The sequence below is a fragment of the Rhamphochromis sp. 'chilingali' genome (assembly GCF_963969265.1).
Source record: "Rhamphochromis sp. 'chilingali' genome assembly, chromosome: 5".
Classification (NCBI taxonomy): Eukaryota; Metazoa; Chordata; class Actinopteri; order Cichliformes; family Cichlidae; genus Rhamphochromis; species Rhamphochromis sp. 'chilingali'.
The window spans coordinates 21,961,286-22,033,374 of record NC_137932.1 but is presented as its reverse complement, the minus strand read 5'-3'; the positions used below and the strand labels follow the sequence as shown (position 1 = coordinate 22,033,374).

Genomic DNA, 72,089 nt, shown 5'->3' with positions numbered 1-72,089 from the left:
CTGATCGTCCCAGATACACCCCATGATGGCTGTGTCGTCTGCAAACTTCTGAATGTGGCATAATTCAGAGTTGTAGCAGAAGTCAGAGGTGTACAGGGTGAAGAGAAGAGGGGAGAGCATCTAGAAATGTGAGTATATGTTGGCCGTTGTATGGACCTAGTTTTGCATGATGATGCAGAAGCCCTCGAAGGCTTATGGCGGCACACAATGTGACATTTCCCCTGCGCTGCCCTGGGACGTGCACAATTGCCTTTGGCCAATGACATTACGATCCCGTCGTCTTGTTTTGCACAGGTCGAATCCAGCTTCATCAATGAAAATGAATTCATGAGGCTGTGCAGCTCCATCCATGGCCAAGAGAACATATTACTGTACTACAGTGCTACACATACAGAACCCCATCACACAGGTACCTGTGTAGCTCTCAGAATGGATCCATGTGGTACTGATATGGTACATATTCAGCTGCTACTGGACTTCACCAATACTGTATTGTACATGTAAAGGACAGTTACGCTTACCCGTACATATTCAGCTCGAAGTCCTTTGACCCTGTCACTGTTCCTCTCGAATGGGACTCTGTAGAGCTGCTTCATGGTGATGCTGTGTTTTCCCAAGATGCGTCTGATGGTGGTGATGCTCACATGGTTTATGCTGTTGAACACTTGCCTGTCTGCAAGTATTTGCTTTCGTAGCTGGTGGAGACGGATGGCATTGTCTGCCCTCACTAGGTCCACAACGGCAAGTTCCTGCTGTTGTGTGAACAGGCGTTGGCGTCCTCCCCCAGAAGGTCTTCGAGTCAGTCTAGAGAAATACAACCACATATTGTCATCGCTTTGCTTATTTTTCTTACAGTACTTTACTGTATGTACTGTGTCATCCACTGTACTTCAATATAAGTAATCATGCTATGTTTCACAGAAACTACCACTTTGGCTGCAAAAGGAGCCTTAGCACCCTGCAATACCCTGTACACTTGATATGGTAACTGTAGAACAGTACTATGAAAACCATCTGAGTGGAGTAGAAGGTAGAGAGGTGAAGACAGACCTGTTTTCTAGTCGGAATGTTCTTATTACAGATGCCACTGTGAAGCGGCTTAGATGTGGGTGGACTCTCTGCCCAGCTTCCCTCATAGTCAGGCCATGGTTGATGACATGGTCCACCAAAGTTGCTCTTATATCATCAGAAATATGGGTCCGTGCATGGCCTCTTCGACTTCGACCTCCTCCTCCTCATCATCCTCCTCCTCCTCCTCCTCTTGCTCTCCCTCCATCCATGCTTGCAAAGTTCTTGAATTGGCTAAACTGAGGGCTTTTTGTAGTTGGCTAATTGGTGTTCAGTTTTACAAGTAAGTGCCTTCAGGCGTGTATTTGAGTGGTTGCAATTACCCAATGTGTTTTGTATTTTGGGTACATGTGTTTTCCAAATGGCACCCTGAAATTTCATTTTGTGAACAAAGTGTCTTATGTATGAAATAGAGTGTAGCATGCAGGACCATGTGTGTTGCATAAAGGAGTAAGTGTGTTGCATAATTGCAACTAGGGTGCAAAGCAGCGCTTTTGTTTAAGGTAGGGGTACATGTGTTTGAGGTATGGTAACAAAAGCTTCAAGTTGTGTTACTTTAGTCTAAGCATGGGTTTGTAGTGTTCAAGCAACGGGCAAAAACTGTAATATCTCAAAAAGTATGAAAGGTATGACCACCAAAAGATATAGCTGGCATTAGCACAGGGAGCAGAACAGATTCAAGTTTAAATGGTGGAAATCGGCTGAAAACGGAGGGAGTAGTTAACCAGCAAAGGTCGGAGCAACTAGAATAAGGTAGAATAAAGTTTAAAGAGAAACAGGATCTCAATAGTGTGAATTCACACAATAAACAGAGGAGACAGTTTTCTGGTTGTATGAATCTCAAACATACTGGTTCCAGTCTGAGTACATATACTGGGTAAGTGACCTGGAAACTTCCTGGAAGGTGACTCTAACGCATGATAGGTGGAGCAACATGTGAAACCACAGCCCCTAAATGTTTGTTTACACTGTCTTCTTGAAATATCTACTTGTGTGATTGTGTCTTAAAAATGTTCTGTGTCTTTAAAACAGAGAAACCTCTGCTTTTATATGAACTTTTCAGACGACTAAAAAGGACGATAACTAAAAGGTGTTTCTCGTAGTTCTGTCAGTCTGTGATAAATATCTTATAAAAATCATTGATGTGTCACAGCTGTGGCTGTCAAAAATGATCTTAAATAAATACAATGAACTTTGCAAATTCTTCTTTAAGCTGACTGTCCAGAGATAAGCTATCAAACCTGTGATCGATCAATATGCCAGATCTACAAGTTTTTTAACTGAAGGAAAAAAGTGTGTGACTGAGGAAAGTTAGTTTTGCAAAACACCCCAAAAACACATTTTCAAGAAAATGATAAAAGGAATCTTGAGTCTATGTAAACCTGTTTAGAGCAGATGGTTTACTTTATTTTTACAAACATATAAACTTCATAGAAAAAGTAAGGAAACTTATATTTGGACAATCAGTTCTTTGCTGTCGCACTTCTTGGCAAAAAATCTTATGCTACTGGAAAGTGTTGGGTCTGCGCTTCCACAGGCCCCGCTGCTTTAGAGACTTATTCCCGTTAATGAAACAAGACGAACAGCTCAACCGGTTTTTCACATGCTAGCAAGGGAAGGATCTCAGAGCAGCCCCTCTGCCCTCGGTGTCAGACCACTACGAAGAACCATCACGCCACAGCAGCCTTTTATTTCTGTGACACACAGTTTACACAAACACCCATTATAAAAAAAAACCTGTGGTTATAAAAGATAAGGCACTTTCATGTATACTTTCAGTTATCTCCTAAAAGCAGGAAAAGTTGATTTCAATCAATAAGAGACCCTCTGACTGAACTGTGCTTTATTTTAGGTCCCCTTCAGATATGCGATAACATGCTAAATGAAATATAACTCTCCAAATGATGCTATAATTGACTCTTGCACACAGGATGTAGGGAAGAAAAGTATTTAAACTTCAGTTTCACGTGGTTATTGCTTCAAGAACGTAAAATATGATTTTGTGAGTTTGAAAACACATAACATTGTGTGCTAAAATCCTTCAATTCAGAGCCTGGAGACATGCTTACAGCTGAGTTTTACTAAAGACATTGCCCATATTAGGAAAGAGACATGTGTTTGGCTTCACTGATTATGTAATTTTCTGGCCCTCTTTCAATGTGACAAATCAAATACAGTCCACTCCGGAGCTGCAGACATTTCACAACTCAGAAACCACAACCGAAAAAAAATCTGCTTAATTTATTTATGCACTTTGTAAAAGACATGATCCACTTTGTCTGACTTTCATTATCTGTATCATTATTATATTATATGTAAACAAGGAAAGCTTTCCCCTCATAGACATAGAAGTACTCCTGATAATTTTATCACAGCTGTGGTAATGTAAGCCACAGCTGGCCAAACAACATGCTAACATGTGAAAAGGAGAATCCACGTCTTCATACACTGAACAAAAATATAAACGCAACACTTTTGTTTTTGCTCCTATTCCCCATGGGATGGACGTAGAGACCTAAAATTCATTCCAGATACACAATATAACCATCCCTCCCAAACAGTGGTCACAAATCAGTCCAAATGTGTGGTAGTGGGCACATCTGCTATATTGAGATAATCCATCCCACCTCACAGGTGTGCCACATCAGGATGCTGATCTGACATCATGAGTAGTGCACAGGTGTACCTCAGACTGCCCACAACAAAAGGCCACCCTGGAATGTGCAGTTTTGTCTCACAGCAAAATGCCACAGATGCCACAAGCAATGAGGGAGTGTGCAATTGGCATGCTGACAGCAGGAATGTCAACCAGATCTGTCGCCCGTGCATTGAATGTTCATTTCTCAACCATAAGCCGTCTCCACAGGCGTTTCAGAGAATATGGCAGCACATCCAACCGGCCTCACAACCGCAGACCTCGTGTAACCACACCAGCCCAGGACCTCCACATCCAGCAGGTTCACCTCCAAGATCGTCTGAGACCAGCCACCCAGACAGCTGCTGGAACAATTGGTTTGCACAACCAAACAATTTCTGCACAAACTGTCAGAAACCGTCTCAGGGACGCTCAACTGCATGCCCGTCGTCCTCATCGGGGTCTTGACCTGACTCCAGCTCGTCGCCGTAGCAGACTTGTGTGGGCAAATGCTCACATTCGATGGCGTCTGGCACGTTGGAGAGGTGTGCGCTTCACGGATGAATCATGGTTCACATTGTTCAGGGCAGATGGCAGCTGAGAATGTCCCAGTTCTTGCATGGCCAGCATACTCACCGGACATGTCACCCATTGAGCATGTTCGGGATGTGCTTGACCGGCGTATACGACAGCGTGTACCAGTTCCCACGAATATCCAACAACCTCGCACAGCCATTGAAGTGGAGTGGACCAACATTCCACAGGCCACAATTGACAATCTGATAGACTCCATGCGACGATGTGTTGCACTGCATGAGGCAAATGGTGGTCACACCAGATACTGACCGGTTCTGGGTCCCCAGACCCCCAATAGCGCAAAAAACTGCACATTCCAGGGTGGCCTTTTGTTGTGGGCAGTCTGAGGTACACCTGTGCACTACTCATGATGTCAGATCAGCATCCTGATGTGGCACACCTGCGAGGTGGGGTGGATTATCTCAATATAGCAGATGTGCCCACTACCACACATTTGGACTGATTTGTGACCACTGTTTGGGAGGGATGGTTATATTGTGTATCTGGAATGAATTTTAGGTCTCTACGTCCATCCCATGGGGAATGGGAGCAGTAACAAAGGTGTTGCGTTTATATTTTTGTTGAGTGTATATAAATTAAAGTTGAAAATAAAATAACTGTACAACAAAATACACAATACACAATATAGAACTATATAAGAATGTATGAAGAAATCTAAATATAAATAAATATATACACAATAACAGCAGCTGTACAAGTATTAACCGGAAATGAAGAATATAGTGACCAGTGTTGTGCAAAACCAAAGTCCAGAAAGTCCAGTGTGTGTGTAAGAACCACATGTGTGGGTCAGTACTGTGTGGTGGTGTGATTGAGAGACCGTATCGCCTGCGGGAAGAAGCTCCTCCTCAGTCTCTCTGTGTTGGTCTTCAGGGAGCGGAATCGCTTTCCTGACCTCAACAGAGAGAACAGTCTGTTGTTGGGATGGCTGAGGTCCTTCACCATCTTCCTGGCCTTGGTCCAGCACCGCCTGCTGTAGATTGAGTGCAGGTCAGGGAGCTCGGAGCGGATGGTGCGCTCAGCTGACCGCACAACCCTCTGTAGAGCTCGTCTGTCCTGCATGGTGCTGTTCCCGAACCAGGTTAAGATGTTTCCCGCCAGGATGCTCTCTATGGTGCACGAGTAAAAGTTCCTGAGCACCTTGGAGGGCAGTTGGAAGTCTCTCAAGCGTCTGAGGTGGTAGAGACGCTGTCGGGCCTTTTTCACCACGGTGTTGATGTGACAGGACCATGACAGGTCCTGCGTGATGTGAACTCCGAGGTATTTGAAGCTGTCCACTCTCTCCACTGGGCACTCGTTGATGACGGGGGTCTGGTAGTTCCTCTCCTGCTTAGTGCTGAAGTCCACTATCAGCTCCTTTGTCTTACTGACGTTTAGAAGGAGGTTGTTCCTCTGGCACCAGTTCTCCAGATTCCTAATCTCCTTCAGGTAGGCCGTCTCGTTGTTATCAGAGATCAGGCCCACCACGACGGTGTCGTCAGCAAACTTGATGATGGTGGTGGAGCTGGTAGTGGCCACACAGTCATATGTGTACAAAGAGTACAGCAGGGGGCTCAGAACACACCCCTGGGGGGCTCCAGTGCTGAGAGTGGTGGAGGCTGAGACATGTCCGCCCATCCTTACTGCCTGTGGTCTGCCAGTTAGGAAGTTGGAGATCCACTGACACATAGATGAGCTGAGTCCCAGATGCTCCAGCTTGGTGGTGAGTGTGGAGGGAATTATGGTGTTAAATGCAGAGCTGTAGTCTATGAAGAGCATTTTAACATAATTCCCCCTTCTAGTGTCCAAGTGAGTGAGTGATGTGTGGAGGAGATGAGAGATGGCATCGTCTGTGGAACGATTTGGACGGTAAGCGAACTGTAGTGGGTCCAGTGTGTCTGGTAGTGAAGAAATGATGAAGTCTCTGACCAGGCGTTCAAAGCACTTCATCACTACTGAGGTGAGGGCTACAGGGCGATAGTCATTGAGAGAAGCAGGGTGGGGTTTCTTCGGGACAGGAACAATGATGGACTCTTTGAAGCATGTGGGGATCACCGACTGAGATAAAGAGATGTTGAATATCTCAGTGAATATCTAATTTGTGCTTTGGACTGTCACCAGATTTCTTCTAGAAGTTTCTTGCCAGTCAGCAACTATCTTGGCAACACCACTTGAGTTTGTGTGTTGCATGCTAACATCCTTATCATATGTGTAATAATACTAAAGCGTCATCTTATGCACACACAAAAAACAAATATGGCTCCTTCGTGCAGGGTTTTCTGGTATGTTCATTTATGCTTCCCAATTAAAAAAAAAAGAAGAAAAAAAAAAAGACAAAGCAAAGTTCTTGCTTCTCAGCCACTGCGGCCACATCCTCACCGTTTTTTAGGCAGTTATATAAACATACTGTGAGTGAGTCATAAGCTTAAATACAATAGTTGAAGGAACAAAAACTTAATGTTTAAAAATACCAGTCAAATCTGATTAAAGTAAATAAATAATAAGTATACAATGTAGTTTTAAGACTTCTCAATGTTTCGTAACATTAATGTTCTATGAACTCGTGAGTCCAGAAATCTGAATGTCATGAAAAGTATTTATTATTCGTGTATTATTATTTTACAATACAAGGTTGTTTTTTTCCTGATACTTCATGCAAACCACATTTCTCCAGGCCTGTCCTAATCAGCTTACTCAGTATCACTAGATCCAATGCTGCTCCTCCAGCAGAGCACACAAAAGTAGGAGAGACCAGAGATGCCATGGCTTAGTTAGGAGACTGTTTGCTTCAAGGCCACTAGAGGGTGCTGCCATAAAACTACAATAAATGAATTGACCTTTTGACCTGCTCACACTCTTTTATGCAAAACCCTGCTAATGACACACACAGACACACACACACACACACACACACACACACACACACAGATTCTAGGTCTGACCAACCGTCTCCACCGTGGGCAAAAAGATGACAGTCAATAAAATTCTAAAATTTTATTTATAAACACAATGAATAGTAGTTAAAAGTCCAGTGTCCCATTTAGGTACAAAGTAAAAACACACAGTCCAAGGCCAGAGCCAGCTATGCCACAAAGCCAGTTGCACTCCACACGTTGTTCACTTCAACAGGGGTAGCAATTGTCCTCTGAGACCCACCACCCTGTAAGTAGAAAGCCTGCACAGAGCGACAAAATAAGACAATTCACTATATAATTCACAGCCCATCCATCCCAAACATATCAGATCATTAGAGGTTTTGTCACATTACATACCTGCACTGAGAGACAAAATAACACAGCAGTGTTTGTAATGTGGGCTATAAGTAGACTAGCATATCAGTGCAATCAATTACACCTGCCTCCAATTAGTCCAGCCCTTTTACAGTCATTGACTGGGTGAGAAAACACGAGCAAATCAACCCAAGAGACAAGCAGGAAGACTCTCTGAAGGCTCCTGTGGCTGCACAGGCAGTCTTACAATTACGAGGTTGGAGAGTTGTTGTTTCAAAATGTTCACACTGATTTCACATGCTCATTAACTCACAACCAGCTGACCATATATATTTCTGCTGCTGAGCTGCTTTTTGATGGAGATTTTCTGAATTTATTTTGCTACCATAAGAGCAGACTCCATGCTGAAAGCATGTGCACTGTCACTTGCAATGAGTGGCACTAATGACGCTAAATTTAATTACAGGTCATGGACAGCCTTCATAAATGCTCATATTACTCACCCACACTGAATTCCAGCACAGGTTCATCTGGGTCCTGACTATTTCCTGCAAAGTAACACAAACGTCATCAGAACATTAAGTCAGAGAAACAACATTTGGAGCTTTTGTACATGATAAATTATACTGCAGTAGTAAAACAAAGTCAAGCAGCAGTACATTTATTAAAATCACCTTCAGCTGTAATATTTAAACTGATTTAGTGTCAATTTAGATTATGTTGAGATTAAAATGAAACTAGTACCCTTGTAATGTCTTTTTAAATTAGAGGTAAATATTTGTATATTTTTTACATAATATAATTATATTTACTGGATTTTCTCTCTATTGTAGTTTAGTATTATAGTTATTACTTGTTTTTTATTGACTTGTCTTGTTTTTACAATGATTTGCTCTGAATGCAGCCTTTAAAGAAAAGACTATCTGTTCAGTAACTATCCATCAGACTGGGTCCATGTTACCAGCCAAATGGGTAATAATTAAAGTAAGTTTTGAATTACGTATATTTGGGTGTTTAGGTGACACTTTTGCAAAAAAAAAAAAATATAATTAGGTTTAAAAGAACTAAACATGTATGTATTTAAAAACAATAAGTGTGTTAGAATTACTACAGCAACAGCTTGTAGCTCACTGTACTATTTTTGAGCACAACTTTGGTGCTTTTGCCTCATTTTTAAATCAGTGATCCCAGTAGCACAGTCTAAGCAGAGACCTCAGTGCTTGGCAAACAATCAATAGAATCAATATAATTATTAAAAAGAAACAAAATAAATGCCAACCATATAAAAAAAACATAAACTTAAGGAAAAAACTAAACTTGATTTTGTGTCTTTAGGCTATTGTTAACAGCAAGCATGAGGTTAGTGCATATGTATTATTATTGGAAAGATTACTGCAAAGAAAAAAAGGTTGAACCAGGAGGGGGCGATATTGCTCTTCTTACCATGAGTTACATGCAGGCTATTACTTACCATGTCACTCACATTTATTTCACAAAACAGCTGAACCCACTTAATTCGATTTAATTGTATTTATGCAGAGCTGAATCACAACAACAGTCTCCTCGAGGTGGTATAGATTGTAAGGTAGAAAGTCTACAATTAAAAAGAAAAAACCTCAATACAGTGGGAAGGAACAACTCACTTTTAACAGGAAGCACCCTCTGGCAGAACCACGGTCAGGGAGGGGCGGCCCGCTGCGACCCTTTGGGGATGAGGAGACGAAAAAGGGGACAAAAGACACACTGTGGACGAGAGCCAGAGATGAACAAGAACTAATTATTGAATGCAGAGAGGTGTATAAACACATGGTGGGAATCCCCCAGCAGGGTAGTCCCAGGGTAACTAAGGGAGGATTCATGGTCACCTGATTCAGCCCTAGCTATATGCGTTGGCAAAAAGGTAACTTTGAAACTTAATCTTAAAAGTAGAGATAGTGTCCGTCTCCTGCATTCAAACTGGGAGCTGGTTCCACAGAAGGATGATCCCCTTCTACTTCTAAATATCCTAAAAACCACAAGGAAGCCCACAGTCTGAGAGCAAACTATCAAACTACGAGGTCTTTAAAATAAGATGATTATTCAAGACCTCATGTGTGATGGGAAGGATTCTGAATTTGATGCTGGACCCACAAATCATAAAAGAGAAACACTAACTCACACACACCAGAAAGTGCCAAGAATTATAATTATATGTAATTTAGTTTTGCGTTCCTTTATAATGCTTTCAACTATACAAATAAGACACTTCATGGGGGCGCCTGAGCCTTGTAGACACAACAAATACTGAACAAACCTCATGCGCCCTGTTGTTGACAAAACGATAAAAATGAATGTGTACTTCTGTCTTATTTAGGTCATTTTTGTAGTTTTTGTAGACAGACTACTGTAATTTCTCAATAAAATGTCGCTTATTATCGCTCACTCTCAAGAACAAAAACGTGAGTAATTTCCCAGTAGCTCACCATATTTGGGATCTTCTAACATCCACACTTCATGTTTAAACGGTGGTGCGGAGGCGGTGTACCGTCGCAGGCCGGATGTAGCATTCAGCGCGGTGTGCCTTTTTTTTAAGTTGCTAAGCAACAGATTTGTCCCGCCCCTTTCGTTATGACGAGCCGGGCCAGTCCTTTGACTGGTGACGTTTCTTTGTAACGTCACCTGACGTTACAAAGAAACCTTAAACCGACCTTATATATAGACCTGGCTGTTCAGTTGAAACGCATTCACACAGCGGGACAGCAGCGCTTTAAACGTTCAAACACGGAGTTTAACACAAAACAACATTTTAGACATAAAAAACAAAAAAGTGAAATGGCAAGCTCGAACTGTAACACAATGACAAATGATGAAACAGTTCAGACCAATGGGGATAATTCTACAGTACATGCTTTGGTATCCCTCTTGGATAACTTGGTCAGTAGTTTTTCGAACAAGCAGTTGGAAGCGCTTACCTCAGGCTATCCGGATTGCGTCACCGCTAAGCGGCTTGTAGGTTTTGTAGAGGACGTAATGGACCTGTGTGAACAGTCACTAGCAGTATCACCGCTGAGGTCTTCCCAGAACTCCCCTGTACATGAAAACTGTTCTGTCCACACCACTACTGGCAAAACGGTTTTGTCACGTGTGAAATTTTTGGACGATTCTGCTGAGCAGGAGTTTGATACAGCACAGAATATAGATGCTAACAGCCAAGAAACAGCTAACACAGAAGAAAGCTGTCAAAATGCTGACCAACACAGTGCTGCAAAAGCAGAAAACAATCCAATTCCAGATCCCCAGCAGCAGAAATCCTGTGTTGAACATGAAGCCAGCATCCCACCGTTAACAAACGTAAGTCAAACGGAGTCATATAAAAAGATACAGCATCACAGATCTTCTGTAGACTGTGAGCCACCTGAAAAAACCTTAGACTTTGAAAGATGGTTAGAGACATTAATTCAGGCTGTGCTTTCAAAGCTTGGTAAACTTTTAAAGTGCCCTCATTCTCACCAAAAACGTTTGTTGGATCTACTCTTGGACAAATTCAAGGGGATGGATTTGCATTTAGACCGAAAAGTGCAGAATTATTTTGACTGCATTGCTAATGCGATTTTCACTGATATTTGTGACAAATTACATAAATTGTCACTAATATCATTGGAAATGGGGAGGAGTGGGGAGGAGGATTCAATGAATTTAATGGAACAACCAATATTTAATATCATAACTACTTCAGTATTCCAAGAACACCTGTTGGCAGTAACAGTTACTGATAGACTGGAATCATATGAAAAGAAAGAAAGATGCAGATTTTCAGTGGAAATCTTTGTGGAAGGACTGATTTCCCAGGTTGCAAAAAAATCAGGCACAGTCTTCAGCATTGAAAGTGCTGAAGCTATCTCCAACCGGCTTACCATGAAAATCTGGACTGAAATCAGGGCCAGATACGACAAAATCCCACCAGAGAAGTTCAAGAAACTCAGCGAGAGGGTTTTCAAATCCCTCTGTAAAAGATGGAAGCATGCAGCGGTTATGGTGACATTCTGGCAATTAAACTTCCAAGATCTTGATGAAGATATTGTTAAAACTTTCAAAAGAAAGATATTCCCAGAACCAAGTTGCATATCTAAGTGCTTCTCATCGGTGCGTGCATTTTTTGGGAGGTGTAAGGGAAGAAACAAAGTTTCCACTTTATAGTGACATCGTGATATCAACAGCAAAATATTTTCTAAAACTCACTGGACACTTTAAATGAGCTAGTTTTACATTTAGATCAGATCAAGTCATTTTTGAAATCCCCAGGAATGGTCGCGGCAGATGGCCACCCCGCCCTGAGCCTGGTTCTGTCGAAGGTTTCTTCCTCTTAAAAGGGAGTTTTTCCTTCCCACTGTCGCCTCGTGCTTGCTCAGAGGGGTTTGTTCTTTTGGGGTTTTCTTTTTAATACTGTAAGTTGTTACCTTACAGTGTGAAGCACCTTGAAAACACCATTGTTTCCTTTGGTGCTATACAGATTGAAGTGACTTGCACTGATAACATAACTATGCTGGAACTTTAATTTAACATCAATAAAATTATAAAAATATTACATCTTGATTTCTGCTTGTTTTCATTGTCTGTGACTTAATGAATACAAATGTGTAATTTAACAGATTCTTTCTTTATGTTAGTCTGACCGGTGACTCCACGTTGGCCTTAGGTGTTGGCGCGGATACGCTGCAGCCCCTGAGCCATTAATGGCCCAGCACACTACAGTAAAAACAAAACAACAGCCATCTGTCCAACTAGGAAAGGAAAATAATAAACTGCCTCCTTGGAGGCAACCTGACTCAAAACAGTTGCAGTCCAACTCAGACCGACTGCAATCACTCTCAGGCAGATTGATGAAGATCTGCAAATAACTGTTGTCTAATTTATAAACGCAGACAGATTGCCAACACGTCTGTTCACAATAGAGGACTGTACTTACATGGTTGCAAACTGGTTATCTTGCTTATATGAAAACATTACTTTGGAGCAATGAAACTCAAACACATTCATTTTTAAAATGCTTCAAAATGAAATTTTGAAGCATTTGGCTTTATGCTTTGAAAGTGCCGTTGTGAGTGGGAGTGTGAAATCCTTACTTGATGTGTTCCCTTTGCCTTTACTGTTTTCAGTTTTATCAGTTTTCAGTTTTATTTGTCATATGCAAGTTAGCACAGGGTCAACATTGCAATGAAATGTGTTTGACGAGCAGCAGTCACTCAGCAGCATGGTACAGTAGAAGAAAATATAATAAAATATAATAAAATAAAATAAAAAATAGAAAAATAGTAAAGAGCAAAATATTAGAGAGACGTGGTAAAAGAGAAAAGATGACTAAATATATATATATATGTATCTATAAATATATGTACACTAGTGATTAAATAAGAAAATCTTGAAAAGAAATATGACGGGAGGTCAGATGGGATATTGCACAGGAATGAGCAGCAGAAAATTACAGTATTACTCAGACTTTTAATAGTCATATTGTCAGTTTTGGCCGACGGTCATGGGTCACTTCCACTAAAATAGCACGAGACTGGAGTAAAATGTACTTTATTAATGAGAACACATGGTGATACAGCAAAGAATCCAACCCTTCTGAAAAGCAAATGGCTTCCTGTTATACTCTACCTGATTCAGGTGAGCATCTGGAATAGACCAAGTCTGGGGGTCAGCAAACCAAAGGAAAACAAAACCCTCCCCATAAGAAAACCACTACAATATAACCAACACGTTCTCACTCCCAAAGCGTAACATTTTACGCTAGGTGACAAATCGTCACCATATTACGTTTTTGGCTACCCACCACATTCCTGAACGACGACCTCGGAAAAAAGAGGAAATATGAGAACTGTCTGGACTGAATCTACACATGTTTGCTCTTTTTCTTCAAATCGCTTAGAAACACGCTATTTAACATCATTAAAGTCCTGGTTAAGGTCAGGAATAAGGTTATGGTCAGGGCTAGGGATAAGGTTAGGTTTAGGGCTGGAATACAGGGCTGGAACGTCTATTACCGCGGGAGCGTCATTGCACTGGATTCCAGCCATAGCCCGCCGCGTACCATAAGAACGCCGAAGGTCTCCTTTCACGTTCCTCAGGAACGCTGCGGGACGTGACAAAACGTCGACATGTTACGCCTCGGGAGTGAGAACGGGCTGATATAACACATCATAGACATATGAAGATTTGTAACAAGTCCTATAAATAACTCCATAACATATAAACTTCAGTCTCTTCTATATACATTAAAACAGCGGTCCCCAACCTTTTTTGCGCCACGGACCGGTTTATGCCCGACAATATTTTCACGGACCGGCCTTTAAGGTGTCACAGATAAATACAACAAAATAAAACTAGTACCGATACCGGAAAAAAAGAAGATTTATTCATAACACACGTGAAAGACCCAGGAAAACAGAGTTAACGATAAAAACGATAACAAAATAACGATAAAAAACGATAAAAACTCTGAAAACCATACATTTCACACCCGAGCCTCATCTCTCGACCAAACGACGGTCCGTGGCCCGGCGGTTGGGGACCGCTGCATTAAAACACCTTAACCACAGTTAGGTTTCAGCCCTCGCTGACTCAGAACAAAGTAAGACAATCAGAGTTCGATTGGTTTTTACTTGTGCAGGGGAAGCCTGGTCGGATTCTCAGAGTTGCAAGCTCTACACCCAAACTCAGACAACTCCAACTCCAGCCTCCACTCGCAGCCTTTTATTGAATGAAAACAGTTACACAACCGCCCATTGTAAACCCCATATGTTGTGTGGTAAAAGCTAAGGCACTGTGTGTGTGTGTGTGTGTGTGTGTGTGTGTGTGTGTGTGTGTGTGTGTGTGTGTGTGTGTGAGTGAGAGAGAGTGTATGTGTGTCTGTATACGTGACTTCCTGCTTACAAACGTTTTAACCGCATCTCTAGTCATAAAAGGGTCATCTCCCCTCAACCTCGTATATGGCTTAACCTCTCTAACAGTCCACCATTTACATGGTGAGCCCATAAAGGGCAGGAAGTGAACATTCCTTACCAAATAAGGAAACCAGAATCTTACATAGATTGTGCCTGCAGTTGAAAACTATAGCTAGTAACATCCCCAACATCCTACATGTGGGGGAGGAACAGAAAATATCTGAACATACAGTTCAAGACAAGGTCCAAGCACAATAATGACAACTTTTAACAAAATCACTCCAACACACTCCCCTAGCCTGGCACATTGGTTTTCTCCAGGAGCTCATAAGCAGGTGATTGAGCTGCTTTTACTCTTTACAAAGTGAGTACTGTTAACACTTCTCTTTTTACATATACAACTAATTTAGGTTACAGACAAATGATTAAATGTGAACAGCTCTAACACAGGTTCTTTTCCTGACACAGGTAGGATGGCCAGTCCCCCTGTCTCTTCACCTTTAACGAGTCACTTAAATAACAACCCAAAAAGCCTAATAAAGAATCACAATCAACCAGTGTGTGTTTTTCTTCATTACGGTTTTTAAATACAAATCAGTCAGTCAATTAATAAAAATACAAGTAAGGGTAATGGAACCCCTGGTCTCCATTACACACATAAATACCATAAAGACACTAAGTCGTAGAGCTCTGAACTCCTTGCTTCTATGATATTTACACTTCTTCTTGGCCTTCTCCTTCACTCTGAGTCACTCCAGGATAAACGCATCAGCTCAGACATACAATAATTAAAATATGTGTAGGTGACCGTTTGGCAGAAGACGATGTCGAGGCGGTACTGCAGTGACACGTCCGTGGCTATCGTCGGGGCGGTGTCCTGCATCAGAAGGAAGTCAATAGACTTCTTGGCTTTGTTGCTCATCATGGCGCTGTAGTCCGTGGGCGTGGCCTGCAAAAAGTGTAAATAAACCATCAGAGACCAAACACAAATATGCCTTCCAACCACTAGTTTAGACAACATCTTGCAAAGAGTGTGTATTTCAGAGTGCAGTTGTTTTTAAATTTGACAGAAACAGAAATAAAGACGGAAGAGAAGGACAACAGGGAAAGCAGAAGCACCGACACACTGAAATCTTTTAGGGTCAAGCTCCAGAACTAGCCACAAATCCTGCTGGAAAGAACCTAAAAATACTTAAAAATACTTGCAGAGATCGAATGGAGCCGTTAACTCAAAAGCCTGGTGTCAGGCATGTTCTTTAATAAATAAGAAACGAGCTGATATGTTACAGACCCCAGTCTTTACGTAAAGAAAAAGCTGACATTTAGAGAGAGAGGTCTGGGCTTCTCTGCTTGGGCTGCTGCCCCCGCGACCCGGCTCCGGATAAAGTGGAAGAAAATGGATGGATGAATGAATCTTGAAAATGAACAAGTCTTCCAGTACAGAGTAAAATGTGAGAGTGAAAATATTGCGTGTACTTAAAACCCCTGGAGGGTCTTGGGTCGATTTGTGGCTATTTTCAAATTTTGATTACATGCCATTTGCACAGTGTTGAATGGACTATAGCCAAATTCTCCAAAAAAAAAGTTTGATATGATTTTATTTCAAAATTCAAGTCTGACTTCCTTCAATTAGCTTCAGTGGCTAAGCTACAGACAAACTTACACTATTGTGCTTAGTGGTCGATTTGTGCCCCATTGAAACCCATTATAAACGCTATTTTTCACTGCAAATTAATTACGGTCAAAGGGATCGTTGATGTTTAGCGTTCATTTTCATTTTGCAGGACGGGCCTTAGAGTTGTAATTTTTTTATTTGTCCACCGGGTGGCGCCCTTGCTCCACATTTGACCCCGGGCTGGAAAACAGCGGGCTGCTTAGATAGACCTGCGGGAAATGAAGCCTCATTTCCGGCGTGCAGCAGCGGCTTCGCCCGCTGATCGGGCGGGACAATTTTTTGGTCCCTAGGACCGTGAGAGGGTGCTTTTTTTTTTTTTTTTAGTCAACAGGAAATGACGTATTTGTTGTCACGTGGTATCGGGCGTGTGTGCTGGAAAAACGGGTCCCTGGTGATCGTGCCCCGGTAACAATGGCGTGTCCAGCGGGGTGGCCTGGGGGGGCACAGGCCACCCCCCAAACCAGACTGGCCACCCCAGGTGCCACCCCAAAGGCAAAACAATAAAATTCAATCAAATATCAAATGTCCGATTATGTTTTCACGGTGACGCTCAGATATCCGAGTGTAAGTGAATGCAGCATCGCTTCTGCGCTATGCGCATCACGTTAGCAAAGGTAGGAGAGCCAAGCGCGAAAGATGGCACTGCAGGAAACAATTTTTCGGTGAAAGAAAATGAGGACAGAATAAATGTCCCGGTAAGTAATATCAAGTTTGTTGAGTTTAGTAAACTTCGGTGAAATTAGAATACCAAGGAAAAAAATAACACTTAAAGAATTATTGCAGCTGTGGAATATTTCAGACAGTATGCTACTGAGGGCAGCTAACATAAGAGTTATGCGTTATAAGATATAATCTAAGTCGTAACATTGCTGTATGGAGCTGCAGATTTGGTTGCAGGTTAACATAGCTGGACTGGCCATCGGGCATACCGGGCATATCCCCAGTGACTTATTTTTTTATTTTTTTTGTAATGGCATGAACAATGAGAGGTGGTGGATTGGCCAGATGCAGGTCGATGTGTAGAAATAACTCCGTTGTTTGGTGGTGGCTATGACGGGGCTTCCACAGAGGCAACAGGTGGATGAGGGAAGGGGAGGCAGGAGGAGAGACCCGAAGCAGCCACCAGTCCGAGTGTCAGGTGAACTGAACTTCAGGTAAGAAGTTATGACCTGCAGTCTATCTGGGTCAGATATAAACCAAGTTTAGGTGGAGTTTATTTTCATGTTGCTGACTTTTTACTGTCAGTTGCAATAACTCATACTGCGTTCTAGCCAGTTTGACGGAGTTTTTATACAGCTGGGTGGGTGCTATGATGTTACTGATAGTGAACTTTATTTTATTCATAAGGTTAGTTAGTAGAGTTGCCAACGGCTCCTTAAAAAAATGGAATGGTCCCTCATTCAGAGAAAATATTACACGTTTCGTATTGAGCTGAGAAGAGACGCAGTTTGTCCCGGACTTTAGCTAGAATGGAAAAAAGACACAAAGCTGGATTTATTCTGTCTTTATGCTGCACAGCTGCCTCTTCTCTCATTCTCTCCCCCTCCCTCTCCTGTTGCTACTTCAATCATGAAACTGATCAATGATCAGCTGATCGGCTTTTCTCTCTTGTTTATCGCCCACTTTGCGCCAGAAAGAGGAAACCAGCAGATGTTGCGCTAAACAACAGCAGCACGTTTAAGCTTGATCGGCTGTTGTTAGAATGTATTTAATATTAATTTCTAGTATCAGCTGATGTTTGCTGGAGCCACAGCTGTAAAGCTGCTGGTCATGATGTCTGTTTAGATATGTGGTGAGAGGGAAACATGAAGATGAAACCAGGAGATGTCCTTACTGAACCATCAGAGCTGAACAGGTGATGGAGAAACAGGTTTACCTTTTAGGTGACATGAATGAGTTGAAGGGAAGTTATGAACTGTTTCTGAGAGACAAATAACACCAGGATCCTTTTTTATGTAGCAGACAGCTGGTAACTGTGCAGGGGCGGGTCTAGCAAAGTTTTGCCAGGGGGCCAGGTAGGGCATTAACAGGGAAAGGTGGGCACAAAGAAATACTTTTCTTTCTTATTCTCATTTAAAATACCTAGTTTTTATTAAATAATTATCTAAATCTTACAACCAAAGTTTTTATCTGACGTAAAATGTATAGAAATCATACATATACCAACAAGACTGTACATCACTGTCACAACAGGGTTTGTTTTCAGTCAAAGTCTTTATGGCTTTACTACCTGGTGGGTCGGTCTGTAGTAAAAATGCCCAATTTTTTTTGTCCCAGTCCAGCCCTGCAGGTTAATACTGGCAGTGTCACCATGCCAGCTGACTGTATTTTATCATCAGCCAGTGTTGTTCTTTATCAATATTACCAAAGTTTACGATAAGGCAGCATAGAAAGTATTTACTTGCTTTCAGGTTTCATTCAAATGTTAGTCTTTTCAGTTGTTTCCCCACTTTTTTCCTGTTTCAAAATCAAACACCAGTTTGTGAGAAGATTATCTTCTTTTTTTAACAGGCAGATAAAGTTTTGCATTGGCATTGGCTAATTTGTCAATTGTTTGTTACAAATGTTCGTATTTTAATTTTCAAAAATGTTTTTGCCCAAAACATATGTGCACTATATGTCAGTAAAAATACTATGCAAATATTGTTGTCCTTGACTGCTGAGTAAACACTGACAAAGCACTGATTGTATCTCTTGTACTTTATCAACGCAGTATCTAAAAACTTTGCACCGTAGTGGTTAAAATCTCATTCTAATAAGAGTTAAAAGTGCATTTGGTTATTAGGTTTATAGGATTATTGAATTATGGTTAAGGGTTGGTAGAATTTTTTTTTAAAACATTATCTGCCAATTAAATCTGCCACCCTTCTCCAAATCTGTGCCCCTACCTGGCCCCCCCAACAAAAATTTTCTAGACACGCCACTGTACACAGATGGTCTGAATTTGTGAAGCGAGTGGTATCGCATTTATCAAAGTCGGCTCCTCGTTGTTTTTTCTAAGCCACGATTAGGCTCATTGAGAGCAGGCATGTGCATGCAGACAGTGTTTGTTTTTACATCTGGTGGGTAACGTCCCTCCCTATATTTTTGGAACAGTACCTCTGAAGCTTGATTTAGATTTCTGCAGGAAATTTACGTTCTAACTTCAGATGTAACACCTCTTAACACTAAACCGGTCCATCATGCTGTTGTTTCCAGTTACAGCGTATATTTCCTGCTGAAGCATATTTCAGGCATAAGACAGAAACATTACAAAAATATACACCTGCAGGCCACTCTATTGTCTTTATTTGACTAAATGCACTAAATTGCTGCCACAAGCTTTTGAACACATGTACCTAATAAAGTGGCTGGTGAGTGTCCTCAGTCCCAGCTCGGATACAGATGTGTCGGTGTGTCTTTGTTCCCTGCAGTAGTGCCCTCTCCAGCTCAGTCATCATCCACATACCCCAGGACACTGTCCGAGCCAAAGAGATCATCGCCTACGTCAACACGCTGAAGACTCAGGTCAGCTATTACGCAGAGAGGCTGTCTCAAGCTGCCAAAGACCAATCGGCCAGCGGACTGGAGTGGACGCTCGCCAGTCTGGTTGACAAGGTACTAAAAGTGTTTGACGTTACGTGGGGACGCTTCATATTTCATTCATACCCTCTTCCTTTCAGACCCGTCAGCTGGTGGCAGTGTGCGGCTGCAAGCTGCTAGCTTCAGCTATTTAGGCCCTGAACGCAGTACGAGTACATCGCAACCAAAGCTTCTCCTTCCGCTGAGTCTGAACAAGTAGTGCTCCGCAATGACCAGGATACGCTGAGAGCAAAGTACAGCGGTCACAACAGCCAGTCGTCACTGCACGTGGACTGGCACGAAGAGGAGTGGGTGAGTTGATCAGCAGTTATTGGCTGTTTTCTGATTCCAGATTTTTTATTTCTTTAGCATGACAACAGACAAGCTTAGTTTCTTGGCACACATTGTGGATACAGCTTGATATCTTAACTAAACTCTGAACTCTGTTTTTCTTTTCTTGTTGCTTCTTCTTCTTCTTGAGTCATCCCTCTCATGTTGATTTCCAGCTCAGGTCACTCCTTACTTTTAAGAAGTTGGAGGATTCGTGAGCAGATTTTTCCTTCACCATATCAGCCGACTTTATTCTATGAGAAAATACTCTTAAATGACTCGTCTTTAAAAAGTGTTCAGTGTTTTATGTCTGGTCTGTGTGTCATCTTTGTCTTTACAATGTTGCAGCAATACTTTAGTAATGATATGATATGATATGATATGATATACCTTTATTAGTCCCACAAGGGGAAATTTAAATGTTGGTTTAGTGTAAGCTCAGCTTTTTAACTAATGTAAGAAGTGTTATGACTGACTCGTTTTTAATACCTAAATCTGGCCTCAGTGCACAAACCTAAATGAATCGGTACATATGAAAGCGCCCAAGTCACGAGCTGTGTTCAAGGACATGGATAAAACAAAAAGGTTCAAATTTGTGCCCAAAAACCCCACAAATCAGTGTCACTGTTTTAAAATCTGCTGCGAGACCGCTCTAAATGTCAGCTTTTTCTTTACGTAAAGACTGGGGTCTGTAACATATCAGCTCGTTTCTTATTTATTAAAGAACATGCCTGACACCAGGCTTTTGAGTTAACGGCTCCATTCGATCTCTGCAAGTATTTTTAAGTATTTTTAGGTTCTTTCCAGCAGGATTTGTGGCTAGTTCTGGAGCTTGACCCTAAAAGATTTCAGTGTGTCGGTGCTTCTGCTTTCCCTGTTGTCCTTCTCTTCCGTCTTTATTTCTGTTTCTGTCAAATTTAAAAACAACTGCACTCTGAAATACACACTCTTTGCAAGATGTTGTCTAAACTAGTGGTTGGAAGGCATATTTGTGTTTGGTCTCTGATGGTTTATTTACACTTTTTGCAGGCCACGCCCACGGACTACAGCGCCATGATGAGCAACAAAGCCAAGAAGTCTATTGACTTCCTTCTGATGCAGGACACCGCCCCGACGATAGCCACGGACGTGTCACTGCAGTACCGCCTCGACATCGTCTTCTGCCAAACGGTCACCTACACATATTTTAATTATTGTATGTCTGAGCTGATGCGTTTATCCTGGAGTGACTCAGAGTGAAGGAGAAGGCCAAGAAGAAGTGTAAATATCATAGAAGCAAGGAGTTCAGAGCTCTACGACTTAGTGTCTTTATGGTATTTATGTGTGTAATGGAGACCAGGGGTTCCATTACCCTTACTTGTATTTTTATTAATTGACTGACTGATTTGTATTTAAAAACCGTAATGAAGAAAAACACACACTGGTTGATTGTGATTCTTTATTAGGCTTTTTGGGTTGTTATTTAAGTGACTCGTTAAAGGTGAAGAGACAGGGGGACTGGCCATCCTACCTGTGTCAGGAAAAGAACCCGTGTTAGAGCTGTTCACATTTAATCATTTGTCTGTAACCTAAATTAGTTGTATATGTAAAAAGAGAAGTGTTAACAGTACTCACTTTGTAAAGAGTAAAAGCAGCTCAATCACCTGCTTATGAGCTCCTGGAGAAAACCAATGTGCCAGGCTAGGGGAGTGTGTGTTGGAGTGATTTTGTTAAAAGTTGTCATTATTGTGCTTGGACCTTGTCTTGAACTGTATGTTCAGATATTTTCTGTTCCTCCCCCACATGTAGGATGTTGGGGATGTTACTAGCTATAGTTTTCAACTGCAGGCACAATCTATGTAAGATTCTGGTTTCCTTATTTGGTAAGGAATGTTCACTTCCTGCCCTTTATGGGCTCACCATGTAAATGGTGGACTGTTAGAGAGGTTAAGCCATATACGAGGTTGAGGGGAGATGACCCTTTTATGACTAGAGATGCGGTTAAAACGTTTGTAAGCAGGAAGTCACGTATACAGACACACATACACTCTCTCTCACTCACACACACACACACACACACACACACACACACACACACACACACACACAGTGCCTTAGCTTTTACCACACAACATATGGGGTTTACAATGGGCGGTTGTGTAACTGTTTTCATTCAATAAAAGGCTGGAGTTGGAGTTGTCTGAGTTTGGGTGTAGAGCTTGCAACTCTGAGAATCCGACCAGGCTTCCCCTGCACAAGTAAAAACCAATCGAACTCTGATTGTCTTACTTTGTTCTGAGTCAGCGAGGGCTGAAACCTAACTGTGTGGTTAAGGTGTTTTAATGCAGCGGTCCCCAACCGCCGGGCCACGGACCGTCGTTTGGTCGAGAGATGAGGCTCGGGTGTGAAATGTATGGTTTTCAGAGTTTTTATCGTTTTTTATCGTTATTTTGTTATCGTTTTTATCGTTAACTCTGTTTTCCTGGGTCTTTCACGTGTGTTATGAATAAATCTTCTTTTTTTCCGGTATCGGTACTAGTTTTATTTTGTTGTATTTATCTGTGACACCTTAAAGGCCGGTCCGTGAAAATATTGTCGGGCATAAACCGGTCCGTGGCGCAAAAAAGGTTGGGGACCGCTGTTTTAATGTATATAGAAGAGACTGAAGTTTATATGTTATGGAGTTATTTATAGGACTTGTTACAAATCTTCATATGTCTATGATGTGTTATATTGCAGCCCGTTCTCACTCCCGAGGCGTAACATGTCGACGTTTTGTCACGTCCCGCGGCGTTCCTGAGGAACGTGAAAGGAGACCTTCGGCGTTCTTATGGTACGCGGCGGGCTATGGCTGGAATCCAGTGCAATGACGCTCCCGCGGTAATAGACGTTCCAGCCCTGTATTCCAGCCCTAAACCTAACCTTATCCCTAGCCCTGACCATAACCTTATTCCTGACCTTAACCAGGACTTTAATGATGTTAAATAGCGTGTTTCTAAGCGATTTGAAGAAAAAGAGCAAACATGTGTAGATTCAGTCCAGACAGTTCTCATATTTCCTCTTTTTTCCGAGGTCGTCATTTAGGAACGTGGTGGGTAGCCAAAAACGTAATATGGTGACGATTTGTCACCTAGCGTAAAATGTTACGCTTTGGGAGTGAGAACGTGTTGGTTATATTGTAGTGGTTTTCTTATGGGGAGGGTTTTGTTTCCCTTTGGTTTGCTGACCCCCAGACTTGGTCTATTCCAGATGCTCACCTGAATCAGGTAGAGTATAACAGGAAGCCATTTGCTTTTCAGAAGGGTTGGATTCTTTGCTGTATCACCATGTGTTCTCATTAATAAAGTACATTTTACTCCAGTCTCGTGCTATTTTAGTGGAAGTGACCCATGACCGTCGGCCAAAACTGACAATATGACTATTAAAAGTCTGAGTAATACTGTAATTTTCTGCTGCTCATTCCTGTGCAATATCCCATCTGACCTCCCGTCATATTTCTTTTCAAGATTTTCTTATTTAATCACTAGTGTACATATATTTATAGATACATATATATATATATATTTAGTCATCTTTTCTCTTTTACCACGTCTTTCAAATATTTTGCTCTTTACTATTTTTCTATTTTTTATTTTATTTTATTATATTTTATTATATTTTCTTCTACTGTACCATGCTGCTGAGTGACTGCTGCTCGTCAAACACATTTCATTGCAATGTTGACCCTGTGCTAACTTGCATATGACAAATAAAACTGAAAACTGATAAAACTGAAAACAGTAAAGGCAAAGGGAACACATCAAGTAAGGATTTCACACTCCCACTCACAACGGCACTTTCAAAGCATAAAGCCAAATATTTCAAAATTTCATTTTGAAGCATTTTAAAAATGAATGTGTTTGAGTTTCATTGCTCCAAAGCAATGTTTTCATATAAGCAAGATAACAACCAGTTTGCAACCATGTAAGTACAGTCCTCTATTGTGAACAGACGTGTTGGCAATCTGTCTGCGTTTATAAATTAGACAACAGTTATTTGCAGATCTTCATCAATCTGCCTGAGAGTGATTGCAGTCGGTCTGAGTTGGACTGCAACTGTTTTGAGTCAGGTTGCCTCCAAGGAGGCAGTTTATTATTTTCCTTTCCTAGTTGGACAGATGGCTGTTGTTTTGTTTTTACTGTAGTGTGCTGGGCCATTAATGGCTCAGGGGCTGCAGCGTATCTGCGCCAACACCTAAGGCCAACGTGGAATCACCGGTCAGACTAACATAAAGAAAGAATCTGTTAAATTACACATTTGTATTCATTAAGTCACAGACAATGAAAACAAGCAGAAATCAAGATGTAATATTTTTATAATTTTATTGATGTTAAATTAAAGTCCCAGCTTAGTTATGTTGTCAGTGCAAGTCACTTCAATCTGTATAGCACCAAAGGAAACAATGGTGTTTTCAAGGTGCTTCACACTGTAAGGTAACAACTTACAGTATTAAAAAGAAAACCCCAAAAGAACAAACCCCTCTGAGCAAGCACGAGGCGACAGTGGGAAGGAAAAACTCCCTTTTAAGAGGAAGAAACCTTCGACAGAACCAGGCTCAGGGCGGGGTGGCCATCTGCCGCGACCATTCCTGGGGATTTCAAAAATGACTTGATCTGATCTAAATGTAAAACTAGCTCATTTAAAGTGTCCAGTGAGTTTTAGAAAATATTTTGCTGTTGATATCACGATGTCACTATAAAGTGGAAACTTTGTTTCTTCCCTTACACCTCCCAAAAAATGCACGCACCGATGAGAAGCACTTAGATATGCAACTTGGTTCTGTGAATATCTTTCTTTTGAAAGTTTTAACAATATCTTCATCAAGATCTTGGAAGTTTAATTGCCAGAATGTCACCAAAGATGCATGCTTCCATCTTTTACAGAGGGATTTGAAAACCCTCTCGCTGAGTTTCTTGAACTTCTCTGGTGGGATTTTGTCGTATCTGGCCCTGATTTCAGTCCAGATTTTCATGGTAAGCCGGTTGGAGATGGCTTCAGCACTTTCAATGCTGAAGACTGTGCCTGATTTTTTTGAAACCTGGGAAATCAGTCCTTCCACAAAGATTTCCACTGAAAATCTGCATCTTTCTTTCTTTTCATATGATTCCAGTCTATCAGTAACTGTTACTGCCAACAGGTGTTCTTGGAATACTGAAGTAGTTATGATATTAAATATTGGTTGTTCCATTAAATTCATTGAATCCTCCTCCCCACTCCTCCCCATTTCCAATGATATTAGTGACAATTTATGTAATTTGTCACAAATATCAGTGAAAATCGCATTAGCAATGCAGTCAAAATAATTCTGCACTTTTCGGTCTAAATGCAAATCCATCCCCTTGAATTTGTCCAAGAGTAGATCCAACAAACGTTTTTGGTGAGAATGAGGGCACTTTAAAAGTTTACCAAGCTTTGAAAGCACAGCCTGAATTAATGTCTCTAACCATCTTTCAAAGTCTAAGGTTTTTTCAGGTGGCTCACAGTCTACAGAAGATCTGTGATGCTGTATCTTTTTATATGACTCCGTTTGACTTACGTTTGTTAACGGTGGGATGCTGGCTTCATGTTCAACACAGGATTTCTGCTGCTGGGGATCTGGAATTGGATTGTTTTCTGCTTTTGCAGCACTGTGTTGGTCAGCATTTTGACAGCTTTCTTCTGTGTTAGCTGTTTCTTGGCTGTTAGCATCTATATTCTGTGCTGTATCAAACTCCTGCTCAGCAGAATCGTCCAAAAATTTCACACGTGACAAAACCGTTTTGCCAGTAGTGGTGTGGACAGAACAGTTTTCATGTACAGGGGAGTTCTGGGAAGACCTCAGTGGTGATACTGCTACTGACTGTGCACACAGGTCCATTACGTCCTCTACAAAACCTACAAGCCGCTTAGCGGTGAAGCAATCCGGATAGCCTGAGATAAGCTCTCCCCACTGCTTGATCGAAAAACTACTGAACAAGTTATTCAAGAGGGATACCAAAGCATGTACTGTAGAATTATCCCCATTGGTCTGAACTGTTTCATCATTTGTCATTGTGTTACAGTTCGAGCTTGCCATTTCACTTTTTTGTTTTTTATGTCTAAAATGTTGTTTTGTGTTAAACTCCGTGTTTGAACGTTTAAAGCGCTGCTGTCCCGCTGTGTGAATGCGTTTCAACTGAACAGCCAGGTCTATATATAAGGTCGGTTTAAGGTTTCTTTGTAACGTCACCTGACGTTTCTTTGTAACGTCAGGTGACGTTACAAAGAAACGTCACCAGTCAAAGGACTGGCCCGCCCCGTCATAACGAAAGGGGCGGGACAAATCTGTTGCTTAGCAACTGAAAAAAAGGCACACCGCGCTGAATGCTACATCCGGCCTGCGACGGTACACCGCCTCCGCACCACCGTTTAAACATGAAGTGTGGATGTTAGAAGATCCCAAATATGGTGAGCTACTGGGAAATTACTCACGTTTTTGTTCTTGAGAGTGAGCGATAATAAGCGACATTTTATTGAGAAATTACAGTAGTCTGTCTACAAAAACTACAAAAATGACCTAAATAAGACAGAAGTACACATTCATTTTTATCGTTTTGTCAACAACAGGGCGCATGAGGTTTGTTCAGTATTTGTTGTGTCTACAAGGCTCAGGCGCCCCCATGAAGTGTCTTATTTGTATAGTTGAAAGCATTATAAAGGAACGCAAAACTAAATTACATATAATTATAATTCTTGGCACTTTCTGGTGTGTGTGAGTTAGTGTTTCTCTTTTATGATTTGTGGGTCCAGCATCAAATTCAGAATCCTTCCCATCACACATGAGGTCTTGAATAATCATCTTATTTTAAAGACCTCGTAGTTTGATAGTTTGCTCTCAGACTGTGGGCTTCCTTGTGGTTTTTAGGATATTTAGAAGTAGAAGGGGATCATCCTTCTGTGGAACCAGCTCCCAGTTTGAATGCAGGAGACGGACACTATCTCTACTTTTAAGATTAAGTTTCAAAGTTACCTTTTTGCCAACGCATATAGCTAGGGCTGAATCAGGTGACCATGAATCCTCCCTTAGTTACCCTGGGACTACCCTGCTGGGGGATTCCCACCATGTGTTTATACACCTCTCTGCATTCAATAATTAGTTCTTGTTCATCTCTGGCTCTCGTCCACAGTGTGTCTTTTGTCCCCTTTTTCGTCTCCTCATCCCCAAAGGGTCGCAGCGGGCTGCCCCTCCCTGACCGTGGTTCTGCCAGAGGGTGCTTCCTGTTAAAAGTGAGTTGTTCCTTCCCACTGTATTGAGGTTTTTTCTTTTTAATTGTAGACTTTCTACCTTACAATCTATACCACCTCGAGGAGACTGTTGTTGTGATTCAGCTCTGCATAAATACAATTAAATCGAATTAAGTGGGTTCAGCTGTTTTGTGAAATAAATGTGAGTGACATGGTAAGTAATAGCCTGCATGTAACTCATGGTAAGAAGAGCAATATCGCCCCCTCCTGGTTCAACCTTTTTTTCTTTGCAGTAATCTTTCCAATAATAATACATATGCACTAACCTCATGCTTGCTGTTAACAATAGCCTAAAGACACAAAATCAAGTTTAGTTTTTTCCTTAAGTTTATGTTTTTTTTTATATGGTTGGCATTTATTTTGTTTCTTTTTAATAATTATATTGATTCTATTGATTGTTTGCCAAGCACTGAGGTCTCTGCTTAGACTGTGCTACTGGGATCACTGATTTAAAAATGAGGCAAAAGCACCAAAGTTGTGCTCAAAAATAGTACAGTGAGCTACAAGCTGTTGCTGTAGTAATTCTAACACACTTATTGTTTTTAAATACATACATGTTTAGTTCTTTTAAACCTAATTATATTTTTTTTTTTTTGCAAAAGTGTCACCTAAACACCCAAATATACGTAATTCAAAACTTACTTTAATTATTACCCATTTGGCTGGTAACATGGACCCAGTCTGATGGATAGTTACTGAACAGATAGTCTTTTCTTTAAAGGCTGCATTCAGAGCAAATCATTGTAAAAACAAGACAAGTCAATAAAAAACAAGTAATAACTATAATACTAAACTACAATAGAGAGAAAATCCAGTAAATATAATTATATTATGTAAAAAATATACAAATATTTACCTCTAATTTAAAAAGACATTACAAGGGTACTAGTTTCATTTTAATCTAAACATAATCTAAATTGACACTAAATCAGTTTAAATATTACAGCTGAAGGTGATTTTAATAAATGTACTGCTGCTTGACTTTGTTTTACTACTGCAGTATAATTTATCATGTACAAAAGCTCCAAATGTTGTTTCTCTGACTTAATGTTCTGATGACGTTTGTGTTACTTTGCAGGAAATAGTCAGGACCCAGATGAACCTGTGCTGGAATTCAGTGTGGGTGAGTAATATGAGCATTTATGAAGGCTGTCCATGACCTGTAATTAAATTTAGCGTCATTAGTGCCACTCATTGCAAGTGACAGTGCACATGCTTTCAGCATGGAGTCTGCTCTTATGGTAGCAAAATAAATTCAGAAAATCTCCATCAAAAAGCAGCTCAGCAGCAGAAATATATATGGTCAGCTGGTTGTGAGTTAATGAGCATGTGAAATCAGTGTGAACATTTTGAAACAACTCTCCAACCTCGTAATTGTAAGACTGCCTGTGCAGCCACAGGAGCCTTCAGAGAGTCTTCCTGCTTGTCTCTTGGGTTGATTTGCTCGTGTTTTCTCACCCAGTCAATGACTGTAAAAGGGCTGGACTAATTGGAGGCAGGTGTAATTGATTGCACTGATATGCTAGTCTACTTATAGCCCACATTACAAACACTGCTGTGTTATTTTGTCTCTCAGTGCAGGTATGTAATGTGACAAAACCTCTAATGATCTGATATGTTTGGGATGGATGGGCTGTGAATTATATAGTGAATTGTCTTATTTTGTCGCTCTGTGCAGGCTTTCTACTTACAGGGTGGTGGGTCTCAGAGGACAATTGCTACCCCTGTTGAAGTGAACAACGTGTGGAGTGCAACTGGCTTTGTGGCATAGCTGGCTCTGGCCTTGGACTGTGTGTTTTTACTTTGTACCTAAATGGGACACTGGACTTTTAACTACTATTCATTGTGTTTATAAATAAAATTTTAGAATTTTATTGACTGTCATCTTTTTGCCCACGGTGGAGACGGTTGGTCAGACCTAGAATCTGTGTGTGTGTGTGTGTGTGTGTGTGTGTGTCATCAGCAGGGTTTTGCATAAAAGAGTGTGAGCAGGTCAAAAGGTCAATTCATTTATTGTAGTTTTATGGCAGCACCCTCTAGTGGCCTTGAAGCAAACAGTCTCCTAACTAAGCCATGGCATCTCTGGTCTCTCCTACTTTTGTGTGCTCTGCTGGAGGAGCAGCATTGGATCTAGTGATACTGAGTAAGCTGATTAGGACAGGCCTGGAGAAATGTGGTTTGCATGAAGTATCAGGAAAAAACAACCTTGTATTGTAAAATAATAATACACGAATAATAAATACTTTTCATGACATTCAGATTTCTGGACTCACGAGTTCATAGAACATTAATGTTACGAAACATTGAGAAGTCTTAAAACTACATTGTATACTTATTATTTATTTACTTTAATCAGATTTGACTGGTATTTTTAAACATTAAGTTTTTGTTCCTTCAACTATTGTATTTAAGCTTATGACTCACTCACAGTATGTTTATATAACTGCCTAAAAAACGGTGAGGATGTGGCCGCAGTGGCTGAGAAGCAAGAACTTTGCTTTTTCTTCTTTTTTTTTTTCTTTTTTTTTTTTTTAATTGGGAAGCATAAATGAACATACCAGAAAACCCTGCACGAAGGAGCCATATTTGTTTTTTGTGTGTGCATAAGATGAAGCTTTAGTATTATTATTACACATATGATAAGGATGTTAGCATGCAACACACAAACTCAAGTGGTGTTGCCAAGATAGTTGCTGACTGGCAAGAAACTTCTAGAAGAAATCTGGTGACAGTCCAAAGCACAAATGAACATGTTTAATACTCGTGCAAGACTCTGTGGGAAGGTGCCAGATTGCTGTATTTTGTGTGAATCAGGAAAAGTGCACGGTGATGACTAAAGCTTATAAAACATCTCTCTCCTTATGTGTGCATATATGAGAAAGAAAATTCTGCCAAAGCAACTTTAGCTTCTTGCAAGCATCAGTACACAAAGGATGCTAACACAAAGCTAGCCAAGAACCAAGAGTGATTTTAAAGTTGAACGTATGCCGACCCCAGCAGCCAAAGGGAGCTCCGGGGAGAGCTTCTTGGGGTCCAGTGATGTGTCCTGAAGAGATGACATGAGCTCTCCCTCCTGTAGGCCCACCCCAGCAGTAGGTGCTGTCTGTCTCATTCCGAGTTAACTGCTACTCCTCTACATCTAAACGAGCCAGTTGAGGAGGTTCAGGCATCTGACAAGGGTGCCTCTTGAACGCCTCCTGGGTGAGATGTTCCAGGCATGTCCCACCAGGACAGACAGGACACACCCAGGACATGTTGGGGAGATCACAGCACTCAGCAGAGAATGCCTCAGTGTCCCCCAAATAATGGAGGAGCTGGCTCGGGAGAGTAAGGTCTGGGTCTTCTCTGCTTATGCTACTGCCACCGAAACTGGACACCAGATAAGCTCAGAAAAATGAACAACCTGTTTAAATAAAGGTTAATTTAAAAAAAATGTTTGTCATTAGCTAGTCTGTGTACATGTACTTCTTCTCCAGTGTTGAAAATGTTAAACTCACAACCTGCACATTTTCTGGTTGCATCATCAAATAAATACCCCCAAAAGTAGTCTGAGTACTTTTACACTGGTTTTATGCTGCGATATTTTCAAAGTCTTTCACTGAACACATTCAGTCACACATTGTTCATAATTTATTGGAAGTTTATTGTTTAATGTCCTGTCTAAATAACTTCAGTCACCATTTGTATTCATTAATGAATAACTGACTTCTAATATTAAAAGAAATAGAAACTGTTGTGCTGTTGTTCACGTAGAAGGGCCTGCTGCTGGATGTCCAGACTTTGTGCGTCAGCAGGAGGGTCAGGGTACAGGGTTCGAACCTCCTCATGAGATGTCGTATCTGCTGGATAAAAGCAAGCTACATCACATCTGGGATTGTCCTAGAGCTGCCCTACAGTAACAATCAACTGACTAATATATGAAATACTTGCAGTAGCACAATAATAAACACAAAGCAAAAAAGTGTTTAGTGAAGATAAAAAACCCCATCAAAGTTTTAGTTTGGATAAAGGGAGACAGAGCACCAATCTAAACAAGTCTAAACCATCTGGCACCTCCACACTTGTAAGAACAGCATGACCAAAGTGATTGTAGGAGGAAACAACCTTGACTTCCTTTACATAGCTTAGTACTGAGAATAAAAGAAAAGCATGATTAGAATTATTTGTGCTTCTTCTTCTTTCGGCTGCTCCCTTTAGAGGTCGCTACAGTGGATCATCCGCCTCCATCTCTCTATTTCTAGCATCCTCCTCAGTCACACCAACCCCCTGCATGTCCACCTTCACTACATCCACAAATCCTTTCTGTGGTTGTCTGAAAACATCATCCACGGAGACTCTTGCCTGATCTCATCTGTCAGCCTCTCCATCACCAGTGCAAACAAGAAGGGGCTCAGAGCCTCTCTCTGATGTAATCTCAACCCATCACATACTTCTCTGCCCCTCAGGACTTTCTTATGCAGCACCACAGTTACTCTCTTCGCACCTTATCATAGCCTTCACTCCTACCCTCTCTATGCCTCCCGTCTCCATCCTCTTCAGAGTTGCCTCACTTCCTTCTCTAATTCAATTTTCGTCCAAAGTACTCCTTCTCCCTTCTCAACACACTTTCTTCACATTAGCACATTTCCATCTCTATACTTGGTTACTCTCTTCCAGCACAATTTATGTGCCTTGCCATTCATTAAAAATCATTTTCTCCTTAGTGTCCAGCCTCACATACAACTCACTACAAGCCTTTTCCTGTGCCAGTGACACCTCTCTCTTTGCTGTGCACCTAGCCTTTTAGTACTCCTTCCTTCAGCTCCCTGACTATCCCACTCTTTCTTTGCCAGTCTCTTCCTTGAATACATTCCTGAATCTGTTATTATTTGTGCAATGAAACTTAAATCAAGAAAGATTTTGCTTTTACAGTCTCACTGCAGGTTGATACATTATAAGCACGCCTGTGGTTCACATAAGCATTAAAAGCTTGTATTACTCCCTGATGTTTTGCCTGTTAGCATGTGCAGCAGCTGGAGAAGGACTCCTAGCTGAAGACAGGACAGCTTCTCGATGTGCAGATTGGTCGTCTTCTACGAAGAAGCAAAGGAGAAAAACCCCAAATTAAACAGAACAACTACTTCTAATAACAAACAGACGTCTCTCTAAAACCGTGGCAGCAGTTCACCATGTCAAATGCTTTCTTGTCGTGCACAGTGACTATAACAATCAGCCCCACTGGCTGCACTGTCCTGCAGTGACATAAGTTAATTCAGCATTGCTATAAAACAATGAGGCTATTACGTTTGACCTGTACTTGCAGAATACATTCCAAAGCTTTTGTTTCCTAAAGCATTCGTCCTTCTTTGTGAGCAGTTTGTGACAAAAGAAAAGCCCAGAAACAGGCACCAGTTCAAAGGCATTTCTCAGATGATTTGCTGTAAACTTGAATACAAGCACAGATGAATAAATGTCTTGGAAAACATTGTACTGAATACATTCTTCACTACGAATATCAAATTAAGATCACACGTTAACAGCCCAGAGTTAGTATCGTGTCTTTGCCTCACCACATCTGGGGGTTAACTGGGTTAAATTCAACATAGCAGCGTCTCTAAATGACTGATTCTAAGCCTGGCACAAAAGATAGAAATCCCTGTTGTTCTGGCATCTTATGCCTGCACACATTACCCTGCTGTTCAGTGGTGCCTGACTGCAATACCTGTTTACCAGATTGTAGTGGGTCTCGTGTGAATCTGTGCAACCCATCTGAACCTCCAGTTGTCACCGCTCTTTCCTCAGACACCAACGTAAGGCTGACAGCAAACTGAACACTTCCTGTTGATCATCTGAAGCACGACAGGGGACTGAAGGCAGGGCAGGGATCAGGAAAATAAAGGTTTATAATTTGCACAAATCTTACCCTGCTGGCTGGGAATTTCATTGGGTGGTGGGTGGTTTGGTGCTGACACTGAGCAATTCTGTGAATGCATTTTTATTTATTTATAGAGTTGTCATACAGGGCAAAATGTGAAAAAATTTGCAGTCTTTGCAATGAGTTACTCAGAGTTCTAGACGAGCGCTGGCTAAAAACAGAGGAGGGCCTAGATGGCGCAAGATTTGCCAGCTTTTTCTGCAAGGTTGGGATGGGCGGAGAGGGCTGCCTCTGCAGGACGACAACTAGATTCTTTCTTTGTCATTCTTTGACAACGACACAGCGAGCTGAAGCGCTCCTGTCTTTTCAGGCTTACTGTACCTCATAATTCGACCGTGAGTCTCTCTCCACCCTGGTGGCCTGAGGTACCTTCTTAGTCTCTTTTTCCTGCCTCACCACCTTTTCCTCCTTCTGCTGACGTGTTTCAGCTTCATGGATCCTGCCTTGGTTTTTCAGCTTATGCTGCAGAGTAGATAAAACTATCTCTCAAAGTCCACTCCATTGTGATATTTAACATTACTGTTTCTCATTTTCTAAAGCTTAAAACAACACTAATTTGCTTTAAGACCAAGAGTGCAGCAGGTCAACTATCACAGTAAATATAAGGACTTTTTGTTAATAGGTTGTTGCATTTGCTTTGTAATGCTGACTTCACACAAACTGGACGGCAACACGTTTTTCAACTCGAGCAATCTAAACATCACCACAGTTAAATCAAACCAGTCGTCGTCTGATTTTTGTTATGTTTAAAAACTATAGTGTCACCGTCTGCCTGAGAAATATTCTGCTACAAGTGGGCTTTGGTATTGTTTTTCTCTCCTTTTCTCTCCCTCTATCGCCTGGGCGGAGGCCATTGTGGGCTCCCGCCTTTGGCCTACATACCTGGGAGATGGTGAACACCTGCGTCTCATTAACCAGCCTCTACTTACGGGAAGAAGTTAGACTGCTCTTTGCTGGATTGTTGCTTGACTCATGTTAGTGAAGTCCTGGCTAGGACACTAGTAATCTAGTTCTCTTGGATTTTGAATCTTGTGCTAACACGTCGTTTCCCTGTGTACAGACACCCTGGACCTGCCCTTGTTCCTTACAGAAATTCTGGTACGAGAGAGGAGTGAGAGACTGGTGAGACGCCAAGAGAGACAGAAGGAGAGTGAGTGTGTTCCCCCTGCTTTTCCCTGCAGATTCCCTGGAGACCTGATCCCTGCACCCTTGTCTATAGCACTTTGACACTGTCGCACATTTAACTTGGTCTAACACAGGGCCATATAGGTTTTTCCCCTCTTAATAATAAACAACTTCATTTAGGAATTGCATTTTGTGTTTATTTGTGTCATCTTTGTTTAATATTTAAATGTATTCATCAATTTCAGAGAAAGCTCACATACTCAATACCAACAAGAAGAAAGAACTACAAATGACTAAAGTTGCAGTGAGGAAGTGAGATCTGACTAATGACAGGAAGTAAAAAGAGTCATCAGTTCAGAGACTGTGACGGTTGAGATCGACAACAAGAAAGACGTGAGGCAGAGAAGCACGATGGATGAATTCAGATGGATTCAAATGTTTTTATCTCTGATGCTGATGATTCTGATTCCAGGTAAGGATACAGGAAACATTTTATTAGCAACAAAACTAAATATTATCAGTATTACTATGGTCAATAAACTTTACAGTAAATAAGAAAGCTGAGCATGTACTGTTGTTTTAGGGAAATATGGGACATGTTTACAGACCCGAGTCTAAAATCTTCGCTCTGATTGTAAAACTGCTGCATTCTAATTTATCTTTCATATTTCTCATCAATCTTCTCAACAGTATCTGAAACAGAAATATCCATTTTTATGAAAGTTGGAGATGACGTCACTCTGCCTTGTCTAAATGTGATAGATGAGCAGAATAACTGTGACAGTACTGAGTGGACATTTGTTTCAAGACACAAAACAACAGTAGAGCTGATCACACTTGGACAGACAAAGTCAAATCAGACAGACTGAGTGTTACAGCGAACTGTTCTCTGGTTATTAAGAAGCTCACATTTGAGGAAGTTGGTCTTTATTCATGCCTACAGTACAAATTAGGAGAAATACAAACTCTAAACGCTCTGGTTCATCTGTCTCAGGTTAATCTTTTTATTATTAGTCATTGGGAAGCACCTACAAAGAAATCCGTCACAATGAGAACCTGTTCAAACCATTTGATTTTGTGACCAAAGGTGCTGGTGTAATGACTTGTAATTGTGACAGCCCTGACACTTTGATATAAGTACTTGCTTTTGATGAATATATTATCTGTTTTGATTAAGGGACTTGCTTTTGAAGCATTGACTACTTATTTTGAGCAACTGACTTTTCTTTTTGATGAGGTGACTCACTTTTGCGAGTTATCCACCATGTTTTGCAGTTTGCACCAATTGTTTTGAGAAGAGCCTTAGTAGTGGTGCAGAGATCAATTTTGTTGTGAGAAATGCACCAAAGCAACTGAGAAAAACTGTAAGCTGCTCTGTGGTGACATATGGACAGTGTCATCACACCGTGAATTGGCTGATTAAACGTCAAGATATGAACAAAGATGACAAAGAAATACTGACCTCACAGACTGACTGCTCCACTACTGTGACCCGTTGGAAGTCTCGCTATATCTATCCATCAAGATATGAGAAAATGAAGTGTGACGTGACTGATGCTAACACAGGAAGTGTGCAGCTGTTTACCTTTAGCTGTCAGACCTCAGATGAGGAAACAGGTGAGCTCACGATCAGCTGTTTAAAACAACTAAAAATAGCTAAAATATTAATTAGATGTATTTCAGGTGTTTGGGCAAAATAGCTTTTGTTGTGTTTATAATTTTGGGGCGATCGTGGCTCAAGAGTTGGCAGTTTGTCTTGTAATCGGAAGGTTGCCGGTTTGAGCCCCGGCTCCGACAGTCTCGGTCGTTGTGTCCTTGGGCAAGACACTTCACCTGTTGCCTACTGGTGGTGGTCAGAGGGCCCGGTGGCGCCAGTGTCCGGCAGCCTCGCCTCTGTCAGCTTGTGGGGATAGGTTAATTGATTAATCCAAAGTGCCCATAGGTGTGAATGCGGGAGTGAATGTGAGCGCGAATGATGTCTTTGTGTGTTGGCCCTGCGACAGACTGGCGACCTGTCCAGGGTGTACCCCGCCTCTCGCCCTATGACAGCTGGGAGAGGCTCCAGCACCCCCCGCGACCCTAAGAAGGATAAGTGGAAGCGAACGGATGGATGGATGGATGGAAGGGGAGACCTTGGCAGTACAATAATGGTAACATTTAACAATTTCAACCTAACACTCAAAAACACAAAAGAAAAGAAAACTAAGAACTAATGGAAAGAATATAACTGAAACCACAGGTAATAATAAACACAATGCCAATTTATTTGTCTCACAATCTGATACATTTGGTTTTGGGTTTTTTGCTTGTTTTTCACAGGTACATTATGATAAAGATGATGTTTCAATAAAGTATGAAAGCACTGGAGGCTCTGGTGTTTCTGTCAGATACCACTGATCCACAACATCAGCTCAGCAGAAAAAAACTGCTGTTGTATTATCAGTATAATCTTATCTAGTTTAATAGATTTAATCCTATTGTTACGGCTCTGGCCATCTTTTGAATCACAGTGGCTGGATTTTGCTGGCAGCTGCTGATTGGTTCCATCATCAAGTGGCTGTTTTAAAAATCCTCTCCAGCAGTCTCCCCGGCAGTAGCTGACAGCAGCAGCAGGCCCGTCCTTGGCCTCCAAACCATCTATGACAGATCTGGGTGTGTGATTTCAGAGAACTGCCAAGTTTTGTATTTAGTGTGTTGATACTTTGACTTTTAACTAAGCACTGAAGCAGAAAGAGAGAACTGCCTTATTATTTTCTATCATTTTTTTTCTTGTTTATTCAATTAGCGAGTTGGGGGTAGCGCTCGGCTTTTGTTTGTTTTAGATTTCTAAATGACCGTTATGGGTTTTGTAGCATGAGTTTATTGACCGTTAAATACCATTAAATCTGTATCAGTTTCTTCCTTCTTATTGCTTACAATAATGTCATCTGGAGATAAAATGTTTTTCTATTCATTTGTTATCTGCCCACAACTAGTTTTGCTCTAAATGAATGCCTGGCTCATTAGGTGTTTGTCTGGTCTCTAGATTTATTTGTCTTTTTTCATTTCCTATTTTATTTTGGTTAGTTTTCTTTCATTTCTTGGTAGCTTTACTAACACCTTTGCCAACTCTGCCGTGATTGCCTTGAGCTGGGTGTATTTACCTTCACCGGTTTCTGCCTCCCAATTTGTGTCTTGTCTTCCCTTTGCCCTTTTTAGTTTACTGCCTTTGCTGTGATAGTTTCCCTAACTAATCTTATCTTCCTTGCGTCAAGCTGGATTTTGATTTTGGGTGTCCTGTTTTTACTGTTCTTATTTTGTATTTAGCCAAAAGAAAAAAATCCACTGTGTAACTTGAATAATACCGACAGGCCTGTGACTGAAACACTGGTTATCACAAATAAGGTGTTCGTGATATATTTGTTGAATTTAATTTGCTGAACTCTAGGGTTTTAAACACTAGAGCATATTGATGAGCATATTAATATATTATATATAACATATTAATGAGCATACTTATTTACCAATTTCACAGATTATTGTTAAATGCTACTGCTGATAACCCCTGAACCACAGCCTCTATTCTCACCACTTACCGTTTTCTGTCAGAAACCAAGAGTGTTGCTACGAACCCAAAACATTTGGGGGCCTTACCTTCCCTTAATTTTTTTAGATTTTCACTTGTAACAGCAGATTCTTAAAAAAACAGTAAAATGAGCACACCACATTGTAACGAACACACTTCCTCTCCACCTCATCAGGGGGAAATTACTTAAGATTAACGGTGAGGAACTGTTGGGTTTCACTCCAATAGCATTATCTGCTATATTTCCTGTACCTGCAGTTGTAAAATCAATTCATCTCACTTATGTTGGTTAAGGAGTTGAGTCTGACACATTAACTGTCATGCACCTTCTGATTTAAAATATTTAAAAAAGGGGAGCTGCATTATTCCAAAAAATATCTCACATTCGACTTCTTTATTCATTATTTTCTTTTCAATGTCAAACACATCAATGTCACAAATCAACTGTGAGAATGACAAAAATATGAACCTGCCAAGTCTTCATATAAATTTCCTTTAGAAAAAATGTTTCAGAAAAGCTGATTTACTCCAGCTGTGTAACATTATCATCAACATAAATGAGAGACGACTAAAAATTGCTAAATTTGTGGTGAAACATGACAAATGACAGGAAGTACAAACCGTCCTGAAGGGTCATCAGTTCAGAGACTGTGACAGTTGAGACTGAGAACAAGAACGAAGTGAGACAGAGAAGCAGAATGGATGAATTCAGATGGATTCAAATGTTTTTATGTCTGATGCTGATGATTCAGATTGTAGGTAAGGATAGAGGAAACATTTTTATAGCAGTGAAATAATAATCGTATCAATATTATTACAATCACTTACCAATAACATGAATAAGACAGCTGAGCATGATCTGCTGTTTCAGGGAAGCATGTTTATAAAGTTGTTTCTAAATTGATTTTCACTCTTATTGTAAAAAGTGCTGTATTCTAATGTTTTTTTATTGGTTTTCTTCAATGAAGATTGTTGATGACGTCATTCAGCCTCGTCTAAATGTGATGACCAGAATAACTGTGATGGTACTAAATGTTTTTTTATTTCAAGAAACTAACAGCACAGCTGATCAACCTTCGACAGATCGGTGAAAAGGCCACAACTAAACCAGACAGATTGATTATTGAGGTGAAATGTTCTCTCTCTGTTATAAAGTATTACCCTATTTACTGAGCAGGATACAACACAGTGAAGTGTGAGGTGACTGATACAGACACAGGAAGAGTGCAGCCATTTACCTTCAGCCCTCAGGTGAGGAAACAGGTGAGCTCACGATCAACTGTTTAAGATGACCTCAAATATTAGTTTGATAGATTTTACATTTTTAAGATCTTTTTTTCATTAACAACTTGTGAAATAATGACACACTTTTTGGTTTGCTTTTGTCATTTATTCAGCTGAAGCAAACACAACAAAGGAACCAGCGAGAAAAACTGAAAGCAGCACAAAATCAGAACCAAACACAATCAGCAATCCTTCAAAATCACGTAAGATTATGATGATTAAGCAGGAAAAACACGTTTTCTTTTAGAGTTTTAAGGAGAGTTCATACTTTAGTTTACATCTTTTTTCCTAATGAATATTATTTACATTTTGATGACAGAAAATCACTTACCTATCCTATAGGAAACATAAGATGTAACATTTGATATGATGGTGTGGTTTTGGCAGGAAACATTGTTCACTTGAGTATCATGGCTGTTAAATGGTGTGAAACGTTTTTCAAACATTAACATGCAAAAATGTTTCAAATTTGTTTTGTCTGCTTTATCGCAGCTATTTCGTGGTACATCAATGGAGCTATTGGTTTGGTCGCACTGCTGATAACAGCTGTGTGTCTCATCATAAGGAAAAGAATGAAAGGTGAGAACATTTACAGATACAACATTTGTAAGTTGTTCTATGAATGTTAGAGTTGACTGTTTTTGTCTTTCCAGGAAACAAAATGCAGAAGAATGAAAATCCTGTGAGTTTTGAAACATATAATTAAATATTCCTATATCTGCCACTAAAAAGACAATTAAATAAACCGCTCATCTTTGAGGGAGTGTTAACAAGAACTAAACTGCCTTCATAGAAATGCTTTTCCACCAGATGTAACCGCACTATTGTCTGTTTTTCAGGGACTGAGTTCAAACCCTGCAGAGACTCAAACCAATCAGAACTCGGTGAGATCACCCACTACACCTAGAGTTAAAAACACTTCTTCTTATTCTCTAAAAAATTGTAAATGCATGACACTAACTGAAAAAGCATCCAAAAGATAAGAAAGTTAGGCCAAAAATAAAATCAGTAGACCACACCATGAATCGTAAAACCTGAAGTAAGAGGTCAAAACACAAATGCAATATCTTGAGACACCATTTCTGAGAAATTAAAGTGATGAATGAAGAGTTGTTTATGTTGCATTACAGTGAGACATATTTTCAAGGATAGCTGTTGGCAAAGTAGGATCCAAGTGCAGAACTCAAATCCATGTTAAACTCAAAAAGCAGCTTTATTGCTGACCTTAGCAGGCCAAAATGCAAAACACAAAATAATTCAGGCAACACTAAAAATCTGGAAGTCACAAACTAGCCTCTAAGGAACATAGAACATAACAAAGAACAGAAGCAAACTGGGGCTTTAAATACACATGAGGAGATTGGGCCATAGTGGAGACTAGGAACTCAGTTGTACGGTGGCCCTGAGAGGCCACTGCAACTTAAGAAAACACCAGCAATAAGAAAAATGCTGCAAAAGCACACAAAACACAACGAAAAGAGGAAAAACGACAACGGATATAGGAAAAAACAGATTTCCAAAAGCACAACGTGTTTCTGGGGAGACAATAACCCGACGGACCAGTTGCAGGAACCAAAATATGCTAAGAATTGCGCTGGGAGACACTTAAAAGAAGTGGAGGATTTATCGGTTTTGTGAGGAAAGAAAAGATGAGTGGTATATGTGTTAGCCTAACTATTAGCCTAAAAATCCATCATCAGTATTATATGAATCATGATAAAAACACACCTAGCATTTTTTGCGTCCCTGCAACTGGTCCGTCGGGTTATTGTCTCCCCAGAAACACTTCCCTTTGCTTTTGGAAATCTGTTTTTTCCTATTTCTGTTTTCGTTTTTCCTATTTACGTTTTTTTTCCTATGTCTGTTACCATTTTTCTTATTTCTATTTTGTTTTGTGTGTTTTGCAGTGTTTTTTTTTATTGGTAAATGGACTGATTCTTATATAGCAATTTTCTACTCTCCCAGTGCTTTGACTACTGTAGGGGCACTGTAGGGGTGGCTGTAGCTCAGGTGGCAGAGCAGGTCAGCCACTAATCAGAAGGACGGTGGTTCAATCCCAGGCTGCCTCCTGGCTGCATGCCAAATATCCTTGGGCAAGATACTAACCCCATGTTTGCCTACTGGTGGTGGTCAGAGGGCCCGGTGGCGCCAGTGTCCGGCAGCCTCGCCTCTGTCAGTGCGCCCCAGGGCAGCTGTGGCTACAATGTAGCTTGCCATCGCCAGTGTGTGAATGTGTGTGTGAATGGGTGAATGACTGAATGTAGTGTGAAGCGCTTTGGGGTCCTTAGGGACTAGAAAAGCGCTATACAAATGCAGGCCATTTAAACAACATGCCTCATTCACCCATTCATACAAGCACTTCTAAAGGTATAGGTCAATTGAAAAATCTAAATTGCCCATAGGTGTGAATGCAGGAGTGAATGTGAGCGCGAATGGTTGTCTGTCTCTGTGTGTTGGCCCTGCGACAGACTGGCGACCTGTCCAGGGTGAACCCCACCTCTCGCCTTATGACAGCTGGGATAGGCTCCAGCAACCCCGCGACACTAAAAAGGATAAGTGGATGGATGGATATTACTGAGGAGTCAGCATGTTTTTCTCTTCATTGTTTAGGTGGATCCTGAAGTTTCCTATGTCACCATCAGCAACACCTAGAAAACCAAGATAAGGTGTTTTGTTTAGTGATATGTTTGTTTGTTTGTTATTATTTTATCTATATATCAGACAGCTTTTTTCAGGTTCGTGTTGATGATGAAATGATGCAGTGACTTCTGCTCTACTGTCAATTTTAAAATAACATAGTTCAAGCTGTTGAAAAAAAAAGAATTTGCATTTAATGGAAAGACAATTCTTGAATATTGTTTATGGGTCCAACAGATTTAAAGAAACACCAGTTTTTGGGACAGTGCCCAGCTACATTATAATACACTTATTTTTCCTTTTTTTAAATGAAAATATAATTGGTACCAGGAGTTCTTTGCTATGGATATGAGCAGTTGCTCTAAGAGAAGGCTGGATAGAAAACATACAACTAAAACTATTGCTATTGCTAGACTATTGAACAGCACACAGTGCCATGGTCCTAGAGTTTTGAGTTGTATTTGAGTTTCAAATTTGTGTTCTGAAGATCTTCCTTAGCTTCTATTTTTATTATTTATTACCTGTTTTTACTGTTCATCTTATTTTGAATTTTTCCTCTGTCAAAAGAAAAGAAATCCAAAGTATTGAAAGGAATCTATGCTCTTTATTTTGTTCTCATTTTTATGATGATGGGTAGGTTGACAGTTGAGGTCAGGCAGGAGTCTCTGGTCTATTATGTTTGTGGACAACATTAAGAAACAGGTGAAAGACGGCCTGTAGCGGTGGAGGAGTGTTCTGGAGAGAAGTTGTGTGAATGAGAGGGAGACAGGTTTAACAGAGATGCTGCAGGGAGTAGAGGTAATATAGGTGGAGAAATTCAAATACCTGAGGTCAATGAGCCAAAGCAACATTTATGATGTTATTATCATTGTGTAACCACATCATTTCTTTAGGGATTAATACATTTTTCTGATTCTGATTATGTTTTGTTTTTGTCGTCCAGCCACTGATCAGCAACATCAACTCAGTAGAGAAAACTGCTGTTATATTATCAATGTCATCTCATCTGGTTTTATAGGTAAATATAAACTAGATGAGAACTTTAAAGCAATGTTAATAGTTTTTGTGTTTCACGCTGTTGTTATTTTAATCTGATAGAAGATGTGTATTCAAGTCTTAATCCTCTCTTATAATATGACTGTTGTTAAATGCCTTTAATGCCTTTATAGTTTGTGTAAGTGAAATATGTGCAGTGTCAAAAGTCCAGTATGAGTTTTATAACATGTCTTTCATGATGATTAAATAGAATCTGAATCAATATCTTGAATATTCTTTTTTATAATAATGTAATCTGGAAAATATGCATTTCTATTAATTTGGTGAAATTCTATTTTTGCAGAACAAATTTTAAACTCTCACAGTTTATGTCTGAGCACTTTTTTGTGTATTATTCCTTTTGTCCGCCAGAGGTCCTCAGTTTTCCAGTATTTGCACAGTCACCTGTTAGAGACTTAGAAACTTAGACTTAGAGCTTTTTATTGTCATTGTGCAGTTTCTTGCACAGCGAAATTGGGTAGCTGAACCACAAAGGTGCTAAAGTAAGAAGAGAAACCAATATACAACGAAGGCGGAAAATAAATAAATAATTAAATAAATAGAATAAAATAAAAAACAGTGTATATGTATACATATGTGAGTGGAACTATATACATGGTGTATGTGTAGGAAACATTGAAACAGACTGGGACCAAAATAATTGCACATAAGCCAAAAATATTGCACAGAACATGGAAAGACTGAGATATTGCACATAGATGATCAACAGCAGTGTCAGGGTGGATGTGTTGGGGAAGTCTTTACACACTCTTAGTTTGCATTAAGAGTTCTGACAGCCCACGAGAAGAAGTTGTTCTTTAGTCTGTTGGTTTTGCACCTGATGGATCTGAGCCTTTTTCCAGAGGGCAGGATGTTGAAGAGGTGGTGGTTAGGATGGAGGTGGTCCTTTATAATTGCCCTGGCTCTGGAGAGACATCTTGAGCTGGCAATTAAGTCCAGGGAGGGGAGTGGACAGCCGATCACCTTCTCTGCAGTTCTGATGACCCTCTGTAGTCTCTTCTTGTCAGCTGTTGTGCAACCAGCGTACCACACAGGGATGGCGTGCACCAGCACACTCTCTATAGTGGCACGGTAGAAGGACACTAGGAGGTCAGTCTGCAGCCTGTTCCATCTCAGCACCCTCAAGAAATGGAGGCGCTGCTGGGCTTTCTTCACTAGAGCTGATGTGTTTGTGGACCAGGATAGGTCCTCGGATATGTGGGTGCCGAGGAACTTAAAGGAGGACACCCTCTCCACATAGTCACCTTTTATGGAGAGGGGAGGAGGGTCAGTTCTTGTTTTGCAGAAGTCCATGACCACTTCCTTGGTTTTCTTGGTGTTTAGCGTGAGGTTATTGTAGTTACACCATTCTGACAGTCGCTGGACCTCATCCCTGTAGGCGGTGTCATCATCGTTGGTGATGAGCCCCATCAGAGTGGTGTCGTCTGCAAATTTGATGATGATGTTGCAGGGGTGCGTAGGGGTGCAGTCGCTGGTGTAGATGGGGTATAATAATGGACTCAGCACACATCCCTGTGGTGAGCCAGTGCTGAGTGACAGGGTGGATGATTGCTGGGTGCCAACCTTGACTGACTGTGAACGGTCTGTGAGGAAGTTTTTGATCCATGCACATGTGGAGGGGGGGAGTCCAAGTTTACCAGCTTGTCTATAAGAATGTCTTGGATGATAGTATTGAGCTGAAATCAACGAAGAGCATACTTACTGATGTCCCAGGATTCTCCAGGTGATGCAGAGCGGAGTGGAGAGCAGTGGAAATTGCATCCTCTGTGGACCTATTTGCCTTGTAGGCAAACTGGTGGGGGTCGAAGCTGGGTGGGAGGCAGTCCTTTATGTGTTTTAGGACCAGCTTCTCAAAGCACTTTGCAACCACTGGAGTCAGTGCGATGGGTCTGTAGTCACTGAGGCTACTGATGGTGGTGGACTTGGGGACTGGGACTATTGTTGACAATTTCAGGCAGTGAGGGACAGTGGCATGTGTCAGGGAGAGGTTGAATAGTCTGGTGAACACAGGAGCCAGCTGGTCGGCGCAGGCTTTGAGCACTCTACCAGCAGCTTTAATGACACCACTCCCAAGACTTGTCTCAATTTTCAATTTTGTGCCTCCTCATCTCAGAATCAGAATCAGAATCAGAATGGGTTTTATTGCCAAATGTTGAGCAGGTTTACAACATTAGGAAATTGCTGCGGTGCTTCAGTGCAAACATGCTGTCATAAATTGCGCTTAAATAGACATGAAAAAAATAAAAGTAAGAATAAGAATTAAAAGTGCTACGTAGAAAGATATATGCATGAGATATACATGAGATATATACATGAGAATAAGAATTCAAAGTGCTACGTAGAAAGATATATACATGAGTGCAGGTGGTGATCAGTGCCAAAACATGGAATCATGCAGTGAACACAGCGTAGGGTCATGAGTTAGTGGTGGGGACAGTCGTACGTTTATTGTTCATGTGTCCAACAGCAGAGGGGAAGAAACTGTTCTTATGGCGAGAGGTTCTGGTGCGAATGGACCGGAGCCTCCTGCCTGAGGGGAGCAGGTCAAACAGACTGTATCCAGGGTGAGAAGGGTCAGCTGAGATCCGAGCTGCACTCCGCAGTGTCCTGGAGGTGTGCAGGTCTCCTGTGTCCTCCTGCTCGTGAGCTGCAAATCATTTTCAGTAAACCAAGTAAACCATGTTAAAGGATGTTTTAACTCAGAGGAAAGAGAGGAGAGGAGACTTGCTGCAGGAGGTATAATCAAGGATGCACAGATGTGTCCAGAAACTTTTGCTTCACAACCCTGGTACACATCTTCTGCTTGCTTGGTCACAATTTCTGTTTTAAATATATCAATAAAACACCAACAGATAGTCTGAGTCTGTCCTGCCTCCTTCCTGCTCTCCTCACACAACTGTGAAAGACTGAACACAAACTCTCTAAACCCTTAAACCGATTTCATACTGTCAGTGTTCAACAATTGTGATAATAGTTTGTGTTTCTGATGTTTAACTGTCCGTTATTATAAAGTCAAACCTCATGAGCTCTGCTGCTGTTGTAGCCACACTCTCACCAAAACACTTTCAGTTCTCAGAAACGTCTTCAGTTCAACAATGAGGAAGAGGAGCGTCTCAGACCTGCTTTATGTTCTGTAGCTGCAGCTGTGTAATCAAATGATCTATTAGACATCAAAAGTCCAACTGTGGTGGCGGAGGTGTTTGACCCTTCAACAGAACCTTGTTATGTGCTTTCATTTTCTTACATTTTAAAGAAAGAGAAGCTGCATTAATAGAAACATTTATCTTAAACTTCACACATTCAACTTCCTCAGTCGTCTGTTTATTTTCAGGGAGTGAAACACATGAAGCTTAAGTTCAGCCTTCACGAGTACAATGAGGAAGACTTATAATCACACTTCTGTCTACTTCCTGGGTGTTTAGTGGCCAGAGCTTTTCATCACTCCCACTTTCGAACACTGTCCAGCTGATTGCTGACATCACTGGTCAAGTCCAATCGTCTTTCTCCCGGCCTTCTTCAAGACAATCAGCCTCCACTTCATGTACTTTAAATCTCCCTGCTCATCTTTCAATCTCCCTTCCAGACATGTTACTCAGCGCTCCATCCAATTCTCCATCTTAACCACCACCATGTCTGGACTGTGGGGGGTCCTGCCTAAATTCTTTCATCAGCTGGAATCCAATCAGCCGTGAAGGCCATCAGAGTCCAATCACCAAATAGCTTGACTGGATTCTGTTTATCAGTTAATCATCTTCAATTCATCCTAACAATCAGTATTTAAATCACTGTCAGTCTGTCACAAATGCTCTGTGGGAATAGACACAAAGTGCACCTGCTGAATGTGATTTCTCATTACAATAAATTATGTTTATAAAAATCATGAATTTCAGACACATGAAAAGCTGACATACTCAACCTATGAAACATTATCATCAGCAAAAATAACAACTGGATCCCTAAAGCTGTGATGAGGAAGTGACATCTCACTGATGACAGGAAGTACAAACAGTCTTACAGAGTCAACAGTTCAGAGGGTGTGACAGTCGAGATCAAGAACAAGAAAGAAGTGAGACAGAGAAGCACGATGGATGAATTCAGATGGATTCAAATGTTTTCATGTCTGATGCTCATGATTCAGATCGCAGGTAAGAAGACAGGAAACATTTAAATAGCAGTCAAACTAAATATTGTTCATATTATTACAGTCAACAACCTTTACAGTAAATAAGAGAGCTGAGCATGCTCTGTTTATGAACTTGTGTCTAAAATATCTTCACTCTAACTGTAAAAGTGCTGTATTCTAATGTCTATCATATTTCTCTTCAATCTTCTCAACAGTATCTGTAACTGAAGCCTCCATGTTTATGAAAGTTGGAGATGACGTCACTCTGCCTTGTGTGAATGTGATAGATGAGCAGAATAACTGTGATGGGACTACATAGAGCTGATCACACTTGGACAGATTGGTGAACAAGCTAAAACTAAATCAGACAGACAGAGTTACAGTGAACTGTTCTCTGCTCATAAAGAAGCTCACAGTCGGGGATGTTGGTTGTTATTATTGTCGACAATACAAATTAGACAAAATACAATCTACACATACTCTGGTTCATCAGTCTTTGGTTGATCTCTCTGTTATTACCTGTGAGTATTTACATCAAAACATTTTCAGTTCAAATCTTTTCAGGACATAAAATGTTCAATAATCATACTGAAACTGATTAAGATAACTTGACTAATTTCCGCTCTGTTTGTCTCACTTTGTTACATTATGTTCACCAGTGACTGAACATAAGGACACTGATACGGTGACGTTAAGCTGCTCTGTGCTGACATATGAACAGTGTCATCACACAGTGAAGTGGCTGCTTACAGGTCGAGATGTGGACAAAGAGAACAAAGAAATAGTGACTTCACAGACTCACTGCGCTGCCACTGTGTCTTTTCTTGAGTCTCACTATATTTACCCATCAAGGTATAATATAATCAAATTTGAAGTGACTGACACTAACACAAGAAGAGTGCAGCTGTTCACTTTCGACCCTCAGCCATCAGGTGAGGAAACAGCTGAGATCAGGATCAGCTGTTAATGTGAGTAAAATCACATCAAACATTTACTTAATATATTTCAAGTGTGAAAGTAGAATATTGTTTCTCATGTTTACATCAGATGAGAAACATGAAAAACTTTTGTGCTTTTACTTTTTCATTGAAGATATGAAGATTAAGCTGACTACAGTCAAGTAAAACTTTGTGTCTATTTGAAACGTAAATAGGGCTTTTAAAATCATGTTATCTTTTACAGTTTGTGAAAAAAACTGTCTTAAATTGGAACTGCAGTGCACTGACTTTGGTTCACATAAATTTACTGAAATAAAGTCTTTTTGCTCATGTGCTTTGAAGTTTCTTTTCCCCCCTTTTGCCAGCGATCCAGTGGTTCATCATTCCAGCTGCTGGTTTAGTCTCCCTCTTGGTAATAGTTGTGCTTTTCATCAGATGGAAGAGAACTAGAGGTGAGAACATTTACAAATAAAACTTCTATAAATTTTCAAGTGAATGTTAGAGTTGACTGTTTGTGTCTTTACAGGAAACAAAACACAGATGGATGAAGATGCTGTGAGTTTTATTATAAATAATTAAATGTTTCTTCAACTGACATTAAATGAACAACAAATCCGATCATCTCTGAGGGGTGTTAACAAGAACTAAACTGCCTTCACAGACACAGTTTACCAGCTGATGTAACCAGATTATGTCTGTTTTTCAGGGACTGAGTTTAAACCCAGCAGAGACTCGGTCTGCTCCTCAAACCAGTCAGGACTCGGTGAGATCACACACGACACCCAGAGCAGAGCTACAACCACTTCTTCTTTTATGTGTTCTCTAAATGTAAATGCATGAAACACACAGTGAGACTCTGATGCTAGTATTACTATACTATGCATATAGTGGATGATAAAATAATAAAGGATGTGTGAAAAGTGGGACACATAGCAGATGATATCTGTTACCATGGCGCTGTGCTGTGTATGCTGGCCTCACAGACTGCAGTGTATTTCGTGAACACTGAGAGGACTTTTGACTGGCAGCATCACAGAATAGATCTTACTAACCAGGACTGTATGCTGCATTCAGAAGAACGGGCTCTGGATCAGTGTGACCTGAAAAAACTGCTTGATACAAAGACGTAAGCCTTCAGATCTGCAGAAATGGAGGAACTGAGGACCTACGGGTGTAGTTGGAAACACCCACTGCTTGGCTGTGACTTCAGAACAGATTAGGAAACTTCTGGAGAAACTACATAAAAGCAGTTCCACTGAGGACCTGTGCTATCCAGCTGTCTGTGATCCTGAGTCACATTTACAACATGAAGGACAAGATTCCAATGTTATGGAAATCATCTCGTCCAGTTCCTGCACCAAACAATTTAACACCATCAGAGCTTAACAACTATCGAGTTTCCTCTCTCACTTTGTAAACCTCAGGATTTGGATTATATGCCACCCAACTCACTCAGAAGTATTACTAATTGTAACAGCTCAGAGCACTAGTGAATGATTTTGTGGAGTGATCTGGGAGGAATGATCTGTTTCTGAATGTGAACAAGACCAGACAGATGGCAAAATACTTCAGAAGGAAGATGATTGCTACATAACCAGTGTTTATCCTGGGAGGGTATTATTGTCTGTCTCTGTTTCCCCTCCGACTCCCCTGGCGACCTCTCTGGGTTGTACCCCTCCTCTCGCCCTATGATAGCTGGGATAGGCTCCAGCCCCTCTGTGACCCTGATAAAGATAAGCTGAAGATAATAAACATATGCAGTATGTTGATGTGGTGGAGGAGGTACAAGTATCTGGGCATCCACATCTGGCCATCTTCTCTAACAGGCTGATTCAGCTCCACTGTCACAAGGACTGAAACAAAAAGCATTTCATACCCTGCATAAGATAAGATAAGATAAGATAAGATAAGATAAGATAAGATAAGATAACCTTTATTAGTCCCACACGTGGGAAATTTGTTTTGTCACAGCAGGAAGTGGACAGTGCAAAAGTTATGACGCAAAAATTAGAATACAATAAGAATAAATACAGTACACAGCTGTACAGAATAGAATAAAATAATATACTATATACAGTAGAATAAAATAGAATAAAAATATACAATAAGATAAAAATAGAATACGAATGCTATATACAACTGAGTAAAAATACAACGATGCCAGAAAAGATTATTGCACTTAGTGTTATTGCACATGTGTGGATGTGTGTGTTTGTTCAGTTAAAGTCTTTGTTGTGGAGTCTGACAGCAGTGGGGAGGAAAGACCTGCGAAATCTCTCCGTCCCACACCGTGGGTGCCGCAGTCTCCCACTGAAGGAGCTGCTCAGTGCTGTCACAGTCTGCTGCATGGGGTGGGAGACGTTGTCCAACAGGGATGACAGCTTAGCCGCCATTCTCCTGTCACTCACCACCTCCACTGGGTCCAGAGGGCATCCTAGAACAGAGCTGGCCCTTCGGATCACCCTGTTCAGTCTCTTCCTGTCCCCAGCAGAGATGCTGCCGCCCCAGCAGACCACACCATAAAAGATAGCAGAAGCCACCACAGAGTCATAGAAGGTCTTCAGGAGTGGGCCCTCCACCCCAAACGACCTGAGTCTCCGCAGCAGGTACAACCTGCTCTGCCCTTTCCTGTAGAGGGCGTCTGAGTTATGAGTCCAGTCCAGTCTGTTGTTCAGATGAACACCAAGGTACCTGTAGCTGTCCACAGCCTCAATGTCCATACCCTGGATGTTCAGTGGTTGCAGTGGAGAATGCTTGTGCCTGCGGAAGTCTACCACCAGCTCCTTGGTTTTACTGGCGTTGATCTGGAGGTAGTTCAGCTGGCACCAGTCCACAAAGTCTTGAGTCAGTCCTCTGTACTCCTTGTCGTCCCCATCAGTGATGAGGCCGACTATTGCAGAGTCATCAGAGAACTTCTGCAGGAAGCACTGGGTGGAATTGTGGGAGAAGTCTGCAGTGTAGATGGTGAAGAGGAACGGAGCCAGAACCGTTCCCTGTGGGGCCCCCGTACTGCAGACGACCCTGTCCGACACACAGCCCTGAGTCCTCACATACTGTGGTCGGTCGGTGAGGTAGTCCAGGATCCAGGTAGTGAGGTGATGGTCCACTCCAGAGTTCTCCAGCTTGTCCTTCAGAACCGAGGGAAGAATAGTGTTGAAGGCACTGGAGAAATCAAAGAACATGATTCTCACAGTGCTTCCAGCGGTCTCCAGGTGAGCGAGGGAACGATGTAGGAGGTGAATGACGGCATCATCCGCTCCAATGCCAGGCTGGTAGGCAAACTGAAGTGGGTCCAGTGATGAGCTTGTTAGGCGCCGAAGCTGAGCCAGGACCAACCGCTCCAGGGTCTTCATCAGGTGGGATGTCAGAGCCACCGGCCTGTAGCTGTTGAGGTCCTTGGGGCGTGAAGTCTTTGGCACTGGTACAACACAGGAGGTTTTCCAGAGCTGTGGGACTCTTCCCAACCTCAGGCTCAGGTTGAAGAGGTGCTCCATCACCCCACACAGTTGGTCCGCGCAGGACCTGACGACCCTCGAGCTGATGCCATCTGGGCCCGCTGCCTTCTTGCCATTAATCCTCCTCAGTTCCCTCCTAACCTGGGTGGTTGAGAGAGACAGGCTGGAGCCTTGTGTTGAGTGTGTATTGGATGCTGTTGTTGGGGGTGGGGGGGAGTGAGCAGGGTGAATAGAGGAGGTGTGAAGTGTCTGAGGTGTCAGAGGTGGAACAGCAGCAGTGGGGGTGGGTGAGTCTGCAGCCGATGTTGTAGACTGTCTCATGGTTGAATCAAATCTGTTGAAGAAATGATTCAGTTCATTTGCCCATCTCACATCCCTCCCAGGCAGAGAGTTCTGCTGTTTGTGGCCTGAGATGGTTCTGAGGCCTCTCCAGACTTCACCAACGTTGTTTTGCTGAAGCTGGTTCTCCATCTTCTGCCTGTAGCTGTCCTTCCCATTCCTTATCAGTCCCCTCAACTCTCTCTGCACCCTTTTCAACTCCTCTTTGTCTTTGGATTTGAAGGCCCTCCTCTTCTGCTTGAGGACAGCTTTAATTTCTGAGGTAATCCAAGGTTTGTTGTTGGAGAAACACCGTACAGTCCTGGTAGGTACGGTGTTATCCACACAGAAATTAATATAGTCAGTAATGCATGTAGTAAGGCTGTCGATGTCCTCTCCATGGTCGTCACAGATCACCTCCCACACAGTCGACTCAAAACAGTCCTTAAGAGCCTCCTCGCTCTCCTCCATGTGATAATAATAATAATAATAATGATAATAATTATTAGTAGTAGTAGTAGTAATAGTAGTAGTATTATAGATAGACAAATGGGTTAAATATTTCTCATCATCATTGGTCATGTGTCTGTATCTTCTTGTCTTCACTGTGTAGGTGGATCCTGAAGTTTCCTACACTATAATCAGCTACTCCAAGACCAACAATACAGTTCGGGTAAGGTTTTTGTCTTTGTGTATTATTTATTTATTTGTTTGTTTGGTAACAGCAGTAATAGCAGTAACTCCCCCCCATGAGGGCAAGTGCTATATGTCAGCTATACACCATGCTAACATCTGCCTGATGACATCTGCATTGTTTTCATAATCATTTGTCAGCATTGTTAGTATGAAAGTCTAGTGTAGTGTATGAATCTTTGTGTGTCATTGTGAAGTCATGTATTGCACATTTGGTGTGACCCTGACCCGATCTACATCCAAATTAAATCAGCTTGTGCTGTCATTGGTATCTACCATCGAGGACTCTATGCTGCTAACAAACAGACAGACAATCAGAACCGATGACATACTCGCTTCGAGCAGAGAACCATTTGAATAAAAGACAACAGTATATCTGTCAAGGCGCTGGATAACAATGAAAACGAACCATCTCAAAAACATATTAATGTGCAATCTGTCCAAACTGTGATTCCAATTTAAACTTACATGTTAAAGTTAACTGAGCTGCAGCAAACATGTGAGTACAAAAGACTTGATGGACGACTTTAGCATGGGCAAAGAAAGAATACATCTTATTTTGGAGGTGATCCACATCACTGTCTTTAAAACTGAAAAATAAGGCACTGAAAAGAGAAGGATGTAATTTCTAAGTGCTCTTCCAGTACTTCAATCAAAGTGCTTATCCACTTCAGGGTCACAGTGTTATGTCACTTTTGTTTTCCAGGTTCGGGGTGATGATGAAGGTGATGTAGTGACCTACAGCACTGTGAAGGCTCATTCCTCTTCTGCTGCAGCCACTGCTGATCCCAGCAACCTCTACTCTACTGTCAGTTTCCCACATAGTTCAAGTTGTTGACAAAAAGGACTCGCATTTAAGTTAAAGACTGATTTTGTGTTTGCATGCAACAACATTTACGTTAATTAGCAACGTGCTAATTAGATAGATACCATTATTATAACAAATATTGGGTTTCAAATCCAGAATCATGTCTTTATATCCTCCATTAAAATTAGCAATAAACTATGTAAATAAATGAAAATAGAAACATTTTCTTAATGAAATCAGACCAGTGTGTTTCCTTAATGTAATCAAAATGTGAATATCTAAATGCAACTAGAAAAGCCCTTTGTAAATATTATTGATGTAGCTATGCAATTATATTTTACGATATTTCATAGAAAAAACTTTTCCTCAAACATTTGTACCATATGTTTTCTGTTTTCTTTCTGCACAAATAAATATCTATATCTTGCAACCCATTTGTTTATTATTATTTTTTTATTACTGTTTTATTCTACTCAAGAGTTGGCAGTTCGCACTGTAATCAGAAGGTTGCTGGTTCGAGCCCCGGCTTGGACACTCTCGGTCGTTGTGTCCTTGGTCAAGACACTTCACCTACCACCTACTGGTGATGGCCAGAGGGGGTTTCCGTCCCGGGTTTCCTCCGTGGCGTGAGCGATAAGCAGAGTTTTGTCCTTTCCTTATAATACTCCTAATTATTCAAAGTAACACTCAGGTATGCCGTTCAGCTGGGTTAGTTACGACGTCGGGAGCAGTTAGGAGAACAAAGTGACAGAAACTGTTCAGGTTGCTCTCCCACAATCAACTCAAAGGTTTATTCATCAGACAACAGTTTATATAGAGGAAAAAAAGGTTCGTGTGTCAGCAGATTCTCAGTTCAAACCGGTACAGACCAAATAAGGAAACGTCTTCCTGCCTCCTGAGCAAAGAAGTATCCTTTGTGTAGTTTATCTCTTCAGTTACAATTTATGATCATCCCAGCAAAATACACTCCTAGACATAGAATACAGAGTTCTTTCATTAGTGAATTCTGAAACAAACCACCTGGCCTTTAACAAGCTCTTTTCTAAAGGATAAGGAAGGGAGGATGGGAGTAAGGAAGTGATCTCTGTGGTGTTTTCGACCTTGAGGTACCATCCTGTGATTCTTACACATTAATTCTTGGGTCACAGAGAAAGAGAAAAACAACTAGTAAATGGGCCTTATTGAGTAACAGTTTTCCTGTATAATATCACTATAAAACAATATCCTGTAAATGCTACCATGGTATCAAAATATCACAACAGTACCGATATCCATAAACGGTAGCAACATAAACTACATTAACGGTAGTAACCAGCAGAGATGGGTAGTAATGCGTTACTGTAATCCGATTACTTTTTTCAACCGTGATTTTTTTGCGAGAATGTCTCATGATAGTGACGTAAGCGAGTGCGACGTTCGTGACAACAGCTGTGTGCAGATCAACAATGGATAATATATCGAGTGCGGGAGAGAGTATGAGCGTGCAGCATTCAAAGCGTGGAAGTACTGACCTTACTTTGAGTTTGATTCCATAAAAAGTGACGAAAACATTCGTGTTTGTGGGAAGAAAACTTATTTTTTTGCAAAAAAACCCCTAAACTTCCAAGCAAGCACAGAGTGCGCTAATGGGAAATTCACAGAGAAACTCGCGGATTCTTCAACTGACCGCTGCGGCACACCTGCACCAGGGTAAGCCTCCGCCTATACTCCTGCTTTACAGGTGAAAATAGAGCAACAGGACCGCTAGTCTTTGATTTTATTTATTTTCTGCTGTGTTTTACTTGCATCTATTTGAAAGACTGAGTGTAAACACAAAAAATATTTTATTTTTATGTGCTTGAATGTGCAGAAAACAGGTTTAAATATTAAACAAATTTTTTCCAGTCAGTGAATGTTGCATATAATTAAATTTTTTGATTGATGCATAAAGTTAAAAGATTAAAACTAATAAAACAAGTTTTAAAAAGAGACGTTTCCATTTGATTACATTCTGTATGATGGATTATGCAGAAAAAGTAGAATTGGGCTGAAAGATCTTTCGCTTTATCACCTATTCAGGTTGTAAATCGTGTTTTTAAAAAGTAACTAAGTAATTAATTACTTTTGAAAATAAGTAATCAGTAATGTAATGGGATTACTTTTGGGGGAAATAATCAGTAATTAGTTACTGATTACTTTTTTCAAGTAACTTGACCAACACTGGTAACTAGGGATGGGTACCGATATCGTTCTGACATAAACAGTAGTAACCAGACCGAAAAGCAGCGCACATTTCGGTGCTTTTTTTTTCCTGAAATGTCACACACTTTGGATTCCAGCCAATCATTTTACCTTTGCAAGCGTAGTAGGCGGGTCCAGGTACGTACGTTCTTTTAGAGCAGAGCTACAGATTAAAAATGCCCAAGGCGAAGCGGTCAAAACTCTGGCTGTACTTCACAGCAAAAGAGAGTCCTGGCCCCTAGCCCTGCCAGTGTAGCAGGAATGATGACGGGTGATGATGGCAGCAGCAGCCGTTCTTCTCTGCGTGAGTAGCTTAATGTTGTTCGTGTGTAATTTACATTGAGTAGGCTAACCACGTTATTAAATTAATACATGTAAGGTGAACTAGCAAACACCGTCGTAGTTACATGCGGCTGTCTTCTTGTTTGATGGCAGATACTCCCTTCACCCTGACCAAAAAGGCTAAAATGACCAAAGAAAAAGTGGGAAACAGCTAAACATGAGAGGTTTTTGGACAAAATTTGTGTTTTTTCCATTGTTCAAGCCAGCGGTACCCAAACCTTTTTCACTAGGTCCCCCTTTGTTTTACAAGAAAAATGTCCCCCCCCCCCCCGTGTGCGCACACGCACGCACTAACACATCCTCCAACCACACACGCCCATATTTTGCTCCATTGCGGTTTATTTCACACCTCAAACATTTAGTAAACAATTAAGCAAATACAAGTAATCTGCAGGTAGTAAGAAAATAAACTTCTAACTCTTTTACGCTACGTCCGCACCTACACGGGTATTTTTGAAAACGCAGCTGCTTCGTCCACACGTAAACGGCGTTTCGAATCACCGAAAACTGAGATTTTTTAAAACTCCTTTTTTGCGTTTACGTGTGGACGAGCATACAGAGTTCATCACACAACGTTAAAGGTATGTGCCTTTTTTCACGTCACGCTGTGCGCCACGTTATTGTTTACATGAGATGAATTGCAGAATGGCAGATAGTCAGATTAACAGTATTTTGTCTCTATCTTCAGGTTTTACATGCTTACATATAAACAAGCAGTTACTGTCCCTCCATTTAGAAAGGCAGAGGCGTCACGGTGTAATTAATTTACATGCAGTTGTTTTTTTTCCTGTGTAATAATATTCAACATTGCTATCAATACCTTTTTCAAAAAAATGCCTCTCTGTGCCAAATGGGTTCAAAAACATAAACATCTGTAGGCTACTGTTTGTTCGTGATTTAGACAGGGGGAACAAATTGTGGCAGGATCAGCCTGATATTATTTGTATCCCGTGTTAACTTTACTGTATAAAGAGCTAACATCTCCAAAATGTCAGGAGTAGTTAGAACTAAAAATCAAGCGTGCAGGATACTGTTTGTCCGTGATTTGGAGAGCAATTCTGCAGGGGAGACCTACCTCGGCACTTGTGCAGGTGAAGCCAAAGGGCAGATATGCTTCAAAAAACATTTTTTATTCAGTTTTATTCTTTGTTGCAGGTGAAATTGTACTGCAGAGAAAAAATAATAATTGTCTCAGTTCTGTTAATCACACCTACATCACCTTCTTCCAAGACTTTTCTCATTTCCATACTTTGTTCCTTCTTGTTTTGTTCCTCCTGTGACTCAGTTTTTACTTTCAGGGTAAAAATTCATTTCAGTCAAACTTCATATTTAATTGACATCACTTCAAAGTGAGGCTCCAAAGCAAAAGCATGTTTCATTTCATTAAACAATTGTTGCCTCCACTTCTCTCTACTTGTGTGCCCCCCCAACTAACATTTCCATCCTTAGTTGGAGGAATTTAGATGGAAGGAGACGAGTCAAAGATGCAGAAAATAAAAATTGGGCAGTTTTTCAGTCAGCTCTCCTCGATCATCTGATCTCGAGATTCACTCATTTTCTCTGAACTTTTCAAGCTGGTTTTTTGTTTCACATTTCTTCACAACGTGTTGGAGCCTTTTCTTCCTGCTTAAACGCAGTTTCTCTTTTTACATCCACAAAGAAACCACATACAGTCTGTTTCTGTGCATCCAGGCCCTCTATTCTGATCTCTAACATACATGTGACAATAAGTGATTTGTAAACATTAAACATAAGAAATAAACTGAGAGAACACGTAGTTGGGTGGAGAGAGAGGCTCAGAGGTTTCGTGTTTCTGATGTTTATCTGGTCATTTTTACACAGTCAAGCATCCAGAGCTCTGCTGCTGCTGCAGTTCCTTCACTCTTACACAAACACTTCCTCTACAGCTCTCAGAAAGAAATTACTTCATGTTAACAATGAGGAAGAGGAGGGTCTCAGTCCACTAAAATATCTGCTGTATTTTCTATAGCTGCAGTTGGATATCTTCATCTCTTAGACATCAGCCTGCATGTGGGAGTTTGATGCTTCGACTGTTTGTTCTTATGTGCTGTCTGTTTTCTAACAAGCTCTGTTAAAACAAAGGATGGAAACATTTATCTTTACTAACAATCTTCACACATTCATCGTCGTCAGTCATCTTTTTATTTTCATGGTGTCAAACACGTCATTGTCACAAATAGACACAATGCCCATCTGCTGAGTCTTCTCATCATTTCTCTTTACAATAGTTTTTCTTTTTTAAAAATGCATTCATGAATATCAGAGATGTAAATAGCTGATGAACCTCTCTATGAAACATAAACATCAACAAAAAAGAGAAAGAACTGATAATTACTAAAGTTGCAGTGAGGATGTGACGTCTGACAAATAACAGGAAGTACAAACAGTCTTAAAGAGTCAACAGTTCAGAGGGTGTGACAGTCGAGATCGAGAACAAGAAAGAAGTGAGACAGAGAAGCACGATGGATGAATTCAGATGGATTCAAATGTTTTCATGTCTGATGCTGATGATTCAGATCGCAGGTAAGAATACAGGAAACATTTTAATAGCAGTAAAACTAAATATTATCAATATCATTAGAGTCAATAACCTTTACAGTAAATAAGACAGCTGATCGTGCTCTGTTTATAAACCTGTGTCTGAAATGATCTTCACTCTGACTGTAAAAAGTGCTGTATTCTAATTTATTTTTCCTATTTCTCTTTAATCTTCTCAACAGTATCTGTAAATGAAACATCCATGTTTATGAAAGTTGGAGATGACGTCACTCTGCCTTGTCTGAATGTGATAGATGAGCAGAATAACTGTGATGGGACTACGTGGATCTTTACTTCAAGAAACAAACCAACAACAGTAGAGCTGATCAAACTTGGACAGATTGGTGAACAAGCTAAAACTAAATCAGACAGACTGAGTTACAGTGAACTGTTCTCTGCTCATAAAGAAGCTCACAGTCGGGGATGTTGGTTGTTATTATTGTCGACAATACAAATTAGACAAAATACAATCTACACATACTCTGGTTCATCAGTCTTTGGTTGATCTCTCTGTTATTACCTGTGAGTATTTACATCAAAACATTTTCAGTTCAAATCTTTTCAGGACATAAAATGTTCAATAATCATACTGAAACTGATTAAGATAACTTGACTAATTTCCGCTCTGTTTGTCTCACTTTGTTACATTATGTTCACCAGTGACTGAACATAAGGACACTGATACGGTGATGTTAAGCTGCTCTGTGCTGACATATGAACAGTGTCATCACACAGTGAAGTGGCTGCTTACAGGTCAAGATGTGGACAAAGAGAACAAAGAAATAGTGACTTCACAGACTGACTGCGCTGCCACTGTGTCTGTTCTGAAGAATAATTTTTTGTACTCATCACATCATAAAACACTGAAGTGTGAAGTGACTGATACTGAAACAGGAGAAGTGCAGCTGTTTACCTTCAGCCGTCAGACCTCAGGTGAGGAAACAGGTGAGATCATGATCAACTATTTAATACGACTAAAATCAGCTGAAGCTTGAAGTTACAACAGATGAAAAACATGGAAAAGTTTTGTTGTGTTGTTTCATTTATTCAGGTGACACAAAAACAACAAAGAAACCAGCCAGAAAAACTGAAACAACCACAACAATTAAGACGCTTCTAAAATCAGGTGATGTTACTAAAACAAAGTTGACCAGAAATATTTATTTATTTTTCAGTTCAAAGTGGCCTTTTAATGTGATTTACTGCACATGAAAAATACTTTCTCTCTTTTTTTAACTTCTAATTTCAGATGATACAACAGCAAAAACTGTGGAAAGTGAAAACACGACACCAAACAACAAATCATCTGCAGATTCACAACATGGTAACTCAACCATATGACTGCAAATGAAAAGTTAAAAATATACTGTAACATATATTTTACTTTTTGTGTTTCTATTTTGGATTTTATATTTTTATATCAGATGTTTAATTACATTTATGTACATTTAGCTGAGTGACAGTCAGACATGTATCCTACAGGAAACATAAGATGGAAACTTTTGGTCTGAACATGTTTTCACTTTTGTATTAAACATAAATATTAAACATAAATATTTGTCTCTGAGTATCATGGCTGTGGGTGGAGATATATTTATTTAATCACTGTCTGTGAGAAAAATCACACGTCTGAACTCAAACGTTTCTGTTCATCAGATATTTAGACAGGAATAACTGACTTTGGTTCACATAATGTGAATGAAAGCAAATGTCTCTGATTATGTGCGTCTGTATTTTCCTCTTCATATAACTTTTCACCAGCTGACTGTGTAAACATGGCAGCCATCTTTAGCCTTTTTCCATATTTTAAACTAGAAAATGCTTTTGAATTTGAGTCCCTCAAACTTTCAGGTGTTTAACTTTATTGTGTACTTTACATTTAAATATTACATAATAAATAATTTAAACAGAAAACTGCAAAGAAGTCATGTGAATAATTAGAAGTTTTGATTCACTTTTTTCAGATTTTGTATCTTTGAGGTTCATAATTGTCTCTATGGGATTGGCAGCACTTTTAATAACAGCTGTGACAGTCAACATGTGGACAAAAACTAAAGGTAAATTTAATCATGAGAAGTTTGAATGATTTTGAATTTTTATTTTAATATTAAATTGACTTTTTTTTCTCATTTTAGGGAAGAAAACACAGATGGATGAAAACACAGTGAGTACAAAACTCAATAATCCAACAGAACAAAAACTTCTAAATGTTTGTTTCTGATGCTGTAAACAACATTTCACAGATGATTTTGAATTTGTTGAGCTAAATGTGGTTCAGCAGAGGACTGAGAGTCAGAAGTTTATAAGTGAAAGGTTGTTGGTTTGAACCCCACATGTGAGGGTTTGTCTTGGGAAAGTGGATCATTGATGCTGTCATCTGCCTTTAAATCACTGAAATTATTATTAAATATTTGTGATAAAGTTGTTAAGCTTGTCCCAGCAGCTGACACACTGAAAGAAAACCAGCGGGATGCAAAGCAAAAGAATTTGAACAACAAATCACGAATTAACAAAACGCGACGCACCCCACTGCGCAAGGTGACGTCAGAGTGACGTCTTGTACACGTCAGTCCACTGAAGGGTTGTTTTGGAACGTCAGGCGACGTTTTTTTTCTGATGTCTACTAAACGTCAAGTGTTGACATCTGTAGGGTCTCCGTGTACGGGCTGTTTATAGTCCAAATTTGGTTGTGGACGTTGTTTCATTGTCAAACTCAGACTCAGTGTAGACGTCATTTTTATGCTGCTTCTATGAGCTCTGTGGTCCCATGTTTCCAGAGGGTGGAGGACATGGTTTCAATAGGCCACCAGCTGATTTTACTGTAGCTTTATTTATAGCTTTGTCTGTCTCCAGTCATCATCTGTGGCTGAGACAATGAAATGAAGTTATTAGAAAATGATCTGGAACAGTATTTGAAATTGGACCAGATCATACCAGTTATGTATGAAGGAATGCAGAGAGGTCAGCGAGCATCTCCACGATGGCGAGGGATCTGGAACTAAGACTAAAGTGAGCAGCTGCTCGGTGGATTTCGAGCAGATACTCCAGTTCATACATACACACTTCTACAAACTTCTCGTACTTTCCATTACAAATTCTCACAGTCCAGCTCTGATCACAACCACATTCAGTGGCTTTTACAATCGTGAGCGCTTCATAATAAACAGGATACTTGTAAGAATAAATCATATATAATGCAAATGCTCTTTTAAACTTATTAAACACATTGTACCCCTTTTAAAAGTCATTCCATTTTTTTCTCTAAAGGCTTAAACCATTATTATTTTAAATTTTAAGAAGGATTTCAAAAATGTGTAATATTTTAACACATTTCAATAAATGACCATTTTAACCTGGTTACAAACAAATAAGTTGATTAATTGAAATAAATGAACTAGTTTAAAAAAACAGGAAAATGTCAAACAACATAAACAACCCACATGCACTGAATAAATAAATACGCTAACACATAATAAATCATGTTTGTTTATAAATAATCTGTATTCATATGTGTCATGTTGATAACAACAATGTTGATATTTGTAAATAAAAGATTACATCTATTAATCATGTACATTTCCTGTCATAGACGTCCTCAGGTGGTGGTGGTGAAGGGCTGGGGTGGGTACTCCCTTGCAGTCTTGGGATGTGCTGCATTTTGTGCTCATGGCTGCAGGTGCTCCTGGTTGGGTGGCTGGGCTCTTCTTCCACTTGCAGGGCCTGGAGCCCAGTTTTTGGCTGGGTCTCTTCCTGGTTGGGAGTGGTCTAAGCCCCCCGTGGCTGCTTCACTCTGTTGGGTGGGTTGGCCTGCATCAGTATGTCCCAGTTGTCTCTCTGGGGCTCTTCAATGCACGCAGGCCCTTTTTTGGAGATGGGGGGAAGGGGGCATCAATTGCTGGCTGAAGCTTGTCTCAGACTCAGGCTAGTTTGCTAGTTTGACCTTTTTGTGTGTGTCTGTTGTCAAGTGTGAAAATAACTGTGGTTGGGATGCAGTCCCATGACTTGGGACTCATCTAAATGCTCTCAACTGGTATTTGCAGTGGGAGCAACAGGTGGGGGGCAACAGGTGCTCTTCAGGCACTGTGGTGCTCTGAGGCGTTGTCACTGTAAACTCAGGTTAGCAGTTGGTTGCACCCTGTGGCGGGGTGTGGGGAATGGGGTGCTTGCTCAGCCAATTGTTAGCTGTCTCTCTCACTCTTGGGGTAGTCTTCCAGCTCCCAGTCTTATATTTCCATGAAGGTGTGTGTGTGTGTGTGTGTGTGTGTGTGTGTGTGTGTGTGTGTGTGTGTGTGTGTGTGTGTGTGTGTGTCCAGTCACTGTGTTCAGGAGTCTGACGGTTTGAGGGAAGAAACTGTTTCGCAGTCTGGCAGTGAGGACCTGAATGCTCTGGTACCTCTTGACAGAAGGCAGCAGAGTGTAGAGTGTGTGTGTTAGGAGGGGGCGTGGGCTGCACAGACAGCAGTGGGTTGGGCCATTCATGTGTCTTTGCCGCCTGTACTGGGCGATGACAACCCCTCCTTTTTAATTACATCTTTGCAGCTAATGACACATCACCATGCACCATATAGTGGCTGAATGATCACATTCAGATCATGATTCTGAATCTCAGCTCTCAGACAAGATAGGATTTAAAAAAAGAAAAAGTATTTGTTTAAATCCAATCTGATATATTTTTTCTTGTTTATTTATTTGACAGGTACATTATAATAGCAGCCACTATCGTTCCCACAATATCATACAATTGATTTTCCCAAAAATCAGAACAGAAGTAGGAAAAAAGCCTTTTAAAGTTGCTGCCCCTGTTTCCTGGAACAATCTGCAGAACGAACTAAAACTTTTAGAAATGGTTTTGTTGTAAGTCCATCTTAAAGAAAGGAGAGAATAACTCTTTTAGTCAGTGTGATTGTTTTTAATGTCGCTCTTAATGATCTGTTGTTGTATATTTCTCACATGTTTGTAGGAATATTGTTTTTTTAATTGTTATGTAATTATGTGATGCATGTACTTTTGACTTTTGCTGCCATGATGCCAGGTCTCTCTTGGAAATTAGATGTTAATCTCAATGAGATTTTTACCTGGATAAATAAAGGACTAATAATAATTTATTTGACAGGTACATTATGATAGAGATGAAGATGTTCCAGTCAACTATGAAAATGTGGGAGACTCAGCTGTTTCTATCAGACTGCACTGATCAATAACTTGCTGTTATGTTATCAGCATAATCTCATCTGGTTTTACACGTTAAATATCTTATATATGATTTGTCCAAGTGTGTGTGTGTGTGTGTGTGTACTTTTGTTTTAGTCTGAATAAAGATGTTTTTAATGTCCAAATTGTGTTGTATTTTGTCCAGTATGTGTTTTATAACGTGTCTTTAATGATCTTTAGAATCTGTATAAATATTCTGTTTTGTTTATGATAATTTGATCTCAATATTAAAACAAATTTCTATCCAGTTTCAGTGTTTGCTGCAGGTGAAACTGTTTTTATGCAAAATAAATAATTAATTTTCACAGTTTAGGGCTGAGCTCTTTTTTCATGTAGTACCCTTTTCTGTCCACCAGAGGTCCTCAGTCTGTCACGTTGTGTACAGTCACCTGATAATCACACCTGCGTCTCCAAAGGAATTTCTCATTACTCTCATTTGTGCCTCCTCATTTTCTCTCCTGCATCCTCCTGACTGTGACTCATAAAATATCAAATACTCTGAGTACACCATGATGAGAGAATATTGTAATTCCCCAAACTCCTTTTTAGAACAGAGGAGAGAGAAGAGAGAGAGCCATTTAGTGGTTGGGGAAACGAGACGAGTCAAAGATGGACAAACTGACAAATGAATAAATGGGTCCAAAACAGAGGCTTCATCAGTGTTTTAATCATTTGTGTTTCTTTTTTTTTTTTCTTTTTTTTTTTTTTTGTGTCCCGTTTGGATCTTTAGCCATCAGAATTGTTGTCTTAAGGCCAAGATGCCAAGCGGATTTATTTTACCAAGTGGATCATCATGGCCTTGCCATATTGGTCCATTTGATTGACCTTTATCATAATTATGAATTTATTTTATTTTCAGTTGCTACAAACGGGACAGACATGACTGGGGGATAGGACAGGGAGAAAGAATGAAAGAACGAGAGGGAGAGAAAGAAAACCAAAGGGGAAAAGAGACAGTGAGAAGGGGGGGAAGAAAGAAAAAAAACAAAAAAAACAACCTGTATGGAGAAAAAAAACAGAAGAGAAAGCAAACAACAAAGAGCAACATAATAAAAAAAACAGCACCATCACAATAAACTAGCTAGCAGTAGATATTAGTAGATTCTAAATAATAAACGATATTGTGCAGCACGCAAGATAGACAGCGCACAATGTGCTTTGAGGCAGCAGCCAAGAAAGCTGTAGTCCGCGTCTGTGAATACTCGTGTGTACACCTGTGTGCATACCTGTGTGGATCAGCATGCTTGCATTCCAAAGGTTTCTCCATGTAACGATCTGCTAGAGAGTGTGGGGAGCCACAGCCCCGTCCTCCAGGGTATGAAGCAGGTATGGAGGAGATCAAAACTCCAGACATCCAGAGGCCCCCAGAACACAAGAGACCAAGGAAGACCAACAGAGGGGCAGCCGTGCCACTGTCCCAGTAAGAGCTGAGGAGAGTCCCAGATGAGGGCTCAGCAGCCGCGGAGCAGAAGCCAGGGGGAGTTGCAGTGACGCGCCCGTGAGCTCCGCCGGCAGTCAGCTGGGCCTGAGTGACCGAGCCCCAGGCCGAGAGGCCGGGGGCACCCCACCTCCGAAGTGGCCCGAGCGAGCCCCAGGCTCCGATAAGCGGCCGCCAAGGAGTGAGCCGGTGTGTACCTGGACGCCCATCCCCAGACACGAAGAACCACCAACGCACCGATGTCTGAGGGAGTCCGCTACTGGCAGGGGAAGTGGAAAATCCCAACACAACAACGAGTACAAAGAGTTTACCCACGCTTATTTACCCACGCTTATTAGCACAGAGGAGCATAGCTGATGCTGTAGCAGTGGGACCGAAAATAGTTGGGCATTTTAAACATTCCGCCTTAGCCTACTCCCGCCTCGAGGACATTCAGGGACAGCTCAACCAGCCAATAAAGAGACTGCAACAGGACGTACAGACGCACTGGAACAGCACGTATTACATGCTCCAGTCCCTCATTGAGCAAAAGCGAGTGCACGAACTCCCTGACTATCTCACCGCTCACCAATGGGCTCTTATGGAGACGATTGTTGCCATCCTCGCCCCCTTTGAGGAACTGACTAAAAAAGTGAGCAGCTACGACGCACTAGCCTCTGATGTCATCCCAGCTGTGACTGTGCTAGTGAGACTTCTAAACAGAGAAACAGACGAACAAATTTAAAATTAAATTTTGTTTTTTTATGTTCTTAATTCCAAACTAGTCCCTTGTTTGTTTGTTTTTTGTTAAATTATAAGACTAAAGCTGTTACGTGCAAATTTAAATCATGTTTTTATTAAGTACTCGGTATCGGTATCGGCGAGTACTGAAATGCAAGTACTCGTTTCCAAAAAAGTGGTATCGGTGCATCCCTAGCTTGGACGCACAAGGGGCGTTATATTTCCTGATACCCTGATGTTATATATATGACTCCTCATTTATTGTTCTGGAAAGATCGATGCTGTTTGAGTGATCGTGCTCGGCTTCCCACATATATGTGTTTCAATAAAATCATTGTTTTGACGCACAATGGACCTCCAGTCGTTTGTCTCTTACCTCAAATACGAATTCAGGACACTCTTCGTCGAAATGCAGCGCTCCGTTTAGACATGACTGTCCATAAAAAGTCCGCCAAAAGGCTGGGCAGATATATATATATATATATAGATATATAGATACATACAGTGGACCAAAAAAGTATTTAGTCAGCCACCGATTGTGCAAGTTCCCCCACTTAAAATGATGACAGAGGTCAGTAATTTGCACCAGAGGTACACTTCAACTGTGAGAGACAGAATGTGAAAACAAAATCCATGAATTCACATGGTAGGATTTGTAAAGAACTTATTCGTAAATTAGGGTGGAAAATAAGTATTTGGTCACCTCAAACAAGGAAAATCTCTGGCTCTCACAGACCTGTAACGTCTTCTGTAAGAAGCTTTTCTGTCCCCCACTCGTTACCTGTATGAATGGCACCTGTTTGAACCCATCATCTGTATAAAAGACACCTGTCCTGAAGTTTGCCAGAGAGCACATGGATGATACAGCAGAGGATTGGGAGAATGTCATGTGGTCAGATGAAACCAAAATAGAACTTTTTGGTATAAACTCAACTCGTCGTGTTTGGAGGAAGACGAATACTGAGTTGCATCCCAAGAACACTATACCTACTGTGAAGCATGGGGGTGGAAACATCATGCTATGGGGCTGTTTTTCTGCCAAGGGGACAGGACGACTGATCCGTGTTAAGGACAGAATGAATGGGGCCATGTATCGTGAGATTTTGAGCCAAAACCTCCTTCCATCAGTGAGAACTTTGAAGATGAAACGAGGCTGGGTCTTCCAACATGACAATGATCCAAAACACACCGCCCGGGCAACAAAGGAGTGGCTCCGTAAGAAGCATTTGAAAGTCCTGGAGTGGCCTAGCCAGTCTCCAGACCTCAACCCCATAGAAAATCTGTGGCGGGAGTTGAAAGTCCGTGTTGCTCGGCGACAGCCCCAAAACATCACTGCTCTCGAGAAGATCTGCATGGAGGAATGGGCCAAAATACCAGCTACTGTGTGTGCAAACCTGGTAAAGACCTATAGTAAACGTTTGACCTCTGTTATTGCCAACAAAGGTTATGTTACAAAGTATTGAGTTGTATTTTTGTTATTGACCAAATACTTATTTTCCACCCTGATTTACGAATAAATTCTTTACAAATCCTACCATGTGGATTCATGGATTTTTTTTTTTCACATTCTGTCTCTCACAGTTGAAGTGTACCTCTGGTGCAAATTACTGACCTCTGTCATCATTTTAGGTGGGGGAACTTGCACAATCGGTGGCTGACTAAATACTTTTTTGGCCCACTGTATATAGCATCCCGAAAATTCAAAGTACGGCGGGAGAAGGTACATTGTTTGTGATTGGATCAGCAAGACTGAAGGTTGTGGGGTTTTTTTTTTATCCACCCCTTACCACAACCTGTGATCAGAATTTGTGGTAACCAATCACAGTCAACCTCATATTTGTGTTGTGTGATGCGAAATCTCTGCACCAACAAAAAACACATTTGACCGTAAGTACCCTAGTTAATCTCAATTACTGTTCGACTTTGCTAACTAAAAGCTAAGCGATGATTCCGAAACATTACTTTGCCCTTTTAAGCGCATGTTACATGTTAGCTTTGTAGTAAGCAAAAAAAAAAATCATGCTAACCTTGGTCCGTTAGGAATGCCATTTTAGGTGAGGCATGTTAATAAGGTCATTAATATGGTACTCAGTTTAGCCACTTTATATTATTTAAAATACGGTTTTATAACACTTGTTACATTAGCCGGATTAGGCTACACGGTACTGCACTGCCATCCCAGATAGCAAGACGACATTGAATTGATGTTGATTTTTTCATCCGATCCGTAGTTATGGTCAGGGTTGAAATGTTAATGTTGTAAATAAACTCCTTCCTATCTAAAATATAACAGGACACCAGAGTATATTCTCCAGCATCTCACACTTCTGATAATCAGTCTGCTTGACGTTTATTCAGCTGTGTAAAAACTATAACTTTAATCTCAGCCAAACAGATTTACTCAGGAACAAATAAAATACTAAAAAAAGCCAAACAATATCATCTTTAACTTATCTAAGTGACTTATATATATTTAACCTGAGTAGCGAAAGATGGCGGTGGGTTTGAAAACGATGTGCCGGGAGTCCGGTGTTCTCACGGGCTCTAGTGAGCCTTGCCCCCGGCTAGCTATCGAGCTAGTGGGTAACAGACGTCTCCGAAAACGTCGGAGTGCTTTTGAAAATATGTGGTGTCTTGATAAACTGAGCAGATATTTGAGGTTTAACAGCTACATTCTCTCTGAAAATATGTTAAACGTTTATTTTGTGACCCAGAAAGAATAATAAGAGTAACATTAAAACTAACTAGCTGCTGCCATTGTTGGAAACTGAGCAGGGCTGCGCTATGAATTCTGGGACAGAGCTTCTTCTTCAGGGTTTAACGGCAGCTAGCATCCTTGTACATGCAGTGCTGCCATCTTCTGTTTCCGTCCGTTATTACACTCTTAAATCCTACTACTTATTCCTGTGTCTTTTGTGATCTTACAAAGCTTCAAACGATGTTGACAATTTTGATAGTCGACGTAATCGTGGCAGCCCTACTGCAGACTGAAAGACAAACTCCATGAACTGAAAACTGACCTTAAATATGAGTGTGGCAAATCCACAGTGAAGAGAGATAATAATACTGATTATTTTTAAAAGTTCCTAGAATCCAAAACTAATGCACAGAAAGCCACAAGGTAGACAAACAAAGTGTACAACTTGAAACAGAACAACAGAGTAAAGAGCTGAGGAAAGCTGAGGGCTTAAATACTTGATTAGGGAGAGAGGACGCAGCTGGGAGAAACAAGACACAGGTGAATTGAATCAAACAAGTATGACCAGTGGAAGCAAAAGCAAGTGCACAAAAGACTAGACGTCAACAATATAAAGTAGTAACCAACTAAAGATAGGACACAGTAATGCAGACTTTGCACTAGGAACACAGAATGGCAGGAGAACAGCCTCAACGAGTAAAGAAATGAATAATGAACAGTATATGCAGAAAATAAAGAATAAAGTTAAAAGACAGCATGGTCTTCAAGAACCCAGAGTACGATACAAAAATGTCGTTTTATTTAAGTGAACAAAACAATGTAGACCATGTTCATTTTGTTAATAAGTTGGGAAAAAAAATAAAAAACACTGGAAAATAACTCTAAATGTTAGAAATATTCCAGTGTCAGAAAATCAGCACTGCTCAGTGTTAGCCAAACTGACTAGGTTACTTTTAAACATATAACACTGTCAAAAGTGTTAATTTAACACTCAACAGTGTTGTATTTAACACTCAGAGGTGTGGACCCATATAGACACTCTCCAGTGTTAATTTAACACTGGAGCTTTTGCTGTGTATGATCAAAGCATGATGGAAAACATCTAACATTTTAACTTGCATAAAATGTTTAAGGGGAATATGGCCTGAAAATATAACATGAATTAAGAAGTAATTTTTTGATATCTTTGAGGTTGGAGACAATGCAGAGAAGCATTCGGTGGGCAAGAGGAAGACTGATCAGTGTAACTGCAGCAGATCAACTTCTGCGTGACTTGGCTGAATTGATTCAGGAGGTTGAACTGTCTACTCAGCATGGCCAACAAGGTAAGCACATATTGTGTCGATTCCTTGACTCATCAAAAGTGTCAAATAAATTATGACTCTGTCTTAACCTATTTTCCAAATACACCAAACGCTTTTATATTTTCAGGCTCTTTTGGATACCAGGCACCAGAGGTAGAGGTAGATCCCTTTACCTTATCACTCGGGAACAGCTTTCATTCCTGAAGTCATGTGGATTCACTGCACCTCAGATGGCTGATGTTTTGAATGTTTCACTTCGTACAATTCGAAGACGTCTACGGTCAGTGACTTTTGAAACCAGTGTGACTTTGTGACACACACTCACTGTTTATTCAAATTAAATGGTATTGTGAAGTTGTAAAAATTTGTATATTTGAATGTGCACTAACTAGTCAAGTAATGACGTGTGTTGTTATGGCAGTGATAAAATACTCGTGTTCTTTTTGTCTGATTTCAGACAGTATCATTTCACCCGTGCATCAATGTATGCGGAACTGACTGACAGTGCCTTGGATGAACATGTGCAGGACATTGTCGCTGGCAATGAACAAATTGGTCCTGAGGCTGTCAGAGCCTCCCTGCGAGTACGTGGACTACGTGTACAGTGAAGGAGGGTTCGAGCAAGCATGTTACGAATAAATCCTGGAGCAGCTGCCCTTAGAGCAGTTTTGCGGAGACCAGAACGAAGAACATATCAGGTTGCAGGTCCAAACTCATTGTGGCACATTGATGGAAATCACAAGCTGATAAGGTAACCAAGCACACTGATTTGTTGAACACCTATTTTGACCAAAGTGAAATTCCGCATTACATCAAATATAATTGTTGAACAGTAAGACACATCCAATAGAGCCAGGCCCTGGGATGGGCAGTCCTCTAACACAGCGGTCCCCAACCCCTGGGCCTCGGACCGGTACCGGTCCGTGAGTCGTTTGGTACCGGGTCGCGAGAGTTGAGGCTCAGGTGTGAAATGTATGGTTTTCAGAGTTTTTATCGGTTTTCAGCATTATTTTGTTATCGTTTTTATCGTTAACTCGGTTTTCCTGGGTCTTTTCACGTGTGTTATGAATAAATCTTCTTTTTTTCGGTACCGGTACTAGTTTTATTTTGTCGTATTTATCCGCAACACCTTAAAGGCCGGTCCGTGAAAATATTGTCGGGCATAAACCGGTCCGTGGCGCAAAAAAGGTTGGGGACCGCTGCTCTAACACAACTGGTTATGTTTAAAGGGGAAAATGAGAGAACACAGACAGCGCAAGCAAAATACAGAGAAGAATTCAAACTTGACATGCAATAGTGCCAAGAAACACACAATTAAGAGTGTGTGTTTCCATTGTTTCAATAACAGAAATAAGATTTTTCTTCTTATGGACCACGGTTTTAGGTGGAGGATAGTCATTCATGGGGCTATTGACACTTAGAGTCCCAGAGAGCAGCCATTTGGCTTTTCTACCTCCATCCATCCATCCATTTTCAACCGCTTATCCGAGGCCGGGTCGCGGGGGCAGCAGCCTAAGCAAAGAGGCCCAGACCTCCCTCTCCCCAGCCACCTCCTCCAGCTTATCCGGGGGAATACCAAGGTGTTCCCAGGCCAGCCGAGAGATATAATCTCTCCAGCGTGTCCTGGGTCTTCCCCGGGGCCTCCTCCCGGTGGGACATGCCTGGAACACCTCGCCCAGGAGGCGCCCAGGGGGCATCCTTGTCAGATGCCCGAACCACCTCAGCTGACTCCTTTCGATGTGGAGCAGCAGCGGCTCTACTCTGAGCCCCTCCCGGATGGCCGAACTTCTCACCCTATCTCTAAGGGAGAGACCAGCCACCCTTCGGAGGAAGCTCATTTCCGCCGCTTGTATCCGCGATCTCGTTCTTTCGGTCACTACCCACAGCTCGTGGCCATAGGTGAGGGTAGGGACGTAGATCGACCGGTAAATTGAGAGCTTCGCTTTTACACTCAGCTCCCTCTTCACCATGACGGACCGGTGCAGCGTCCGCATTACAGCAGCTGCAGCCCCAATCCGTCTGTCAATCTCCGGCTCCCTTCTCCCATCACTCGCGAACAAGACCCCGAGATACTTGAACTCCTCCACTTGGGGCAGGAACTCATCCCCGACCCGGAGAGGGCACTCCACCCTTTTCCGGCTGAGAACCATGGCCTCAGATTTGGAGGTGCTGATCCTCATTCCCGCTGCTTCACACTCGGCTGCGAACCGTTCCAGTGCGAGCTGGAGGCCCTCACCTGATGAAGCCAACAGAACCACATCATCCGCAAAAATCAGAGATGAGATTCTGAGGCCACCAAAGCGAAAGCCCTCCGCCACTTGGCTGCGCCTAGAAATCCTGTCCATAAAAATTATGAACAGAACCGGAGACAAAGGGCAGCCCTGGCGGAGCCCATCACCCAC

General features: G+C 41.0%; 3 protein-coding genes and 2 long non-coding RNA genes across 6 annotated transcripts; 4 read left to right on the top strand and 1 right to left on the bottom strand.

The window, feature by feature from the left end:
- Window positions 1-6,673: 6,673 nt before the first annotated feature.
- On the bottom strand, window positions 6,674-10,076 carry LOC308396814. 2 transcript variants are annotated; one of them, XR_013971622.1, is made up of 4 exons: window positions 9,972-10,076; window positions 9,153-9,252; window positions 8,013-8,057; window positions 6,674-7,454 (listed from the first exon to the last, which is right to left on the bottom strand). It is a non-coding gene; the product is annotated as an uncharacterized lncRNA (long non-coding RNA). The 2 variants fall into 2 exon arrangements; XR_013971623.1 differs by lacking the exon at window positions 9,972-10,076 and having other exon boundaries at window positions 9,153-9,958.
- A 9,383-nt stretch (window positions 10,077-19,459) lies between these two features.
- On the top strand, window positions 19,460-21,233 carry LOC308397492 (inositol polyphosphate-4-phosphatase type I A-like). The gene is made up of 3 exons (XM_080883420.1): window positions 19,460-19,704; window positions 19,770-19,980; window positions 21,028-21,233. The coding sequence occupies exons 1-2, from the start codon at window positions 19,492-19,494 to the stop codon at window positions 19,821-19,823; spliced, it is 267 nt and encodes an 88-aa protein (XP_080739546.1). The 5' UTR covers window positions 19,460-19,491; the 3' UTR covers window positions 19,824-19,980; window positions 21,028-21,233.
- Window positions 21,234-34,308: 13,075 nt separating this feature from the next.
- LOC308397802 lies at window positions 34,309-39,747 on the top strand. Its single transcript, XR_013971847.1, has 4 exons — window positions 34,309-34,790; window positions 39,058-39,146; window positions 39,281-39,370; window positions 39,660-39,747. It is a non-coding gene; the product is annotated as an uncharacterized lncRNA (long non-coding RNA).
- A 7,733-nt stretch (window positions 39,748-47,480) lies between these two features.
- LOC308397365 (uncharacterized protein) lies at window positions 47,481-53,362 on the top strand. Its single transcript, XM_080883222.1, has 4 exons — window positions 47,481-48,476; window positions 48,628-48,684; window positions 52,308-52,367; window positions 53,094-53,362. Exons 1-4 carry the CDS (start codon window positions 48,417-48,419, stop codon window positions 53,223-53,225), a joined length of 309 nt encoding a protein of 102 aa, XP_080739348.1. The 5' UTR covers window positions 47,481-48,416; the 3' UTR covers window positions 53,226-53,362.
- Window positions 53,363-59,005: 5,643 nt separating this feature from the next.
- Window positions 59,006-63,566, top strand: LOC308397730 (uncharacterized protein; the record flags this gene model as incomplete). The annotated part of the gene is made up of 6 exons (XM_080883806.1): window positions 59,006-59,261; window positions 59,368-59,442; window positions 59,566-59,640; window positions 60,281-60,373; window positions 60,452-60,480; window positions 63,430-63,566. 6 exons carry the CDS (start codon window positions 59,006-59,008, stop codon window positions 63,508-63,510), a joined length of 609 nt encoding a protein of 202 aa, XP_080739932.1. The 3' UTR covers window positions 63,511-63,566.
- Window positions 63,567-72,089: the final 8,523 nt, after the last annotated feature.

Coding starts and splice junctions, on each gene's coding strand:
- LOC308397492 (XM_080883420.1), top strand. CDS start 19,492: ATGTGTCGGTGTGTCTTTGTTCCCTGCAGTAGTGCCCTCTCCAGCTCA. Junction 19,705..19,769: donor TCGCCAGTCTGGTTGACAAG/GTACTAAAAGTG, acceptor TCTTCCTTTCAG/ACCCGTCAGCTGGTGGCAGT.
- LOC308397365 (XM_080883222.1), top strand. CDS start 48,417: ATGTTAGAGTTGACTGTTTGTGTCTTTACAGGAAACAAAACACAGATG. Junction 48,685..52,307: donor CTCAAACCAGTCAGGACTCG/GTGAGATCACAC, acceptor TTCACTGTGTAG/GTGGATCCTGAAGTTTCCTA. Junction 52,368..53,093: donor AGACCAACAATACAGTTCGG/GTAAGGTTTTTG, acceptor TTTGTTTTCCAG/GTTCGGGGTGATGATGAAGG.